Source organism: Humulus lupulus, chromosome 4 (genome assembly GCF_963169125.1).
Source record: "Humulus lupulus chromosome 4, drHumLupu1.1, whole genome shotgun sequence".
NCBI classification, from domain to species: domain Eukaryota; kingdom Viridiplantae; phylum Streptophyta; class Magnoliopsida; order Rosales; family Cannabaceae; genus Humulus; species Humulus lupulus.
The window spans coordinates 178,511,094-178,583,182 of NC_084796.1; the positions used below are offsets into that span (position 1 = coordinate 178,511,094).

A 72,089-nucleotide genomic window follows, 5' to 3' on the forward strand; every position below is an offset into this window, starting at 1 on the left:
CTCTCATCACATCCAATCTTTGCTTGATCATCAATAAAATTTATGGTCGTCTTTGTTCTCATAAATTCAGGTCGTATTTCTTTAAAAGTGAAATCTCTTCCTACTCCATCCTTTATACAACATCCTAGTTTTCAACTTCTTCTACAGAGCCAAACATAATCAATAACTTTGTTCCTTATCATCACTAAATCCTTTATGATTATGATGGGAAATTTGGCGAACCTCACAATGCAATCCTCCCTATTAGAACAAATTCGAGAAGGACAGAAATTGGATGAAGCCTTAGTGAAACAAGAGGCTTTGGTACAAGATGGTGGCAGCGACGATTTCACAATGTCTAATAGTGGATTGCTGAGATACAAGGATAGGATTTGTGTGCCTGAAAATGTTGAAATTAAGGAAAGTATTATGAAAGAAGCACGTACAACACCTTATTCCATGCACCCAGGGTCCACGAAAATGTACCAAGACCTTAAGGCATTATATTGGTGGCATGGAATGAAGAGGGATATTGCTGAGTTTGTTGCTAGATGTTTGACATGCCAGCAAGTCAAAGCGGAACACCAAAGGCCAGCAGGGATACGTCAACCGCTCTACATTCCTAAATGGAAATGGGAGGATATAACAATGGATTTTGTGGTAGGGTTACCCAGAACCACCAAGCAGCACGACTCTATGTGGGTAATAGTAGATAGACTCACTAAATCTGCTTATTTTCTGCCAGTCAAGACCACATACACGGTGGACCAATATGCTGAATTGTACGTAAGTGAGATAGTGAGACTTCATGGGGTGCCAAAGTCAATAGTTTATGATCAAGGGTCAGTTTTCACATCGAACTTTTGGAAAGGGCTACAAAGAGCTATGGGATCAAGACTAAAGTTTAGCACCACATTTCATCCTCAGACCGATGGACAGTCTGAGAGGACTATACAGATTTTAGAAGACATGTGTGAGGTGTTATGCTTTGGACTTTTTAGAGTCTTGGAATCGATATTTACCCCTAATGGAGTTCTCATATAATAACAGTTACCAATCTACTATTGGGATGGCTCCCTATGAGATGCTTTATGGGCGTAAGTGTAGATCTCCTTTGCACTGGGATGAAGTTGGGGAGAAACAGATTTTAGGCCCTGAGGAAATTAGGGAAGCCAGTGAGGCGATTGAGAAGATTCGCCAAAGGATGCTTGTCGTGCAGAGTAGGCAAAAGAGCTACGCTGACCTTAAGAGAAGGGACATCGAGTTTTCTGTGGGCGAGTTTGTTTTCTTGAAAGTCTCACCAATGAAAGGTGTTATGCGTTTTGGAAAGAAAGGGAAGTTAAGCTCTAGATATATAGGTCTATTTGAGATTTTGGACAGAGTAGGGAAAGTTGTGTATCATTTGGCACTGCCCCTAGTATTAGTTGAAACACATAACGTCTTTCACATCTCGATGTTGCGTAAGTATGTGTCAGACCCCTCTCATGTTTTGAGATATGAGCCGTTATAACTGAAGCAAGACCTGAGTTATGATGAACAGCCTGAGTGCATTATTGGAAAGGGAATCAAGGAACTGAGATCCAAAAGGATTCCACTAGTTAAGGTCCTGTGGAAGAATAGTACAAAACGTGAAGCAACATGGGAGTTGGAGGAAGACATGAAAGAAAGATACCCTGAGTTATTTGGTAAGAAAGAATTTGGGGACGAAATTCCTTTTAAGGAGGGTATATTGTAGTGCACCAATTGTTTTTTAGTTATTAAATTTTTTGTGTCTTATTTTATTTAATTGTTAAGTGTTGTGAATTATTTTATTTAAATGTTTGTTTAGTTTAAAATAATTGTTAGAATTTTTTGGTAGAACTTTTGTGAAATTATTTGTTAAAAGATATTTATTTATTTTATTTTAAAATGTGATTATTTGAGTTTTGGTTGAATGCACTAAGGTGCATGGTAGGTAGTGATGCACCCTAGCGATTTAGTGTGTGCAAGTGCATGGTAGCATGGTGAACATGTGTAGAATTTTCTACACACTTTGTAGTTGCCTTTTATTGGAATTATTAGAAAAATAAAATAAAATAAAAGGAAGAGGGAACAAGGCTTGGACGTGTGTGTGTAGTGGGAAAGGAAATGGTTTTATTCCATTTATTTTCTTGATCAAATAAATTAAAATTAGAAGGCAATGGATATTTTTGGAAAGGAAGTGATCATCTTTTATCTTCTACCAATTATGATAAAACAAATAAATGAAAATTAAAAGAAAAATAAATAGAAAATAGGAAACGTACCATTTTGTGCTTTGGTTTATTTTGGGTCACTTTAGAATAAAAAGGGAAGAGTGAAATAGAGAGCATTATGCTCATGTTCGCTGTCGTGTGCTAGAGAAAGGAAGAGAGAGAGAGAGAGAGGTGTGATAGAGAGAGAAGGAGAAGAAGAAAGAAAAGAAGGAGGAGAAGAAGAAGAAGAGAAGGAAGGATTCAATACTAGGGGCTTGAACAAGTGGTGGCTATAATTTTTGGGGTGGTCACTTTTGTGTTCTTGATTTTTACAATCAAGTGAGGTAATGAGATTTCTAACCCTTTTGTTGTTATGATTTTGGGATGTATTGGTTGATTGATATTTTGGCTTTGATACATGAAGGGTTGGCCTAGGCGTGTAGCTCTATGATTTCATGTGGTTTTGGTGTTAGGCATCATATTATTATTGGTCATGGGAAAATTGTGTTATGGTTAAACTATGAAAAAGTTGTTTCTATTTGTATAAGATGAGATTGGGTGAAAGATAAGGGTTAGAAGTTTTACTATTTTATGTGTATTGGTTTTGGTTATGGGTATGTTTAGGTTTATGGTTGTTTGTGATTTTGAATATGGATTTATATTGGCTATGAAACTATGTTGATCTCTTGTTATATGAATTATTTGATCTTAGGATCTTGAGTATGATGATATTGATGTTATGATATCTATGTGAAAGCATGCAAGGGTTTGGTTTTGATCCACTAAATATGATGATCTTGGTATTTTTATGTTTATGAGAATGAGGGTTTCGGCCTTTAGGGCATTGGTGCATGATTTTGATGTTTTTGTTTTTGTGTCACTTGTACATGTTAGAAACATGCTAGGTTTATTTGAATAAAAGAAAGGATTGTCTTGAATTTTTTTTATAAATTGATATGTTAGTTATTTCATGAAGATTATGGATTGGGTTTTGAGAAACATCAATTAAATATGAATTTCATGATGAATTATGCTTGCTGATTTTGTGAATAAATGGTGAATAGGTTTTGTGAAATAATGATATGCATGCATAGGAAATATCTCTAATGATATGTTGTATTTGTGAAAACAAAATGATGTTTTAATTCACACTTAAAATGATATTTTTGCACAATCTATTACCTACAGATTTTTTCTTTATTTTTGAGAAAATGATGTGTTTTAAACATAAAAATTGTGATTTTGAGAATAAAGATAGTTGCTGATATTTTTGTAAAAGAAAAAGTGAAGTTGTATTATTAATAAAATAAATTTGGTGAATACCTTGAAATAAATTAATACCATAAAGTATGGTAATATTAAAAGTGGTATTTTTTTATATAACATGAGTATTTATTTTAATAGTTATGATTTTCTTTATTATTATTATTTTTTTGAATAAGAAGAATGTTGAATTTAGTTCACTTATGAATTTTAAGTAAATTAAATTATGGCTGAAAGTTTAGTTAAATATTTATAAAAATAATCATTTGATTTTTCACATATGAATTTATTCTATTTTAAATTTAATCTTTAAAAAAATAACACAAGAAAAAATATATTTTTCCACATCTAAAATAGATTTTTCTCACATTAAATTTATAAATTTGATAATTGAATTATAAGGTTATTTTTAGTAAAACATTTTAAGTTATAAGTATTTTACATAATTGTTAGTCTTTGTTATTTTATGAAAATTAAAAGTGATTAATGGAATAATAATATTGTTTTAAATGGTTGATTAGATTATTTTTTATGAAATAAAATAATGTGTTTGGAAGATTAATCAAGTTGAAAATTTTAAAGGGATAAATAATGGTAATCAAAGCATGTTACAATTTTAATATTTCCACAATGATAGAAGTAAGACGCGTAGAATTATCGTTTTAAACGCCACGTTTACGCAATGTTCCCACATATGTATGTCGCATGCAAATTCACTTTTACGTTCAAAAATATGTCTATTATGCAACCATATAGTTTTTATAGCGAGACCATGCATGCAATATAGGTAGAATGTGCACTATTCTTTGATGACCTTATGTATAAATATGCATTGTTTGGATGTTGTGAATAACTCTCACCATGTATGCATGGCCCATGCACACATGAGTTATATGAGTGGGCAAAATGGAGTTTATGTGATGCTAAGGAATGTTATTTTGATTATGGTATAGACTCGTTGAGAAGTTGTCGTTTTACTTAGCTTGGACCTGAGGTAAGGAAGTTAGATAGAATTCTATTTGTTTATGCTATGAATGGTAAGATTGGCTTGTTTAAGGATAAATGATATTTATGAAAATGTACCATGTGATATGATGCTGTTACGATCTGATGATGAATGTAAGGATTCATGTATTTTTCCTTGGCTTTTATATGACTTGATTGTATGTATTTTTGTATGTAGTATGATATGTAATGGTTGTTAGTGTGTTGAACGCGACACAACAAAGGGGTTACTAAGGATCTAAGATGTAACCTGAGTTATATGTAATGGTTGTTAGCATGTTGAACACGACACAACAAAGGAGTTACTAAGGATGTAAATACGTAACCCGAGTTACTAAGGATATGAAGACGTAACTCTAAGGGCAGACGCGCAGAGGTTATTCAAGGACCAGAGATCCTGTTTACCTCAAAGGGTGACATGGACAAGTTAGCGAGCCATGTTCACAAGGAAATAATTATGATGATGTTATGATGATTATGCTATGATGATTTTATGATGTTTATGTTATGATGTTTATGTTATGATGATGACGTTAATGTTGACGTTATTATGTTTATGTTTATGATATTGATACCATTATGACAATGATGCTATGATATATATATATATAAAGATGGATGAATGTGTTTGTGATTTGTTGTATCTTACTTGTTTGATGCATGTACTTCCTTACTGGGCTTTTAGCTCATCCCCTTACTTTCCCTTCCAGGTAGCAAATAGGTTTCTCTATGGCACGCGTGGTGATGTGGTGAGTTCTGTCTTCCTGGTGTGTATGGCGTGGGGACATCCTATGGACGAGAAACGATCAATTTAAAACGCCATTTTCTTTTAATAATGTTATGTTTGATGGGACTTTTTAAACTTATCAGTGGGAGTTGAACTTTTGGTTGTTTTAGAACTTTGCATGAAAACTGATATTTTCTTTTTAAACTATTGGGCCCAACTTGCATGTTTTAAGCAAGACCCCACTGAAATCTTTATAACAAGTGGCTTTCTCTTATAAATCAATGAATATGTGAATGTTTTACAAAGCACTAGACAAGAGCGTTTACATTTTGTGCCTGTCGGTCTTTTCTCAATACTTTGTTGTATTTTCCCTAATTTTTTATGTCAGGTGTCGCATTCTCATTCGCCACGTCATCTTCATATTTTTGAGGGATAACACTTAAAGGCCTATAAAATCTATTGCCTTTATTATGGTGTGAGTTACCAAGTTTTAGCTAATTTAATTATCAAACTACATAATTAGTTGGGATTTAAGAGTAGTGGAGCACGCGTGGCTAGGCACTTTCTACTGCGGTTTTATGTAAGAACCGAAGTAGAAAGTCTATTTTCCACTTCAGTTTTTACATAAAACTGCTGTAGAAAGTGCCCAAAAACTAAGAAGGGGCACGTTTGGCTTGTCCCTTTTTTTACATCCTTATTCTCTCCAAAACCGAAGTCATGGGCATGTGCAACCAAACGTGGTCCTCTTTCCATTGAATTTTTAACTTTGTTTTTTAAGAAAGTGAAGTAGTATCCAATTTTTTTTTTTTATCGCAAAATCCATAAGCGAAGTAAAAGAGTTTAATAAGGCTTTTACTTCATTTCTTTCATATGTTGAGTGTAAAAACTGAAGTAAAAGACTATATATCTGTTAGTGCAACTTGGTGTCGAAGCATAGCACAAAGCAGAATTCCATATCTCTTTCTACAGCTAAGGTCGAGTACATTGTTGCTGACAGTTGTTGTACTCAATTGTTATGGATGAAACAAATGATGTCTGACTATGTGTTTGAATTGGATACTTTAACCATTTTTTGTGCCAACACCAGCACAATAAATATTTCTAAAAATCCTGTCCAACACTCACACACAAACCTTCAGCCTCTGACTTTGCTAGAGTCGCGGCCCTTAAGCCCATGCTGCGACTCTAATTCTATTTTTTTTTTGTGCATATTTTAACCTTTTGACATCCTTCCTTCATCAAAAACTTATTATAATTCATCCTTAGCACCAATTTGACTCGAACAACAACCAAAAGCTCCATTTTTCCACTATTTTATCTTCTTTTCACTTTTAGCTCGTGATCCAAAGTACTAGCCTACAACAAAGACAAACACAAGCGTAGTCTTGCACAAAACAAACATAAATACTCAAGATTACTACAAAAACACATCCTAAAATGACACTAAAATGGAGTTATCAAACTCCCCCAAACTTACTCTTTACTTGCCCTCGAGTAAAGAACACAACAATAAACAATCTCGACTAAAAACCTAAACAACAAACACACTTGAATCAAGCCGACAACAATAATTCACGTCTCAAGCTATGCTGACTAATACACTTATATAATCTTCAGGAAAATTAACTTATAATCTAGAATTTCAGTCAAAACATTCTTCCAATTCACTTAAGTCCAAAAATAAAAGCTCTCAAAATCATGATTAATAAATCAAATATAATTGAATCAATTCATGCTTACCAAAAAAAAAAATCATTACAATCAATTAATATCATTCTCCAATAAGCTTACTATACTTACTTGTAACGCCTTGGATAGCCAAGACCGTTACACTGTGTGTTTATAAAGGTGCAAGACTTGCTAATCAAGTCGTTTAGTTATAAATGTGTTACTGAAACTGTAGTTGAACTAGGGTTAAAAGATTTGGCCACAAAAGCTACATTTTATATAATCAAATATTCCTTTACATGGGATCCCAGAAGTAATAATGTTAAAAGACAGTTTACAAAATTTCAAGACAAAAAAAGTACAGCTACAAACCACTCTAAGGGCAAAACAGACATTTAGGTTTTTCCCATCCTGTACCACTCCTCGGCTGTGGCGAGCGATCGCTGACTATGTACATTCAGCCCCAAAGCTCTCCATCTCAAGACTGGTCCACTTTTCCCTTGCCTTTACCTGCACCACGTAGCACCCGTGAGCCAAGGCCCAACAAGAAAACACAATAGCAGAGCATAATCATTAATCAAACAATCAGATAACTCATACAGTACAATCATATACTCAACAATCCAAATATTCACAATAATCAAGTATTCAGCATACCAAGTTCATCATTTCACATTAATAACCAATTCACATATGATAACCAGGGTCAACGCCCTTAGGTCGCACCCTCTATTTATCCCACTGACTCTGGCCTGCTTAAACCGAGCTCAGCAAATATCAAGTTGTCCTCAGCTACCAGTAGTCGAGCCGCGCCCTGTGCGCAAATATTGATTCTGGCACTCTTAGGCCGTTTATCACATGTCCCGTGGCATAAGACCATCTATGACATCATAGCAGATATAGGGAGCTCTTAGTCCCAATACACATAACCGGGTGCAGTTTTCTTACCTTTGAAGTATGGTAGCTTTGATCAGTGAAACCGACCCTCAAGCGTGATCCTTTCCGAGCCCTAGCGTACACCTAGTCACAGCCATAGATCAGAATCATCACCAAACTTCAATTCCAAACCTAGCCTCAGGACCAATCCTGAGCCCTTGGGAAGCCCTAATTCCACCAAACGGGGTGGTGGAATCAAACCCTGAGCCCCTGGGCAAAAACCCTAACAAATATTCCAAAAAACCCCTTCTGGAAACAGGGTAGCGCTATAGCGCCATAAAGAGGGCGCTATAGTGCTACAAACATATCCAAAAGGCTCTCTAACCACAAGGCCTAGCGTTGTAGCGCCCAAAGGTTAGCGCTACAGCACTAGTCACAGCACAGCCAAATCTTGTTTTTTCTTCCTTCATTTTTCCCCAAGCCAAACCTCTACAAAATCCTCCCAAACCTCAACCATACTTCAAAACAAACCCACCAACACCTAGAACTCAACCCAAACAACCCAACAACACAAATCCCAACCACATGCACCATTAATCAAAGAAAAGCAAGGTTGAACTCAAAAACTGAAGAACCCAACCAGAAAACTAGAACAGCCCAGAAACTCAAATGTTCAAGCTCAGAATTTCTTACCTTAAGTGGGAAATTAGACCCTAGGTCATCTTCCACACCTCCTTAGCTTTCACTCCTCAAATACTCAATCTTAACTCCCTAGAATTCCCATCAAAACTCAGCTCAGAAATCCATTTCAACACCAAAACCAGAAACTGAAAAACAACCTTGAAGCTTACCTTAATTGGATGACTAATTCCTGCTGAATCCTCAAGTTTAATCAAGGTCCCAAGTGTAAAGCCTTAGCCTAAAGCCTCCTCTGAATTTTAGCTTCAAATTCCAAAAGAATTGGTGAAGAAAATCCTAAACCGCATAAGAGAAAAGACCCTGTTTTTCCCTTCTTTCTTTTCTCCTTCTTTTCTTTTCCTTTTTATTTCTTTTGTTTTCCTTCAGCTTCTCAGATATTCTACACATTCCACTAAGGCTATAAAGCAGTATAACACTTACCTCTTATTTTAAACACCAAAAGACCAAACTGCCCTCCCAATTAAAACTAAGTGTTTAAACATCCTAAGGGCATTTTAGTCATTACTCCCAATTCCCGCTAATTCCTCGGGTGTTCCTAACAATTACTGCTTAAATCCCAACACTTAGCTAATCACCAATTATATTCCTCAATGTCAAATAGTCTCCAATATTTTCTCTAAATTCCTAGAAACACCCCCAGGCACACCCTGAGCCGGGTATAAATCCCCGCCGTGACTTTTCTACTAAACTGCTCACTAGGATCGCCTCGAATCACAAGCTGCAAATATATCCACATAATAATGTGGTCTCAACAATTTATCACAAATATTTACATTTATGCCCTCAACAAGCCCAAATTACAAATATACCCTTATAACCTAAACAAGGCCTACATGCATACTAATACACATAGTCATGCATCACATTTATCCAATTAGTCATATAAGCATGCATTTAATCATTTAAATCACTCATAATCCAGTTATGCCCTCCCGGCACACTAATCAAGACTCTTAAGCCTTATTAGTAATTTTGGGTCGTTACATTACTAATCTCCACTAATGTAGAAAACACATGCTCAGAAACCAATAGGACTTTCACAGCTTATAATTGAAGGGCTTACGTAAAGGTAGATGAAAAATTCATTTAGGCTCAAATATACCATAAGCACACAAACCAATCTTGTATCAACTTGCAAACCTCCATTACAAGTTTTTGCAAGTAGATACAAGATTTCCCCGGCAACGGCGCCAAAAACTTGATCGCGAAAATATGATATGCAAGTATACGTAATTGATTCAAGTAATATAGATAGTGATTAAGAATCATTCCCACAGAGACTATAATCCAATTACCAATAATTGCTCTTTACTTTCTATTTGGGGAGTAAAATTAAGATGAATAAATCTAATTACAAACACAATTTTAATAACTGTAAATAAAACAACTAATCAAAAGATGAAAATCAATAATAAAAAGACCTAGGGTATTAACTTCATCAACTTTTATTCTATTAATTTTATTAATCAGTTCTAAATTTCTTTCTTCCTATTCTAATAGCAAGTTAACATAGATCGATTCCTATTCTTTTTCAAGATATAAGATCTCAACCTATATGCAAGTTTTCAAAATCTTTGTGATAAACTTAAACATATAGCAGGCATTAAGCATAGAAATCTAATTGCTACACAAGCCATACAAGTACTTTCGTCCAATATGTAACCTATGTCTATATAATGATAGCATATTCAATTTGCAACTTTTGAATTTTGAATCAAAATCATAAATCAAGCAAATACTAATCAGATATTTACTAGCATTAAGCAAACATTATATAGATTAGAATAAAGAAGAGTAATCAATAGAACATCATAATAACATTAAATAGAAATCCAAGCGACTACATTTACCAGTTCATATCAGACATGACTAAAACAACAAAATAATTATTCAGAAACATAAAATTTAAAAGCTTGAAGAAAAAATAAAAATATGAAAGTGCAGAAAAAATTGTCTCAGAATCAAATTTACTCTCTAAATTCGTAATTAAAATCTGACCTATTGGGAAAACTTATACAAGATCTTAATTATTTTCATATAAATCATATATTAAACACATTAATATAAGACAACCTAGAACATGTTTCTACAATTGAACTTAAACAGAGATAATGATAAGAACACTTACATTATACACAGCAGAATGAATGAGTCATTCCTTCAGTTTCTCTAACCCTTTAATCCTTTCTATCGTAGGGTATCACCAAGAAATTGAACCAATCTTCACATTTCTTCACAGTCTTCCAAAGTATCCTTAGAATCACCTAGACTAGAGTGGGCAATTCTCAACACATGAGATAGATACAAAGAGAAGAAGAATAGAAGAGAATATTGAGGCTTAGAAAAGGACTTATGCTGTAGAGAGAGTCTAAAACCCTAAAGCATCAAAGCTAGATCTTCAGATCATCTGTCAGATCGTCTAATCATCTGATTCAAAAATCTTATTTCAACTCTCACTTAGCATTCCTTTAATAGGCTCAATTAGGTCATTTATTTTAATTAAAAAATTAATAAAATAATAGATAATATCAGCCATTAGGTCGAAATTCTCATGGGTTTTAGGCCCGTAAAATTTCCCATTTAATTATATGGCCATTGGACTTAAAATCAAGGCATGTATTATTTTCTATTGATTTAATTAATTAAATAATTATTTAAATCTCTTATCAAATTAATTATTTATAATTTGAAACTTGATTTAAACTTATTTATTAATTTAGACACCAATTTGTCTTAATCAATAAATCTGCCATAAAATCTCTTTTCTTCTCTAAATTGTAAAACTCTGTGAATCTATTCAAAATTGACATGGTCAACTTTGATAATTCCAGTTGATAATTAAATCAATTAATTGGGACTATCTAGATGATTTTATCCAAGGTACAGTGGGGACCATGGGCCTATGAAATCAAGCTCTAATAAGTTATCATAAATTTAACAAATAAATTTACTAACTTATTAATTCCTCGTGACTCCACTAAAGACTCAGAATTGCACTCTTTAATTCATAGAATGCTCTATAAACAATATAGATACGTTATTAATTATCCATTGTTACAACCATAATTGTCACTCAATCCTCTATAGACGACCTACAATGAGATGGGACTAAAATACCGTTTTACCCCTCATTGTATTTTATCCTTAAAACACTTAGTTCCTTGTAAATGATATTTCAGTACACTAATATTAATTAATGAAATGAGATCTCTATCATTTAGCGCCTTGAACCAAACCAAAAGGAAACCATCGCTTTACTTCTTCATTAAAAGCTATAGATGTTCATATCTATGATTAACACTCCCACTCAATTATACTACCGTGTTCCCAATATGTAACTATGGACTAGTCCGTAGGGTAAGCTGGTAACAAACAAGTCACAGAACTCAAGTAATACAATCAATTAGAATACTAACCACTCAGAATTGGGATTTAATTGACCTATGGTCTACTATATGATTTGACTAGAATAGATAATAATAGTGTGTTTACTTATCCTATCTACTGTCAATATCGGTCCAGCTCGATGTAACAGATACATCCGATCTTATCTACTGTGCTAATGTTCTGGAAAGAACATAACACTACAATGTGTAAGTATATCATATCGTAGATTGGCAAATCAGTGTAAATCATGTGCATTGACTAATCTTAAAACTAACTTATTTTGAACATATAATCATATTTATATTCTACTGTGATTACATCACTATAAATATGATATGATATATGCTCAGGATTTAATAGAATTTTATATTAAACAAATAATCATGAAAATAAAACATGTGAAAAAAGTGATTGACCAAGTCAAAATTTGATTTCTATTCTTTTATTGATAATAAATGAGATTACAAAGAAATTGAGTTTTAATTAGGACATAAAACCCCAACATGACCTAACCCTAATTAAACCCTAAAGTGTAAATTTATACTAAAAAAAACATGAATTCCTCTTTTTTTTCATAGACGAGCCATGACTTAGCCTTTCCTAGGTCGTGACCCGTGTCTTTTTAAAGCACTTCAAAATCTAGTCAGCCCTCCAGGCGTCACGGCCCTGTAAACCCAAGTCACGGCCCGCCTCTCCATGGACATCCTGGGTTTTGCCTCTGTTTCTTCTAGCACCGCGACTTTATTGACCAAGTCGCGGCTCCAATTCCTTTCAGTAAACCTTCAGCCTCTGACTTTGCTAGAGTCATGGTCCTTAAGCCCATGCCACGAATCTATTTTGGACATCTTATTTTTTTCCAGATTTTAACCTTTTGACATCCTTCCTTCATCAAAAACTTATTATAATTCATCCTTAGAACCAATTTGAGTCGTACAACCACCAAAAGCTCCATTTTCCACCATTTTATCTTCTTTTCACTTTTAGGTCGTGATCCAAAGTACCGACCTACAACAAAGACAAACACAAGTGTAATCTTGCACAAAACAAACATAAAGACTCAAGATTACCACAAAAACACATCCTAAAATGACACTAAAATGGAGTTATCAAACTCCCCAAACTTACTCTTTACTTGCCCTCAAGTAAAGAACACAACAATAAACAAACTCGACTAAAAACCTAAGCAAAAAACACACTTGAATCAAGCCAACAACAATAATTCACACCTCAAGCTATGCTGACTAACACACTAATATCATCTATAGGAAAATTAACTTATAATCTAGAATTTCAGTCAAAACATTCTTCCAATTCACTTAAGTCCAAACAAAAATAAAAGCTCTCAAAATCATGATTAATAAATAAAATATGGGGCATGTGGCAGTCAAGGAATAACGCCATAGATTGTAATGGAGGATACAAAGGCAACGACTGAGATTGGCGTAACGTTAGCAGGTATGATTAGCTGGTGAGTGTCACTGAGCTATGGAATCCGAAGTGTCGGCTTTGGTTGAAACAGGAAAGAACCCTGTTAGGGTGGTACAAGTTAGGGTACCAGGAATGGATAAAGGATCCAATTAGATTTGGTTTATGAATGAGAATTCTGAATGGATATCATTCCACCTCCTTGGGTACGTTGTACCGGGAGGGTCGAGCGGGTGACAGAATCTAGTGTTTTCCTTTGGACCCTGAGGGGTTAGGTGATGTGGTAGTGTAGCATGGGGATAGACCACAATAGACCTTAAGTAAGTGTTTGGACATGAAAAGTTTTAACTCAGTTGAGGGAGTTAATGTTGTTGGGTCAAGTGAACTGGTTTCAGGGTAGAACATCGATGATACTAAATTGAGACCCTATAGTATTTTAAATTTTGGAAAGGATCTAGAGAACGAAAAGAACAGAGTGGGAACCTGGAATTATCAGCTGATTGCAAGTGGAATGGCAGTCTGAAGGTTTATCAAATATCTTAATGAATTGAGCGCTGAGTATGCGAAAACTTGAGATATTAAGGGAAGTGTGATCCCTGATGAATTAGTCGGGTGGCAGTTGCTGGTGTCTTGTTAATGTAACGCGACATAGGGCATGGTAAGAGGCGAAGGATAGTGAATACTACGGTTTGGCTTTAGTTCAGAGAGAAAGCCAAAGAGATTGTTGGAACTCTTAAGGCAGGAGTGTCTCCCTATTTGAAAGAATAAAAGAACTTGTAAATTGTTAAATGTTGAGGAAATAAAGTTCCGGAAGTAAAGATTTGTAACTCTACGTAATAACAGACGAGGATCTGTAAGGTGTTTAGAGAGAGAAGGGAGAGTTCTGGCTCTTAATTCAACATAAGATTCTGAAGTTGTACTAAGGGTTAGGCCAGCGGGGCCTACAAGCTGATCCCACCTAGTAGAGGTGATGATTTTGAGTATCTCTGGAATCAGGAATAAGACAATGAATTGGTCATCGTAATCTAGGCAGACCCTGAGGCTTCAGCAGGGTTGCGGTGTAAACAAGAAGCTATCGAGAGTTTGGCTATTAGACAAAATCTTGAGGGGCAAGATTGTTACTCTTGCGAGAGTGTTGTTGAAAAGTAAAGTAAAGGCGGTGGGCCTTGGAAATTATGGTCAGAGTTGCGGGTTTACTGACTGATGTGTTGGGATAAATTTCGAGGACGAAATTTTTATGAGGAGGGGATAGTTGTAACGACCCAAATTCGCTAATAAGGCTTAAGGGCCTTGATTAGCGTGCCAGGAGGGCATGATGGGATTTATGTGTGATTATTTTATGAATTAAATGCATGGTTATGATTTAAAGCATGTTATATGACTATTTGTTTATCTGAGATGCATGACTATGTATATTAGTATGCATGTAGGCCCGGATCGTGTTAGAGGGGCATAATTGTAATTTTGTCCATGTTGGGCATAACTGCATTGATGTGTGATGATTGTTGAGACCACGGTGGTATGTGGGTGTTTCAGTGATTTGTGACTCGAGGCGATCCCAGTGAGCAGGCTAGCGGAAAGTCATGACGGGAATTTATACCCGGCTCGGGGCGAGCCTGGGGGTATGAACAGGAATTCAGATAATAGATTGAGATTTATTTTGATGATGGGGAATATTTATTTGGTGGTTTATCAGGTGTTGGAAAGCAACGGGAAAATATTAGAGACACTTGAGGATTAGCGGGAATTGGGTAAATGACTAAAATGGCCCTACTTGGATAAAAGGGTTTAGAATTAATAGGGAGGGCATTTTGGTCAATTGGCTTTTAAAGATAGATTAAATGAGGCTTTATACACTTAGTGGATTTTGTAGAATAGAGGGAAGGCTGAAAAAGAAAGGAAAAAGGAAAGAAAGAAAAGAGAGAAAACTGATGGGTTTTCCAAGGGATCGGTTTGGGGTTCTAGCACCTCTTCTCTTCAAATTTCTTGGGGCAAAGCTTAGTGGAGAGCAAGGATAGGCTGAGCATCAAGGATCTTGGGTTAGACTTGAAGATTTGGCAAGAACACATCAACTTTTGGAGGTAAGTTTTTAGAGTTTTCAGTTTTAGGGCTTTACTGGTTTTGAGCTGTGCTTTTGAGCTAAATGGATGGGAATTTTGGGGAAAACAGGCCAAGGTTGTGAAGGAACAAGCTAAGGAGGTCTAGGGTTGAATCAAGGTTGAAATTTGCATCATTGGTAAGAATTCTAAGCCTTTAACTTTGTTGTTGATCGAATTTCTGGGTTTAGGGTTGTTCATGGTGAATTTTGAGATTTGGGTTGAATGTGATTGGGTTTTGAGTTCTTGGGATGCTTGGGATGAGTGTGAGGTGTGTTTAAGCTTGATTTTGAGTTTGGTAAAGATTTGGGGAAGTTTGTGTTGAGTTTGGTTGAAAGAAATCGCAGAAAACGATTTCTGGTGTTGCCTGCCTGCAACTAGCGCTACAGCGCTAGTCTTTGGGCGCTGTAGCGCTAGGCCTTCTTTCTGGGGTGGTGCTGTTTCTGCTTGTAGCGCTATAGCACTCTCTTTTGAGCGCTGTAGCGCTACCCTGCGCCCAGAATGGGGTTTTTGGGCTATTTGTGAGGGATTTTGACCTAGGGTTCGGGGTTCGACTCCGCCACCTTGTTTTGTGGATCTAGGACTTCCCGGGGGGCTCGGGATTGGTCCCGAGGCTAGGTTCTCGGACTTGGGGTTCGGTGTTGACTTTGACCTATGTTTGTGCCTAGGTGTGCGCTAAGGCTCGAGTGGGATCGTGCTCAAGGAGTCAGGTGATCTAAGCAATTGAAGGGAAAGGTAAGAAAACTATAACACCCGTAGGATAGGGCATGGGCCCATAGTGTGATTGCGGGGCACGGCCCTATATTGCATGTTGCATGATGAGATGATTGCCGGGCATGGCCCTATATTGCATTACATGTTAGGGTGCAGATTTAAATAAATTGGCATTTGTTTGAATGTTGCTTGATTTATGCTATATATGATTATAATGAAATGAACGGCAAGGGCCGAGTGCGGCGTAGGCCGGGTACGGCAGCGGAGCCGGAAGTAACACTTAGCACATGGGATGCTTATAGTCAGGGCAGGGCCCGGTGGATACATGTGATATCCTTACGGTGAGGACCGAGACCCCAGGCTTCGATAAGGCTTATGGGGCGGCATGGCCGTGTTTGCTTAGTCTAATGGTTGGCTTGTTTATCTGTGGATTATCTGATGTGATAAACTGTATAAATTGCATATGTTAAGTTCTGCATGAGTTTTCTTGCTGGGCTTCGGCTCACGGGTGCTCTGTGTTGCAGGTAAGGGCAATGACTGAGTCAACCAACCATGAGTACGGAGAGCGTGAAGCAACGCGTACATGTTTGGCCTGCCCGACTGCTTTGGTTGGGGGTTTATTCGAAAATGGCTGTAATAATCTATGATTTTGTAACTGATCAATTGTAAACTTATTTTAAGAAGTAATTAGTTTTCAAACCTTATTTTGGGATCCCAAATGTTTAATACTAGAAGTTTTATTGAAACAACGCGTTTTTCTAAGATTACAGCCTTGACTTTTAATTAGTCACACTTTTGTTTCAAAACCTCGGTTAGCGAGTTCATTGCACACTGTTTTGTCTTAAAAACTCACTTAGTAACGGCTCTAAGGAAGTAGGGCGTTACATGGGACTTGGTCGATTTACCTTCAAGGAAGCAGACTATAGGATGCAAATGAATGTTAATCGATTGAAGGCTCGTCTTGTTGCTAGGGGCTATGTTCAAACCTATGAAGTGGATTATTCTGACACTTTTTCTCTTGTTGTAAATTGATGTTTGTTCGGTTGTTTAATCCGATGGCATCTACTTATCATTGGCCTTTGCATCAACTTGATATAAAGAATGATTTTCTTCATGGTGATCTTCAATAGGAGGTGTATACTAAGAAACCTCCTAGTTTTGTTGCTCAGAGGGAGTCATGGCAAGTTTTTCATCTTCGAAAATCTTGAAATAGAGTTCTCGTGCTTTGTTTGGAAGATTTAGTCATGTTGTTGAAAAATTTCGTATAATGAAGAACAAGTCTGACCATTCTGTGTTCTACAAACAATCAGATGGTCATATCACTCTACTAGTTGTGTATGTGGATGACATTGTTATTAACGAAAGTGATACTACGGGAATCTCATCTCTTAAGTCTTTCCTTCACACTCGGTTTCATACAAAAAACTTGGGGGGCGCTAAAGTATTTCTTGGGTGTTGAAGTTACAAGGAGTAAAAAAAATATATTTCTATCTCAGAAAAAATGTCATTAACAAGACAGGAAAATTGGGGGCAAAGCTTTGTAATGCTCCAATGACTCTGAACGTGTATCTTACAGGAAATGGGGAATTCTTTGAAGATCCTGAGAGATATTGAAGAATGGTTGGGAAGTTGAATTACCTTACTGTGACTCGCCCAGGTATTGTATATTCAGTCAATGTTGTTAGTCAGATTATGTCAACCCCAACAGTTCATCATTGGGCAGCATTAGAGAAAACTTTGTGTTACTTGAAAGAAGCACTCGAACGTGGTATTGTCTATGCAAATCACGGGCGCACTCATATTGAATGCCTTTTAGATGCAGATTGGGCAGGTTCTAAAATAGATAGAAGATCTACTTGAGGTTATTGTATCTTTGTTGGAGAGAATTTAGTGTTATGGAAAAGTAAGAAGCAAAATGTTGTGTCACGATCCAATGCAGAGTCAGAATATAGGGCTATGGCACAATGTATGTGTGAGATAATGTGGATTTATCAACTCTTGGCTGAAATAAGACATAAAACTTCAGTCCTAGCAAAATTGTGGTGTGATAACTAAGTTGCTCTTCATATTGCATCCAACCCCATGTTTCATGAGCAAACTAAGCATATTGAAATTGATTATCATTTTGTTCAATCAAAAATTCAACAAGACTTGATTTCTACAGAATATGTGAAGATCGAAAAACAACTTGTGGACATATTCGCGAAAGCTTTAAATCAGATTTTAGTTGATTATCTATATAATAAATTGTACATGAATAATATATATGCTTCAACTTGAAGGAGAATGTTAGCTATATAATTAACATTAATTCCAATTTCCCAATCATATTTACAACCAGATACCATCAAATGCCACAAAATGTTGATAGAATATGTTTTTACGAAGAAAAAAAAACTTAAATATTTAAGTGCTTGAATTACAACAACTTACGTATTTTAGCCACCACTATCCCACTATTTTATTCAAGGATTGTTTTACCATTTTCGAAGTTGAGTAAGAAGATTAATAGAGTACGCGACCAAAGGCCAAACTCATTTTTCTTCTTTTCTTATTTGCATTGTTGACATATTCAGATTTGTCTTTGCATTGACATTTACACTCTCACAGATATGTGGTAAAAACTCTCTAAATAAACATTTATATATACAAATATCAAAAACTACAAAGATCATTTCCTCTTTCTATCTTCCTTTTCTCTTTCAAGAAGAACAGGGGCAGCCGGAATGCTGAACCACCATTCCCGCAGTCTTCTCATCCATCTCTCTGTGCTTGCTTTCCTTGGCGGTGAATACCTTGTAAATGCCTCCAAAAACAGGAATAAAACAACGTACTTGCTTGGCAGCAAGGCAAAAACCAAAGCCACTAACAGAAGCGCTATCGCAAATTTCTCACTGGCCTGATCATTACAAAGAACAACTCCAATAAATCAGGAGGCAGAAATGAAACCAATATCAAAATGTAAAACATCTTCATGATAATATCAATGGCATTTGGGGTGATTTGTCTTTCTGCCTTATTTCAATATGTTTCATTCCTGGGTCCAAAAGTGCTTAATGGTAGACCAAATGAGAAGTACAATGACAAAGAAAGGGAAGGAAGGAAAACCTGAGGAAAAATCACCAGCAATAATGCCCGTAGCTTCAGAAGGACAATGTTTCCACCCTGGATGAACTCTTCAGCTTGTGAAATTGCATTTTGGACAGCTAAAAGCTGCTCCATTGTGTTCATCGGTGGGGGAGCTAACACTTTTACCTCATCAACAGGGTTCCATTGGCTACAAAATCTCGTCAGTACCATAAAGATCGCGGTAAAGATGAGCATCAGTGCAAAGGTGTAACCTAACCACTGCCTGAAATGAACAATCTAAATATATCTGGCGTGTAATAACAAAAGATATAAACAACAGATATCCACAAAAAGTAATTCAATTTCAGAGGCCAGTCTAGTTACCACTCAGGCTAAGCATACGACCCCTCTAAAAATATATTTTTCATGTCCATGTACTCGTCAATCTATGTTCTGACATAGTAGTAATAGTACAAAGCTGGAAATACAAATAGGTGGATTGCCTTATTACCACAGGTAATCCAAAATTTTCCACTCTTCCCTTGCCACAGATTTTATTTCATTTTTGTCCTGGAACCAAGCGAGTAAAACTACTACGCCCCTCTACTGCCTTGCTATTACCCCAGATACCTCTGTCATCAATTTGGCATTTCGTCTATTTCTTAATAATTAAAATCACCATAGTCTATTTTAGCTCTCCAAACTAGCTTTAAGAAAAATAACAAATATTTTGTTCTAGTACGCATTAGTCATCACAATTCACGCCTAACATTGTCATGATTCAATTCAGCCTCATTTCTTTAGTTATATCACAACAAATGAATGAGAGTTTCAAGTACGGATTGTACCTGAAAATAATATAAGTAAAAAGAGAACAAAAACCCAAGGACATGAGGGGATCCTCCCAATACACCAAGGAATGAAGGCACTTTCCCAATTCCATCATTGGAAAGAGTAATTCCTGTAAGCATTTAGAAATTTTAGAAGTAGAGACAGAAACAAGACTCCTAATAGTTTAGAAGACAGAAATGAGTTACACTCTTGTAATGAAAATATATAAGAAACAGTATCAAACTATTTGATAGTTTATGCATTTATTCATGCAAGTTACTATCAAAATAAAAAAGAATAAAATGAAACGTTATTAATTATTTTTATTTTCGAAGAGAGATTAATAGTGGTCAGACTGCCCACCTACATGGGACCAACCAAGTTCCTGTTGTAGGTGCATTGTTTGAATAACCCAAAGCCTTACAAGGTGAAGGAAGTGGTAGGAAAGAAACATAGAAAGGGAAACTAGTTGGAAGCTAAGGTGACGGAAAAGAAATGAGAAACACAGCACGTAAAGCCTTTACTGATCTAAATTTACCTTCATCACTGCCAAATTCGTATCAATTCCCTCAACTTTAACTCCATCAATTGTTTGTTGTGCTACCACCACCTTTTCGTAATCGTTTTTAGATTCCTTAACTGCTCTTTCCAATGATGTCATCTCTCCCACAGTTATCTCGCCCACAACAAGACCATCTTCATTGGGATTGTTAGAGCTTGTGTTGAACACAAAGCCCAAGTTAGAAACCATGTCTAACGCTGAGATTGAATACATACCACTTCCAGACTTAGACTTATTCATACGATCTATTTCTTTTAAACTTGACATATTTGCCAGGGTCTCTAGTATCAAGTCTCCCCCTGGAAGTTGGTCGCAAAGATTAAACATAAGAAGAGACTCATAAAGTAGAGGGATTGCAGAACTAATATCTTGAATGGCTTGTAATCGCAGAATACCAAGCACAGCTTTCGAAACTGCTTCATCCCGTTTAACTCCCTTGATCTGGAACTTATTTATAAATCTGTGGACATATAAAATCTCTCTGATAATTGCTAACCAATAATCCCTACGCGTATGGCCTTTTAGCTCAGGAAACTCTATTACAACAGGTTCTGATCTACATAAGAAATAGTAACAGAAGTTAATCTCCCAAGAAATGAGAGGACTAATGACAGATGAAAAGAGAAGGAAAACTTCAGAATGCTACTAAACAAGATATTACATCAAGTGAAAAGGCAAGCAGATAACTTACAATGAAATAGATTTATAGAATACAGCCTTGTCGAAAAGTCGAGTACCCCATGGGCCAGTCAACTCAGGTTTAACAATCTGTTTTAAATCATCTGATAAATCATATCGCTTTGCTTTGTCATATGATACAACCCGGAGAGCTTCAAAGTAGAGTGCATGATCTGTCAAAGTTAACCGTCCTGATTGCAAGCAAGAATACATAAGCGAAAGAATTGTCAACTACTGAAATATAACCATATTATGACACTATTAACACCTAAACTTCAATAAACAAGTGATGCTGGACGAAAATGACGAAGGATCTGGATGTTTAGAATTTTCTTGGTTGAAGCTTTTACCACTGAAATTATTTGTTTTTCCTAATCAGAAACGATATAAATTCTTCATGAAAGCACAAGCACATACAGATGTATGAAAAATAAGGGTCCTTTAAAAAAGCCAGTAAATCAACAGAACACCCAAACAAATAAAAAGAGAGAGAGAGAGAGAGAGAGCCTTCCAGCTAAGATTAATGAGGAAAAAAATAATAGATATTAGACATACGTCACAATTGATTAATATATCCCATTTCAGTTTCTTGTATAGATCACAATGTATTCAAGATCTTTTTTTCGTACTTTTTTGAAGTTCTCCTTTAAGTTTACACTGCTTTACAAATATAAATAAGCTTCCAAAATAGGTGGAACGAAAATCTCCCAACACATCTTGACTTAATAGTAAGTTAATGGATCAAGAAGAACATTACCAAGGCAAAAATTGAAGAAATGGGGTGTAATAACTTAAATATATATCTTAATGTAATATTCACACTCAATTCAAATAAGGTTGACTTGAATAAATTAGAAAACCACATACACAAAGTTTAGGAATTAAAATTTTTCAAAAATTTACAGCAATCAATAACCCCCATTTACCTACCAGGCCATGTTGAAATTCCTACATGCTCTAGAACAGGTTGAGTAGTAACTGTTCCATCCATTTCCAGAATTTTCTCTCCATTTGACAATCGAATTGCAGAAAGAAGGGATGATTCTGACTGTGTCCTCATTTTTCTTATTGCTCTGTAAGATAAATAGTTCAAATTGACTAGATCCAAGTCCATATTTCCAAGCACAATACATACATCTTCTACCACCTCAAAATAATGTGAGCTATGCCATTTTACATTATAGAGAACTAAAACTCTACAACCACAAAAGTTGCCACATTCTTAATCTCAAAATTCGTTTCCAAAGGGCAACAAGTTGTCATGCCTACTTAAGCAGATAAAAAGGAGAGAAATATGAAAATTATTTCTCCTATCATTTATTCAAACCTACGTAGGATTTGTTTGTTATTAATAAAAAAAAATTATAAACAAAATCCGTCCATAGGAAATGAAAACAATAAGGGAAAAAGAAAAACCACCATGAAAACCTAACATCCTTATTCAATCCAACAGTATCTAACCAAACTCATGGAGGTTCATAAATGTTGTGTCCTCCTTTCTTATGCATGTGTGTTTGTTTCTTCTTATTCTACTAATTTCTTATTTTATATATTTTTGCTGTGTGTGTTCAAGAAAGACAAAGAGGACCTCCTGAAACAGAGCTCTAGGTATAAATGAGTAATATATGTACATGAGACTATTTTTCCATGTGATTCTTTGATCCTCTATTACATTATTAAAAAATATTGACTCATTTCTCTACTACTTTCTCCCACCAAGTAAGACGAATTATGTACATAAATTTTAGTACCTTCTAGACTTATATTCCAAAGCTGTCGTAATCATGAATTTCTTCTTCTTTTTTTATCATCAATGAATTTGTAATGGAAAAAATACAAGCTGGCCATTCCAAATCAGCTGATAATTCAATTACTTTTGTTCAGATTGACTTATTTTAGCTTTTTTACAGCAAACCACATAATGAAAAGAGTGACAGAACAGGCATGATATGATGCAGTAACAATCTTGGACATTTCAGAATGTCAAGTGCATATCATAACTGTATTACCTTTCTAATCCACTTAGGTATTTGTCATAGATGGAAAACTGAAGTCGCCCACCAGTTGATGTTGTAAGCACCTCGAAAAGATTTTCACTGATGATTACATTTGCAATAATAGGAACTGCCGGAGCTATTCGAGAGAAAGCTTCTATCCCAATTGAAATGTCCTCATCTAACTTCTGCAACAAAGACGGCCACATGACTAACTACAAATTACATGGCAAACCATAAATCCTAAACCCTAGACTATTTGACAATGTGGAATATAGGGCCTCCTTAGGTGATTCTACAGTCTAGAATAGGTTGTGAAAAGAAGACTATTTTTATAGTTAGATTTTAGATTATGGCGATGTTAATGACAATAAAAGATTTTCTAACCTATTGATTATTACAGCAACAATATGCATATCAGTCATATGACAATTGAGAGATGCGTGTTTTGCATTTAGGATGAAAATTAATTTATAGTCTTTGGTATTTATAATTACTCTTGAGAATGTTTTGTAAAATTATTGAACTCTATGTCTATACAGCTTGGATTAGGAAGTAACCTTCAATGGTTAACACTAAGATTCCTCTTCGAATGTATCTATAAATTCAAGACTACAAAGCCCAGGCCAAAAACTTACATTAACTGAAGGTTGGCTGTCAGCATCTGGAGCCTCCCAAGCTACCATCATGTCATATGTTAAACGTCGGAACTTCTTATCAGCCAAATGACCAGTAACTTGTGTTGACAGAGCAAGTGCCCTGAAACAACTATATTCCAAAAAGTTCCTAGCGTATCGTGATGGATGCTTTACAGAATGAGATGCCTCTGCATTGAAGCTCTCTTGAAGCTCGGTTGTAGGAACAGAAAGGATTCTGCATCAGAATTATTTCTAAAAACAGTTATCATAATTTGAAGAAAGACAGACTGCCATAATAGTAGCAAGTGGCGAAAATGGAATATGTATTTCTAACAAACTTTGAAACCCGCTCATCTAGATGCTGACAAGGAAAATGCACCAAATAAAATTTAGAAGGCATAAACTAGTAAGCCTACTTTGAGCATCTTCGAACAACTATGTTTGCTAGTGGAGAGAGCTCCGATATCCAATTCTTTCGGGCAGAAGGAGACCTTCCCATCTCCTCGAACTCCTCATCAAAAGAACTTCTGCTGCCAAGTAACCATTTAAATGATCCTTCTCTTACCAGATTCTCTAGCATATTTCTGGTTTTGCTTGACAAGGCCATCTCACGTGCAGTCCAACTACAGAAAAAATTATAACCAAATAAACTTGTTACAACCCTACAATTCAACTAAAACTTAAACTTCATAGAAACCACCATCAACATCAACCCACGGGAACAAAACCCACAGATTAATCACTAATTTTCTTTTAGATCATTCACAAAAATCAAGCTTGATCATTAAGTTCCCCCACCATAATATTTCAACGCCAGTATCCCCCTCCTATAGTTAAACTACCAAACTTTCTCACCCCTTTAATACTAAAATTAATTACGGATTACCTAATAGAACACCATTCAACTACCATCAACCAAATCTGACAGATCATTCAACAAAATTGCTTTGAATTAAAAACTCAAAATACCAAAACTTTTCCAGAAACAAAAATTGCGATCGTCTCAGCGCAAAGCCCCGGAAGAAAATTATGTAACTGCTCAATACTGACAGCTAAATCAACCTACAATACAGTAAACTTACCCGAAAATTGTCAACTCAGACCAACTCCATCCCCATTAATCTCAAGCTCTTAAACCTCAAAATTCTCCGAATAACTGCAACATTTAACAAAACCTACCTCGGATTATATGCTTCGGAGAAATATCTACGAACCCATTTGCCGGATTATCGAAATTCGTATGATTCGTATAGTTCCAATCGAAACTAGAAGTCGGTTGGCGCAGACGTTTATTATGGGGTTTTTTTATTATAAGATATAATAGAATAGAGAGACAGGCAAGCATAGCCAGTATTGGATAGGCTGATCAGAATCAAAGTAAAAAAAATCTTTTGGGGAGAAAAGAAACCGTATGTTGTTTCGGATAATCCATTTTTTTTATAACCAAAATAAAAATAAACTGTTTTTAGTAAAATAATAATAATAATAATAATTTGTGCAAGACATTTTGTTGACCGATTACAGAAAACATCAAAATCCTAACTTTACGAAATAGATTTTCTTTAGCTAAATCAGATTATGATTAGATAAGATTTACTGATATGCTCTCAACTATCCTGAATTAGAAGTAGACTTTTTAAATATTGGTTTGACAAAAGGATTTTGTTTAAAAATAATTCAAAAGAAATGAAATTATGTTTCCTAAAAAGTCTATGTGTAGATAAATAATTTTTTGTTTTAACTAATTATTTTTGTTAACTTTAACTAAATAATCTAAATATTTAATGGAATATACATTTAAAATAAATTAAAAAATAGATATTTATTAATTATATTAATATAAATTCAAATATTATAAAATAGCATTATTATAATAATATATAATACTGTTGATGCGATTTTTCGCCATCAGCGAATTATGAAAATAGCTGGAATGAATTAGTGCTTAATAATAAACCGCAATAAGAAAAATAATATTCAAGAGCATCAAAAAAGAACTCTCAAGAACATTCGTCTTTTTTACGTGGTTCAGTGGTTAAAATCCACCTAGTCCATGAGTCAATATTATTAATGTTTCTCTCTCTAAATTTTGACAGAGTTTTTGTATTACACAAACTACTACCCTCTCTTCCATATCCAAGATCTTAGTATTTATAGAGAAAATCACTGGATAGGCCTAGGGGTCATCACGTGACTTAACCCTCAGTGTTATCTGTATCACACTAATTATAAATATTACAATTATCTTTAGGTGTGGTCTGAACATTAGGTAAAACTGATCATGGATCCTTAGAGATAATCGGACATGTCATGCCTGACTATGCACGATCATCTTACGTGTTCAGGTTTTTAGGGATCCGCGGACATGCCGTGTCTGACCATGCACATCTATATAACGTATTCGGGTTTCTAAAGATCCAAGGATACGTCAAGTCTCTAGCATACCCCGAGCTGAATATATCGTGAGCTCGTGTCACGGGTGCTATGCCTTATAAACATTACAAGCTCGTGCTTATCGCTTTGCATTCCCCAACTCGTGTTATTGTCCTGGGGAGTCGTGCTATCTTCGCGGAGAAAATACGGACTTATGGATCATCTGTTACAGTTCTATATTCGCCAGCTATACACGAGCTAAATAAAATACTCATGTTGAATTTTAGGACGTACATTTGCCCCCCAAGTCCCTGCTCGTGTTCTATGACGTCACCTTCTGACTTACACGATGGGAACTTTTAAACTTCCGTCGCGATTATCCAGGCTTGCCCGCTACTCAAGTACTGGACATGTGGAACACGACGATTGGCATCTGTTCGGGTTTCGAGGACTGCATTATAATGGTCTGGCCAACTTTTTGCCACCGTTTCGCCCTTCGAAACATAGCCCTTGGATCTGGTTCTAACCAAATCGGGCGGCTCACGCTGATCTATGCCATTTACGTATAAAAGGGATAAGCAATTCTTACAAATCACCATCTTTCATTTGAAAATTTTATCCATCTTCTACCTTCTGCGTTTTCAAACCTCCTCTCCTCTCAGAGAAAAGAAAGAACCCCAAAACCATTTGTTCCAAAGTCTTTCGAAGACCCAGTTGTTCAGTTGCTCAGGAGTGAGTCCTTCAGACCTTACGAGAGACACCTCTTCTATCAACAACCATATTGTAAGTCCTATCCTTTCACATGGGCTCTATTATTATTTATTTATATATATTTTTTATTTCTTTATGCATTTTATTTACCATGCTTCGTCGTAGTTGATATTAGGGTGTCTTCTTAATTTTTTGGCACATAGGTTTCAACTTTAGGTTTATACAGAAGGTTTGGAACCTTTCCCGAAATTATGACACTTACAATATAGGATGTTTTCTGGGTAGATTTGGGTAACCTTAAAAAATACCCATTTGGTGCATAGAAGATGAAAGGTTAGGGTTCAAACATTAGATTGTTTAGGGAACACACTTTCTTGGGTGGTCTCTTTCCAAACCGTCCCCCAAGGATAGTAGTGGCTGGATTTTCTAACACACGAGTCCCTGAATGCCAAGGGGTCTGTTGGGAGACCTAGGCGTGAAGCATAGGTAGCACGTGGCACCACGCAACGGGCTGAGATTAGCTCAGCTCAGGCTTCAAAAGCATTACTTCCTTTCGTGCTTCCTTGCCTTTGCCTTTATAAAAATGTTAGGTTGCCTACTAGGTGACTCGTCGTTCTTGTTCGCTAGGCGATCTAGTGGCGCCCAAGAAGAGTGTACCCAAGAAGAGTGTAGTCGGCTCCTCGTCTCGACAAATCAATAAGGGAAAGGAGATTGCCTCCGAATCTCCTATTCCTCTATTCGGCCCTATGGTGGAGAAGGAGGTCGTGGTTGGTCCTAATGCCTTCTTCAAGGCAGAGACAATCGTCTCCAAGATCACGACCCAAGGAAGGGTCAACAAGATAATGATGTCCCATAGCATTGAGATCGGGACCGATGCCCTCATAGCCCGACCTCCATATGAAGGGGAAAGGATCTGCGCGCCTCTCCAGGATGACTTCGCCGCCTGGAGCGACGAGCATTTGAAGGTGGGGGCCTTCCTTCCTCTGGACTAGTACTTCGCCAACTTCCTCAACTACGTGAAGTTGGTGTCGTTTCAGCTTCCCCCGAACTCATACCGACTATTGGCGGGGTTGAAGTATCTCTTCCTGAAGCATGAATGGGAGGTCCCCACTCCAGCGGACATCCTTTACTTTTTCTGCCTCAAGGCCAGCTCGGAACAACGAGGGCGAGGTGACGGGTTCTATTACTTGACCCGATTCCCGAACTCGCCCTCAGTCATCAAGCTTCCCAGCCACCCAACAACTATAAAGATCAATTCTTTATGTTGAATGGGTTTCGCAACTGCGAACACCGATACTTCAATCGTCCTCGTAAGTCTTCTTTCCTTTCCTTTCTTAGCTCGTGAAATCATTCTCTTTGTACCCGAATCAACTTCTCGTGTATGTACTAATTGAGTAGTATTTTTGTGCAACCATATTCACGAGGACGGACAAGTCTGTGACCCTTGGGGGTCAATATGATATGCTGTCTAGGCTTCCGCCTATCGAGAAGGACTACCGCCAGCTCGTGTCAGACGACACGATGCTGGCGTGTAAGTTAATTGCTGAAGGCTAGACTCTGGCTTTGAGAAGAACACGGGCTAACCTCCCGGTGGTCCGCGAACTCCAGCCTACCCATGAAGGGGATGCCGAGGTCTCTGAAGGCGAGGAGCGAGAAGAAGATGAAGTGCCCCTCGTGCGGAAGAGGCGGGCTCCCGAGGCTTCTCGGAACCCTAAGTTAGAGCGAGCTTCTTTGAGGGCAGCAACCAGCCCCTTCGACCAAGGTAACCCATACCCCTATAGGGATTTAGATAGGGTTGTTGTTGACCTTAGGTTAGTTAGGTTTAATCCAAACCAGCTCGTCCATCGCCACCCTAGTGACCCAGACCGTAATATAACCCTGCTCCAATGCGTGGACCACTTAGTGTTACACCATGACATGGGCTACCCTAAGGGCACCATTGTCGTAGGCAATACCCTATCCTTTAGGTCAACATTTTTTAAAGAGTATGGGACCAATCTCAGGTTGTGGCCCTCTCTGCTCCAGGGTATCCTTGCCCCTGGACTCAGGCAGTACGTAGAGGAGTCCAGCCCCAAGATAGAACCTAAGCCTGAACCTCCCCTAATCCAAGAAATTGTAGACTTAGACTCCCCCTCTCCTCCAGCAGTTCCAAGGCCAGAGATCGTGACAATGGACTCCTCCCCTAGCCCGGAGGGTAAGATCCTTTATTATACTGTATATGTATACACAATTTATGTAAACTGATGACTTCACATGTATACTAACTTCCTTTTCCTTCTCTCCAAGTGAAGAAATGGCACAACCAGGAGCTCCCGACATCCGCACGATTTTTCGGGAGGGAAAAACCAGCTTGGGGCCTGCCATAAAGAAGCTCTGATTCACAGCAAAGAGGACGCCTCCTGCGACAGGCACTACCTCCAAATCCCCGGCTAAGGGGAAAGGCACGAGCTCGACCACTGTGACTGCTACCGTGATGGAGAAAAGGGGTGCTCCTCCGCCTCCTCCTCGATTTCCATCAGCCCCTGCTCGGGACCAGACAATACAAGGCAACCCCCCAGCTCCGATTGTTCCTACCACCACCGTGTGTATCCCCGTCAACCCTCAGGACTAGGAGAAGAACCCCGATACTTTTCGGGGGACTCTCTATGAGACGGCGAACCATGTGGTGGAGCACATATACAAGGTCAACTCGAAGGACCTGAGGGTAATTGAAGAGAGGAGTCTGGAGAACATCCTGAAGTCCGCCTTGGGGATGACCCTCACAGTAAGATAGTTGTCCTTAGTTAAACATGCATATATTATTTTTTCCTTTTATTTTACCCTAGTATGCACCTAACTTGTTTCCTCATTTTTATTTTTGCAATCGGTCCTAGCTCAGCACCGCAGCATAGCCCAGGCCAGGGCTAGGAATGAAGGGCTTCAAGCTGAGCTCCAGGTTGCCCAGTGCGCCCTAACTACTGCTCAGGAAAATGAGTGGGCTGCCAAAGCTGCCCTTGCAGCTGCTGAAAAAGGCGAGCTCGATGCCAAGGCTGCCCTTGCATCGTCCCAAGAAAGCGAGCAGGCTACAAAGATTTCCTTGGCCGCTCTTCAAGTTGAGGTCGCGGAGGCCAAAGCCAAATAGCTGAAGGTCGAGTTTGTTGTTAAAGAGGAGAAAGCAGTCTCGCTGACCTCCATTGAGAGCATGTTGTACCATTGCTGGGCCTTCAACCAGGATGGTAACTTCTCCTTCCTGGCTTCTGAAGTGTGGGATCCCTACCTCGAGAAGTTCAAAGCTCAGATCCTACAAGAGCAGTTTGAGACCGGGGATCCTTCCACTACGGGCGAGCAAGAGACCGAAGAGGTTAAATCCTCAGAGCGCTCTAGAGGGGCTTGATGGAGTTTTCCCTTTGTTTTTGTTTTTTTTTTGTAAACATTTGCCATTTGGCTTATTTGAGGTTATTTTCCTTGAGAAAATTTGTTTTTAATTCACATATCTAACTTTTTATCTATATGTCTTTTCCTTGATTGTTTCTCATGTTTATGCTTTTCTAGACTTGCACACTTAAAATCTTAGGAATCAACTTTTAGATCGGGATAGACATTTTGAACTTGGTTATATCCAAAGTTAATGTGTTGATTTGTTTCATACCTATCAAGCTTCAGGCCTTGGACCCGGTTATATCCGGGATTTTAAATATTTCAAACTCAGTCCATGTCAGGTTTACTGTTATCTCGAGCTTCTAGGGAAGCCATCGAATTTACAATTTTGCTAACTTCTAAGTTTTGGACCTGGTTGACTCCAGGATAGTTTTGTATGATTTAAAACTTAGTTTGTGCTAGGTTTATTGACACCTCGTGTTTTTCTAAAAAAAACATCGGTTAATCAATTTTACTAACTTCTAAGTTTAGGACCTGGTTGTATCCAGGATAGTTTTGTACCTGGTTATGTCCATGATTTTAAGTGTTTCAAATGTTCTTATCCATCTCAGGTTATATGCCCCCCAAGTAACCAGAAAGTGAACTTTCTCGGTTGCTTGGACAAATGTTTTCACACGAACTAATACATAAATAAACTATATGAAAGACAAGAAATACACAGCGATCCCTTCATTTCTTAATCAAATGGCTTTTATAACTAAGCCTTACATAGATGGATGGTATCATCATTGATAATACTTCTTCAGGTGTGTGGCATTCCAGGTCCGTGGGACTGTTTCTCCACTCAGTCGAGCTAATTTGAAAGTTCCTTCATGCACGACCTCCACTATTTGATAGGGCCCTTCCTATTTCGGACCTAAAGCATCATCTTTGGGGTCCTTGTTTGCCAAAAAGACCCTTCAGAGGACTAGGTCGCCCAAACCAAAATTACGCCTTTTAACCTTGGAATAAAAATAACGAGTGATTTTTTGTTGGTAATGTGCAAGCTGTAGTTGTGAATCCTCTCATTTCTCATCAATTAGGTCGAGAGAGCCTTGAGCAACTCATCATTTCGCTCCTGGCTGAATGTCTAGAGCCTGTGCGTGGTTACTTTTGTGTCGACAGGAAGGACGACCTCGCTTCCAAAAGTCAGGGAGAAAGGGGTATGTCCTGTGGAAGTTCAGTGGGAGGTCCGGTACGCCCAAAGTACCTGCGGCTCAGGCCAGACTCCCTTGGCTTTGTCTAATCTCTTCTTAAGATTCGCCTTGAGGGTCTTATTCACGGCCTCGACCTGCCCATGGGCCTGCGGGTATGCAACCGAGGAGAAACTTTTAACTATGTCGTGCTTTTCACAGAACTCAGTGAAGAGATCATTGTCGAACTGAGTTCCATTATCTGACACGATCTTCTTCGGAAGCCTAAACCGGCACACAATGATCTTAACCACAAAGCCGAGGACTCTTTTTGAGGTGATGGTTGCCAACGGCTCGGCCTCTAACCACTTCGTGAAGTAATCAATGGCCACCACCGCATAACGAACTCCTCCCTTTCCCGTCGATAAAGCTCTTATTAAATAAATTCCCCATACTGCAAATGGCCACGGGGATGAGATCATTGTTAGCTCGACCGGCGAAGCTCGTGCAACTGTGGCAAACCATTGGCATTTATCGCATTTTCAAACATGGGAGATGGAATCTTTTGTCAAAGTGGGCCAAAAATAATCCTGCCTTAATATTTTTAAGGCCAGGTTTTGCCCCCCAGCATGATCCCCACAAAAGCCTTCATGCACTTCCTAAAGGATAGTTTTAGCCTCCTCTGGCAGAACATACCGTAGTAGAGGCAAGGAATGACCTCGTTGGTATAATGTCTCATCCACTACCACATATCTTGGAGCTTGATAGAGTATCGTTCTCACATTTTTTCTTTCTTCGGGCAGTTTTCTTGTTGTAAGATATTCTATCATGGGGGTCATCCAGGTCGGCCTAGCGTCAATCATCTCAACCTCGCGCTTCCTGCCACGCTTGGACTTTTCAAGAATTCCACCGGTACTACATTCAAAGTCTCAGCTTCCTTGGAGGTGGCGATCTTTTCCAAAGCGTCTACATTAGCGTTCTGCTCGCGAGGAATCTACTCAACGACGCCATACTGAAATTTTGATAGCTCTTTCTTCACCTTGGCTAGGTAAGCTGCCATCTTGGTACCCCGCGCTTGGTATTCCCCTAACACTTGATTGACCACGAGCTGGGAAACGTTATAACACTGGACAACCCTGGCCTTCAATTCCTTTGCCACTCTAAGCCCAGCTGACAAAGCCTCGTACTCGGCTTCATTGTTCGATGCCTCGAACCCGAATCGTAGCGCGGTATGAAATCAATGCCCTTCTGGAGAAATCAATATGATCCCAGCTCCGGGCCCGTTCTCATTAGAGGAGTCATCCATGAATATTCTCCACAACATCTGTACTGGTTCTTTCAAAAGCTATTCTTGAAATTCAATGCATTCAGCCATGAAGTCAGCAAGGGCCTGGCTTTTGATCGTAGTCCGTGGTACGTACAGTATTTCGAACTGACTGAGTTTGATTGCCCATTTTAAGAGACGTCCCAACGTTTCAGGTTTTTGTAATACCTGCCTTAGAGGTTGGTCAGTCATGACATGGATTGAATGGGACTGGAAGTATGGTGTAGCGACCCAAATTTGCTAATAAGGCTTGGAGCCTTGATTAGTGTGCCTGGAGGGAAATAATTGTTATATTGTATTAATTTATGTGAATTTAATGAATATGTGGTTAGAATGCATGTGTTAGGTGATTAAATATGCATGTGGGCCCCATTTGGTTGTTAGGGGCATAAATGTAATATATGTGATATTTTCGATATAATGGTGACATATCTGTGATGCATGTTCCGAGACGGTCCTAGAGAGTTATTCCTCTTAAAGTCACAACGGGATTAAATACTCGGCTCGGGAGGAGCCTAGGGGTATTTCGGGAATATTATAAATTTAGTTGGGGACTTTTAATTAATGGTTAATGGCATTTTAGTAGCTTGGGTAACCATAGGTAACCATTGAGGATAGTTACTCTAGGTGAGAAAATGGTAAATTTGTAAGAAGATAGGAAAGGTCTAAGCTGCCCTTGAGGATTAGTTAGAATATGGGTTAGATGGAAGGGTAAATGGGTCTTTTGGCTAGGATTTAAATAACTATGGCTGAGTGGGAAAGCTATTCACGTTTTCTACACTTGGACAAATTCAGCTCTTGCTGAAAGTGAAGGAAAAGCTAAGAAGCAAGAAGGAAAGGAAGGAAGGGCAAATCTCTTGGGATCAAGAAAGGGGTTTAGGGCTGAGATTAGAGCAATTGAATTCAAGCTTTAGCTCAAGGGTGTGTTAATCACAGAGGTAAGAAATTCATCCATGGGTTTTCTTTAAAGTTTAAGCTTGTTCTGAGGGTTTGAGAATAAGGGTTGAAGCTGAATTTGCAGCTTGTTGTTTGTGAGAATTCAGCTGGGAATCAAAGGGATTTAGCTAGGAGTTGGAGTAGGAAGAAGCCCAAGGTCGAATTCCATCTTGAGGTATGAATTCCATGCATATTCGAAAGTTATTTCTGGTTTAGTTTAAGAATTCTGAAGGCTGGTTTAAGCTTTGCAAGGGCTGGTTTAAGTTTTGAGAATTTTGAACCACTAAGTGATTCTTGAGTTTGATTCTGTATCTAGGCCTGTTGTTGATGTTTATAAGTTGTTATATGGATTATTTGGGGTTTTGAATTGAATTTGGGACTTAGGTAAGTCTTGGTAATGATTTGGGAGTGTTTTGGCTCGGGGAAAACCCAGAATTCTGGGTTCGCGTAGGGGTGCCGCGGCCCTGTTCTTCTGTGTCGCGGCACTAGGCTGCATCAGTGGACGGGGGCCCTTCTGGGCGCTACGGCCCTCATAGGGTGGCGCTGCGGCACTAGGCCATTTCTGGGCAGGGGGAAATTTTAGTTTTTAGGCTTTTGCCCAGGGGGTTCAGGGGACGCTTCCGCCACCTTGGGTGGGGATCCGGGAGGTACCGAGAGCTCAGGATTGGTTCCGGAGGATGTTTTCGAATTGATTAGTAATGGGAGTGTTGTCTATGTCTTGTGACTAGGTTCTCGATGAGGCTCGGATTAGAGGATCGTGCTCGAGGGTTCAGTGCTCAAGAAGCTCAGGACACATGTGAGAAAGCTGTTGCACCCATAGAGTAGCGACCCAAATTTGCTAATAAGGCTTGGAGCCTTGATTAGTGTGCCTGGAGGGCAATAATTGTTATACTATGTTAATTTAATGAATATGTGATTAGAGTGCATGTAGAGTGATTAAATATGCATGTGGGCCCCGTTTGATTGTTAGGGGCAAATTGGTAATTTTAGCCCGTTGAGGGCATAAATGTAATATATGTAATATTGTTGATATAATTGTGAAGTATTTGTGATGCACGTTCCGAGACGGTCCTAGGGAGCTGTTTAGCTAGAAAGTCACAACGGGGTCAAATACCCGGCTCGAGAGGAGCCTAGGGGTATTTTGGAAATATTATTAGGTGATCGAGAATTATTGAATAGTGATTAGCAATAGCAATAGTTTAGACATGTCGGGATTAAATGAGGATTTTATGGTACACTTGAGGATTTAGCGGGGTGTGTCAAAAGACAAAATTGCCCTTGGAAAGGTTTGAGAACTTAAGTTAGCTTAAAGGGTATTGAGGTCATTTTAGGCAGATGGATATGCTCAATTTGGGGGCTGGGACTCTAGAATCAGCTAGCAAAAGAAGACAGAAGAAAAAAAAAGGGGAACCTAATCTCTCTGTCTCTCTCTATCGATGCTCTCTTTCTCCCTCTCTAAGGTGACTGGTTTTGAAGGATTCTAGGCTAGAGTTCAAGGGATTCAAGGCTAGGAATTAGGAGATTGACCCAGGCTCAAAGGTAAGTTTTATTCAGTATTTTGATTGAATTCCGCAGAGAAATATTAAGGTTAAGAGCTGATATGTGTGGCTGTTTGGTGGGTTCTTGGGGATGAAGCTTGCCTTGGTTCAGTTTGGGAATAAGAGGGATTTGCTTGAAGTGGGATATAGAGAAGGCTCAGGGGAGAATTTCTACTTGAGGTAAGGGTTTAATGCATCTCTGATATGTATTAGCTGTTGTGGTTTAAGTTTCTGGTTTATTGGTTTAAGTTTATAAAGTTTTAAACCAATTTGTGAATTGGGGATTCGATTGTGTGTTTAGGCTTGTTGTTGATGTTTCTGAGTTGTTAGATAGTTTATATGGGGTTTTGGATTGAATTTGAGACTTGGGTATGCCTTGGTATTGATTTGGGAGTGTTTTGGCTCGGGAAAATGTTGGGGAAAAACCCAGAAATCTGGGTTTGCGAAGGGGCGCCGCTGTGCTAGGCTGCAGCTGGGGACGAGGGCCATTCTGGGCGCCGCGGCGCTAGGCCATTTATGGCCAGGGGAAAATTTTGGTTTTTAGGCTTTTGGCCAGGGGGCTCGGGGGATGCTTCCGCTACTTTGTGTGGGTTTCCGGGAGGTCCCGAGGGCTCGGGTTTGGTTTCGGGAAATGCTTTTGTAATAGTTATTAATGGGGGTGTTATTTATGTGTTGTGACTAGGTTCTCGGAGAGGCTCGGATTAGAGGACCGTGCTCGAGGGTTCAGTGCTCTAGAATCTTGGGACACAGGTAAGAGAACTGTTGTACCCATAGAGCAGGGCGAGGCCCCATAGTTGTGTTGCAGGGCACAACCCTATATGATTATCTGTTGGGTGTAGCCCATTGATTATGTAGTTTATGTTTAAATTATGTTGTGTATGCAAATATGTGAATGATCGGCTAAGGCCGGGAACGACGAAGGGCGGGAACGGTGAAGGCCGGGAACGGTAAAGGCCGAGAATGGCAAGGGGCCGGGAGCAACATTTAGCACATGGAGTGTGAGTTGCCAGGGTAGGACCCTAGGGGATACCTGGGATATCCTTACGGTGTAGACCGCAACTCAGGGCCTGGTAAAGCGCCTGAGATGGCATGGCCGTATGTGTTAGCTTGATGACAAACTGGTTATATGCTAGGTGGTTCATATGTATATGTTATCTATTTATGTGGAGTTTTCTTGCTGGGCTTCGGCTCACAGGTGCTTTGTGGTGCAGGTAAGGGCAAGGAGAAGGTGAACCGATCATGAGTATGGAGAGTGTGACGTGACGCGTACATGTCTGGTCTTCCTGGCTGCCACGACCAAGGGTATTTTTGGAACTTGTTTGTAAAGAATCCTATTTTGTCGTTTAGCCGACCATGAGTATATTTTGAGTTGTAAATATTTGTAAACAGTATTTTGGGATCCCAAATGTTAAATGTTTTACGACTTTCAGTAAATGAGATTATTTTCAAAGTTTATGTCCCTGTTTATGATTTAATTACACGTTTACCTTAAAACCTCGATTAGCGAGTTAGAAGCACATTTTAAACTCACTTAGTAACGGCTCTAAGGAAGTAGGGCGTTACACATAAAGCAGGGCGAGGCCCCATGGTTGTGTTGCAGGGCACGACCCTATATGATTATGTGTTGGGTGTAGCTCATTGATTATGTTAGTATATGCTTAAGTTATGTTTTAATTACGCTATGTATGCATATATGTGAATGAACGGCGAGGGGCCGGGAACGGTGAAGGCCGAGAATGGCAAGGGGCCAGGAGCAATGTTTAGCACGTGGAGTGCGAGTTGCTAGGGTAAAACCCTAAAGGATACCTGGGATATCCTTACAGTGTAGACCGCAACTTAGGGCCTGGTAAAGCGCTTGAGACGGTATGGCCGTATGTGTTTAGCTTATTGACAAATTGGTTATATGCTAAATGGTTCATATGCATATGTTATCTATTTATGTGGAGTTTTCTTGCTGAGCTCCAACTCACGGGTGCTGTGTGGTGTAGGTAAGGGCAAGGAGAAAGTCAACCAACCATGAGTATGGAGAGCGTGACGCGACGCGTACATGTCTGGTCTGCCTGGCTGCCACAGCCAGGGGTATTTTTGGAGGTTGTTTGTAAAGGACCCTATTTTGTCGTTTAGTCGACTTAAAGTATATATTTTGATTTGTAAATAATTATAAACAATATTTTGGGATCCCAAATGTTAAATATTTTATGATTTTCAGTAAATGGAATTCTTTTCAAAGTTTATGTCTCTGTTTATGATTTAATTACACGTTTACCTTAAAACCTCGATTAGCGAGTTAAAAGCACGTTTTAAACTCACCTAGTAACGGCTCTAAGGAAGTAGGGCGTTACAACTTGGTATCAGAGCGAGCCAAGGTTTATTGGTTCTGGAGATTGACCGAACATGTACGCTCGCAGTCAGTGACAAGCTCGACTCAGGGTTTGTTGGTATGGTTGAATAATATGCTTGAATATGTGTTTGAATGCCTTGTTTGCCTGCTTATTTCATATAGGGCATGATGAATGAGTTAACATATGCTTGATGTCAGGGCATGGCCCGACGTGTGTTATGTGCTGTCTGTATGTTATATGGATTGCTGTTCATGGTTGGCTGTTGTGATTGGGAGGTGGTATTGGACTTTGTTATCATGCCTGATGAGCGGCGTCATTGATTGCAAGCATATAGTTGTGATGCCTCGGCAATCATCTAGACTCTGCGATAGTTGGGCCGAGGATGACAATCAGGGTCAGGATCCTCCACCTGCCCCACAGAATTGGTAAGAAATGTTTGCTGAAATGGAAGCGAGATTGCAGAGAATAGAGGAAGAACTATGCTAGTTGAGGCAGCAGGGCCCTCCGCAGGTCACTGGGCTGCCAATTCAGCAAGGTGCAGCGCCAGTGCCGGTTCAGCTTGTGGTTGAGAACAGGTGGGAACCTCTGTATGAAAGATTCAGAAAGCAGCATCCTCCCACCTTTGAGGGTGGGCCAGACCCACTGCGGGCAGAACAGTGGATGAATATGGTTTCCTCTATCTTGGATTTCATGAGGGTTGAGGGAAACGAGAGGGTTGCCTGTGCCAGTTATATGTTCAGAGAGGATGCCCGCATCTAGTGGGACGTTGTGGTTCAGAGAAGGAATGTGGCAGTTATGACTTGGGAAGAATTCAAGAATATCTTTAACGAGAAATATTACAGTGTGGCAGTCCGAGCTACAAAGGTTGACGAGTTCATCAACCTGACTTAGAACCGGTTGAATGTGACAGAATATGCTCTGAAATTTGATCGATTGGCGAAGTTTGCGCCAGATTTAGTGCCGACTGATGCGGCACGAAGAGACAGATTTGTTCGGGGGTTGAATGTTATGATTGCCCGTGATGTGAAGATCACCTTGGATCCGGGGTCTACTACTTATGCCCAGGTTGTGGACAAGGCCCTTACAACTGAAGGGGCCGAGGACCAGATATGGAGAGAAAGCGCTGTTAGGCACGATGTCAGGAGGACAATGCCTCCTTTTGTTGGGTCCAGTCAGGGTAGTGGCCCTAGTGAGCAGAAAAGGAAGGCCCCAGATTCCTTCGTTCCTCCCAGTTTCGATAGGAGGGTACGAGGTGCTTTTAGTGGCCGTCAGGGCAGTGGTGACAACTGGAGGAGTTTCCCAATGTGTCCTCAGTGCAGACGGCGACATCAGGGTGAGTGCAGGATCAGGGCCTGCTTTGTCTGTGGGAGTGCCAATCATTTGAAAAAGGACTGTCCACAAGTCAGGAAGGAGGAGCCGAAGCAGGGAGACAGTCTTGCTTCTGCCAGAGTGTTTACCTTGACTCAGACTAAGGCGGAGGCTAGCCCCTCAATTGTGACAGGTCAAATTTCTTGTGCTGGGTCTTTGTATACTGCATTGTTTGATTCGGGAGCTACCCACTCGTTTGTGTCTGCTAGGATGATAGATCAGCTGTGTAGACCTAGTGTTGTGTATGCTAGGGGTTTTCACACCTTGTTGCCAACTGGGGAACTGGTAGTCTCTAGGAGATGGATTAGGGCTTTACCAGTAGAGGTAGACGGTAGGGAATTTTCTGTTGATTTGATTGAGCTTTCGATGGATGACTTTGATATGATCTTAGGAATGGATTGGTTAGCAAAATATGGGGCAAGGATTGACTGCAAGCGCAAGATGATGACTTTTGAACTTGAAGGGGAGGTGCCCTTTGTATTTGTGGGGATGTCTAGTGGACAGTGAATACCTATTATTTCAGCATTGAGAGCTAGAGACCTGATGCAGGAAGGTTGCATAGGATTCCTAGCAAATGTTGTGGACATCTCTAAGGTTGAGTCGGTTGGACCAGGTGAAACTAGATTGATGTGTGAATTTCCAGACTTATTTCCAGCAGATCTGCCGGGCTTGCCCCCGCAGCGGGAGATTGACTTTGTTATTGAGTTAGCGCCAGGGGTGGAGCCAGTATCTAGGACGCCTTACAGAATGGCTCCAGCAGAGTTAAAGGAGCTGAAGATTCAGTTGCAAGAAATACTTGATTTGGGGTTCATCAGACCGAGTTTCTCGCCATGGGGTGCTCCAGTGTTGTTTGTTAAGAAGAAGGATGGATCTCTTAAGATGTGCATTGACTACAGGGAGCTGAACAAGCTGACTATTAGTAATAAGTATCCATTGCCTAGGATCGATGATTTATTTGATCAGTTACAGGGGAGTACAGTGTTTTCTAAGATTGATCTCCGGTCACGTTACCATCAGTTAAGGATTAAAGAGGAGGACATACCAAAGACCACTTTCCGAACAAGGTATGGACATTATGAATTCCTAGTTATGTCATTTGGATTAACCAATGCCCCGGCAGCTTTTATGGATATGATGAATAGGATTTTTAAGGATTATTTGGATAAGTTCGTGATTGTATTCATCGATGATATCTGTGTGTACTCTCATTCTGAGACAGAGCACGAGCAGCATCTACGGTTGGTTTTACAGCGGTTAAGGGAGCATAAGTTATATGCTCAGTTTAGCAAGTGTGAGTTTTGGCTACCGCAAGTCACGTTTCTGGATCACATTGTCAGTAAGGAGGGGATTCTGGTTGACCCAAGTAAGATAGAGGCAGTTAGAGACAGGCCTAGACCGAGTAATGTTCCTAAAGTGAGGAGTTTTCGGGGTTTAGCAGGATACTATCGGCGATTTGTTGAGGGATTCTCCAGAATAGCTATGCCTTTGACATAACTGACAAAGAAGAAGACAAGGTATGGCTGGACAGACAGATGTGAGAACAGTCTTTAAGAGTTGAAGCGACGACTGATCACCATGCCAGTGTTGAGTCTGCCAACAGATAATGAGAAGTTTGTGGTTTACTGTGATGCTTCCAGACAGGGTTTGGGGTATGTGCTGATGCAAGCTGGTAAAGTGATAGCCTATGCATCGAGACAGTTAAAGGAGTATTAGCAGAGATATCCCACGCATGATCTGGAATTGGCAGCGGTGGTATTCGCACTTAATATTCGGAGACATTATTTATATGGTGAGAATTGTGAGATATACACTGACCATAAAAGTTTGAAGTATTTCTTTACTCAGAAGGATCTAAATATGCGCCAAAGACGGTGGCTAGAGTTGGTTAAGGATTATGATTGTGATATCCTATACCATCCTGGGAAGGCTAATGTAGTAGCTGATGCATTAAGCCGGAGAGGCCCAGGACAGTTGTTCAGTTCAAGACAGATATCTGATAAGCTAGCTGAGGAGATGACTAGAGCAGGAATAGAGTTGGTAGTTGGCCGGTTAGCCAACATCACTCTTCAGTCTACACTCCTTGAGAGGATCAAGGAGGTGCAGGGGAAAGATTCCCAGTTGAGAGGTCACAGAGAGAACGTCTTAGTTGGAGTGGCTAAGGACTTTTCTCTTTCGGATATGGGATTATTAAAGTATAAGGGTCGGATTTGTGTTCCGATGGATTCTGTTATTCGACGGGAGATTCTAGATGAGTCGCAGACCACTCCCTACTCTTTACATCTAGGTACGACGAAGATGTACCAAGACTTGAGAGCTTTATATTGGTGGTCGGGCATGAAAAGGGATGTGGTGGATTATGTGGCCAAGTGTTTAACGTGTCAGCAGGTCAAGGCTGAACATCAGAGGCCAGCAGGGTTGCTGCAGCCTCTAGGGATTCCGGAGTGGAAGTGGGAGGACATTACCATGGACTTTGTGGTTGGTTTGCCGAGAGCTGTGGGATAGCACGACTCGGTGTGAGTGATTGTGGATAGGTATACCAAGTCAGCCCACTTTTTGCCTGTCAGGACGACTTATATTGTGGAGTAGTATGCTGAACTATATGTGTAGGAAATTGTTCGACTTCATGGAGCTCCGAGGTCGATAGTCTCTGACAGAGACCCCACCTTCACCTCCAAGTTTTGGGAGAGCCTGCAGAAAGCTATGGGCATGCAGTTACAGTTTAGTACCGCTTATCATCCTCAGGCCGATGGACAGTCTGAGAGAACGATTCAGATATTGGAAGACATGTTGTGAGCCTGTGTATTAGACTTTGGGGGATCTTGGAGTAAGTATCTTCCTTTGATTGAGTTCTCGTATAATAACAGCTATCAAGCGACTATCGGAGTGGCTCCGTATGAGATGCTATATAGGAGGAAGTGTAGATCACCTATCCATTGGGACGAGATGGGTGAGAGAAGTTATTTGGGTCTTGAGATGGTTCAGAGGACCAATGAGGCAATTGAGAAGATTAGAGCGTGAATGCTCGCCTCCCAGAGTAGCCAGAAGAGTTATTCAGAACTGAAACGCAGGAGTGTGGAATTTCAGGTTGGAGACCATGTGTTCCTTAGGGTTTCACCTCTGAGAGGAGTGAAACGATTTTGCGTTTGGGGCAAGTTGAGCCCTAGGTTTGTAGGCCCTATCGAGGTTCTGGAGCGGGTTGGGGAGGTAGCCTATAGGTTGGCGATGCCTCCAGCCTTATCAGGGGTTCATAATGTTTTTCATGTATCCATGCTCTGAAAGTATGTATCAGATTCAACACACGTACTGAGTTATGAAAGTTTGGAGCTGGACCAGGATTTTTCCTATGAGGAGAAACCGGTTCGGATTCTTGACCGGAAAGATAAAGTTTTGCGGAGCAAGACCATTCCTTGGTGAAAGTGCTGTGGAGAAACAGCAAGGTTGAGGAGGCGACATGGGAACTTGAATTAGACATGCGGGAGCAGTATCCCGAGTTGTTCAGGTAATTTCGAGGACGGAATCTCTGTAAGGAGGGGATACTTGTAGCGACCCAAATTTGCTAATAAGGCTTGGAGCCTTGATTAGTGTGCCTGGAGGGAAATAATTGTTATACTGTATTAATTTATGTGAATTTAATGAATATGTGGTTAGAATGCATGTTTAGGTGATTAAATATGCATGTGGGCCCCATTTGGTTGTTAGGGGCATAAATGTAATATATGTGATATTTTCGATATAATGGTGACATATCTGTGATGCACGTTCCGAGACGGTCCTAGAGAGTTATTCCGCTTAAAGTCACAACAGGATTAAATACTCGTCTCGGGAGGAGCCTAGGGGTATTTCAGGAATATTATAAATTTAGTTGGGGACTTCTAATTAATGGTTAATGGCATTTTAGTAGCTTGGGTAACGATAGGTAACCATTGAGGATAGTTACTCTAGGTGAGAAAATGGTAAATTTGTAAGAAGATAGGAAAGGTCTAAGCTGCCCTTGAGGATTAGTTAGAATATGGGTTAGATGGAAGGGTAAATGGGTCTTTTGGCTAGGATTTAGATAACTATGGCTGAGTGGGAAAGCTATTCACGTTTTCTACACTTGGACAAATTCAGCTCTTGTTGAAAGTGAAGGAAAAGCTAAGAAGCAAGAAGGAAATGAAGGAAGGGCAAATCTCTTGGGATCAAGAAAGGGGTTTAGGGCTGAGATTAGAGCAATTGAATTCAAGCTTTAGCTCAAGGGTGTGTTAATCACAGAGGTAAGAAATTCATCCATGGGTTTTCTTTAAAGTTTAAGCTTGTTTTGAGGGTTTGAGAATAAGGGTTGAAGCTGAATTTGCAGCTTGTTGTTTGTGAGAATTCAGCTGGGAATCAAAGGGATTTAGCTAGGAGTTGGAGTAGGAAGAAGCCCAAGGTCGAATTCCATCTTGAGGTATGAATTCCATGCATATTCGAAAGTTATTTCTGGTTTAGTTTAAGAATTCTGAAGGCTGGTTTAAGCTTTGCAATGGCTGGTTTAAGTTTTGAGAATTTTGAACCACTAAGTGATTCTTGAGTTTGATTGTGTATCTAGGCCTATTGTTGATGTTTATAAGTTGTTAGATGGATTATTTGGGGTTTTGAATTGAATTTGGGACTTAGGTAAGTCTTGGTAATGATTTGGGAGTGTTTTGGCTCGGGGAAAACCCAGAATTCTGGGTTCGCGTAGGGGTGCCGCGGCCCTGTTCTTCTGTGCCGCGATGCTAGGCTGCATCAGTGGACAGGGGCCCTTCTGGGCACCGCGGCCCTCATAGGGTGGCGCCGCGACGCTAGGCCATTTCTTGGCAGAGGAAATTTCATATTTTAGGCTTTTGCCCAGAGGGTTCGAGGGACGCTTCCACCACCTTAGGTGGGGATCCGGGAGGTCCCGAGAGCTCGGGATTGGATCCAGAGGTTGTTTTCGAATTGATTAGTAATGGGAGTGTTGTCTATGTGTTGTGACTAGGTTCTCGGTGAGGCTTGGATTAGAGGATCGTGCTCGAGGGTTCAGTGCTCAAGAAGCTCGAGACACAGGTGAGAAAGCTGTTGCACCCATAGAGCAGGGTGAGGCCCCATGGTTGTGTTGTAGGGCACGACCCTATATGATTATGTGTTGGGTGTAGCTCATTGATTATGTTATTATATGCTTAAGTTATGCTTTAATTACACTATGTATGCATATATGTGAATGAACGGCGAGGGCCAGGAACGGCGAAGGCCGAGAATGGCAAGGGGTCGGGAGCAACGTTTAGCACGTGGAGTGCGAGTTGCCAGGGTAAGACCCTAAAGGATACCTGGGATATCCTTACGGTGTAGACCACAACTCAGGGCCTGGTAAAGCGCCTGAGACGGCATGGCAGTATGTGTTTAGCTTGTTGACAAATTGGTTATATGCTAAATGGTTCATATGCATATGTTATCTGTTTATGTGGATTTTTCTTGCTGGGCTTCGACTCACGGGTGCTCTGTGGTGCAGGTCAGGGCAAGGAGAAAGTGAACCGACCATGAGTATAGAGAGCGTGACACGACGCGTACATGTCTTGTCTGCCTGGCTGCCACGGCCAGGGGTATTTTTGGAGGTTGTTTGTAAAGAACCTTATTTTGTCGTTTAGTCGACTTAAAGTATATATTTTGAGTTGTAAATAATTAAAAATAGTATTTTGGGATCCCAAATGTTAAATGTTTTATGATTTTCAGTAAATGGAATTCTTTTCAAAGCTTATGTCTCTGTTTATGATTTAATTACACGTTTACCTTAAAACCTCGATTAGCGAGTTAAAAGCACGTTTTAAAATCACTTAGTAACGGCTCTAAGGAAGTAGGGCGTTACATATGGCCTAAGCTTCCTGGAGGCGAATATCAGGCAAAATGCCATATTTGCCATTACGGGATACTGCGACTCAGCTCCGAGAAGTCTTTTGCTGATATAATATACTGGTTTTTGAACACGATCTTCTTCTCAGACTAATACGGCACTGGCTGCATTTTCTGTCACAGCCAAATAAAGGAATATGGGCTCCCCTACCACTGGTTTAGACAATACTGGGGGTTCAGCCAAATGTGTCTTTAGATCGAGAAGTGCCTGTCGCATTCCTCAGTCCATTCGAATTTCTTATTCCCCCGGAGCAAGTTATAGAATTGCAAGCATTTATCTGTGGATTTTGAAATGAACCGATTAAGGGCGGCCACTCTTCCAGTTAGAATCTGGACTTCTTTATGCGAGCTGGGCGAAGGCATCTCCAATAATGACCTGATTTTATCTGGATTTGCCTCTGTCCCCCTTGTTTTGACTATAAATCCCAGAAACTTTCCCGACGCCATTCCAAAAGTACATTTCTAGGGATTCAACCTCATATTATATGTCCTCAGGATCTCAAAACATTCACTTAGGTCGGATACATGGTTGTTGGCAGTTTTGGATTTAACTAGCATATCGTCAACATACACTTTCATGTTTTTTCCAATCTGACCAATGAACATTTTGTTAACTAACCGTTGGTAGGTAGCCCCGACATTCTTTAATCCAAAGGGCATGGCTTTATAACAGTATACGTTTGTTGGTGTCATAAAGCTAGTATGCTCATGGTCTGCAGGATTCATCGCGATCTGGTTATATCCAGAATATGCATCCATGAAGGACATGAGCTTGTGCCCTGCAGCGGCATCTACCAACTGATCAATTCTTGGCAATGGAAAGCAATCCTTCAGACAAGCTTTGTTCAAGTCAGAGAAATCGATGCAGGTCCGCCACTTTCCATTAGGCTGCGAGACCAGGACAGGATTCGCAACCCAGATTGGATATTTTGCTTCACGAATGAACCTACACTTTAATAATCGAGCTACTTCTTCCTCCAACGCCTCAGCTCGGGTTCTTCCTAAACGTCTCTATTTTTGGGATTTCGCGGGTACGCTCTTATCCAAGTTTAGGGTGTGCATGATCACACCCGAGCTTATTCCCACCATGTCTTCATGAGACCAGGCGAAGACATCTAGATCCCCTTGCAAAAACTGTATCAGCTCCGTTTTTCTCTCATCGTCAAGATTTTTCCTGATCTTAACGATTCTCGAAGCGTCCTTGGGATCTATATTTACTTGCTCGAGATCTTCGATAGCTTGGAGTTCTGATTTATCCTCGCCCATTCATGGATCGATATCATCGCTTGGGGCGATGCCTCTATCCCTAGCTTTCTGAGGTTCTTCCATCCCGGGAGCATCTTCTACTTCCTGGGGCTCCTTGCCTCCGTCATGTACGACCATTGTTTGCTGCCCGGGTTGGGATTTTCCCTTCATGGAAATGCTATAGCATTCTCTGGCAACAAGCTGATCGCCTTTGATAGTGCATATTCCCATAGAGGAGGGGAATTTGATTGCCAGGTGGCGGATAGAGGTTATGGCTTCAAACATCATCAACGCAAGTCGGCCCAAGATCGCATTATAGGCTGCTGGACAATCGACCACCACAAACTCAAGGAGTTTGGAGACAGTTTGTGGACCTTCTCCCAATGTCACCACTAGCTCGATCGTTCCGATGGTTGTTGATCCCTCACCGGAAAATCCATATAGGATCATGGAAGTTTCCTTTAGGTCGGTTACAGACAACCCCATTTTTTCTAAGGTGGACCTCAACAGTAAATTCACAGAACTTCCATTATCTACTAGTATCCTCCTAACTCTTCGGTTGGCGAGCTGAACCGTTACGACTAAAAGGTCGTTATGTGGGAATTTGACATGGCTGGCGTCTTTTTCTGTAAAAATGATTGGTCGCTTTTCTAACAACTGGTGCTTTGATAGTCGTGGTTCCGGGACGAACTCCACTTCGTTGTGGGATTTCAGCTCATTGATATATCTCTTTTGGGCACCTCTGCTCGTGCCTGCCAGGTGAGGACCTCCAGAAATGGTTGCTATATCTCCTCCTGTGATCGGAGGAGGGTTGTCTTGATTCACCTGATCTCCATTTTGATTAGTTGGAGCCTCCGGAGTTGATGGAATGTTTTGTCCAGCGGGCTGTTTGGGAGTTCCTCGATTCCGGGAGTACTGAGCCAAAGGTCCTGCCCTGATGAGAGTCTCGATTTTGTCCTTTAATTGTCTGCAGTCATCAGTATTATGACCAATATCATTGTGGAATCGACAAAATTTTGAGGGATCTCTCTTCACCTTTTGATTCTTTAACGGTTTCAGCTTTTTCCAGGGAAGGCGAGCAGAATTCGCCAAGAAGATGCGCTCTCTAGTATTTGTGAGGTCAGAATAAGTTGCATAGATCGGCTTAAAATTCTCCACGGACTTGTTTTTCTTTAACCCGCTCTAGTTGCCTTCACCATTTCCCTTTCTTTTACTACCCCCTTGGTTATTCTGGGCAATGGTTTGAGCTGTAGAACCGGCCACAGTGGTTGCCACTCCAACGGGCTGGACAGGGGCTTGGCTGGTTCCTACAATAGAATCTCGCGCCTCTTCTAGATTAATCCACCTCTGGGCTCGATTTAGGAACTCGTCCACAATGTTAACTCCCTTTCTCTGTAGCTCCTACCATTGGTCGCCTCCCACGAGGATCCCCGTCCTCATTGCCATGAGTTTAGAACTCTTGTTGGCATCTCTAGCTCGGACGGCAACGTTGGCAAACCTACTTAGGTATGCTTTCAAAGGTTCCCCGGGCTGTTGCTTTACATTTTCCAGGGAGTCGACCTTAATTTGAGCTGCCTGAGAAGCCCTGAAAGCTCTTTTGAAATTTGCAGAGAAATTCTTCCACGAGCTGATAGGGTGTTTTTTGTACTGTTTGAACCATTGCCTAGCCGGCCCAATCAGTGCCGAGGGGAATATTAGGCACCTTAGCTCGAGTCCAATGTTGTGGGCCATCATCAGGGTGTTGAACATTCCCAAATGTTCGGATGGATCTCCATCTCCATCGAATTTTGATAAATGGGGCATCCTGAAACCCGGCGGGTATGCGGTTGCTGCAATGTTCAGGGTGAAAAGCTCGAGCTCATCCCCTGAATCATATTCATCTTTTTCTTTTTCTGATAGGAGTCTTTTCATCAGCTCCTCCATCTGGGCTAACCATTCAAGGGTTTGGTCTTTGATTCCTTGGTTATTCTGGGGCTGTTCAACAGCTCCTGTCCTACCGTACACGTTTGGCGGGTTGTTGTCCCTCCAAGTTTGAGCTTGGTTTGGTGGGACATTCTCGTTATCACGTACTTTGGAAGGACCTCCCTCTGGAAGAGTGTCATTGACTCCATTTTGGGCTGAATTTCTCCATAGTGAGTTTAGGCGATCTCGAAGATCAGTTTGGGGATCGACTTGAGGGCTCTGAGCCGAACTCAGGTGATTTATCAAAATTTTATCGGACCTGCCACTTCGACGGCTCTCAGTCCAATAACTCCCATTAGCGAAGCTTAGTGCTCGCGGGTGAGGATGAGGATCAGGGATACTGCCGCGTGTCCGCGAGGCACGAGTAGGGGCAGCGGAAGGAGGATTTCTCCTACTGTCCCCATAAGCAGGAACATTTCACGCAGAATGAGGTGGTGTTGGATGTCTTATGGGCGATGGGGGATGCCTAACTAGCGAGGCGATTCTCGTCCCGTCAAGACGGACAAAATTAGCCCGCGGTCGTTCTACTCCACCATTTCTAACTCTCTACGCCTGGCGATTTGATCGTGATGCAGGGGGTTGGCTGGAACATGCGGTCTTTGTTAGTTTGCCCTAGATCTTCCCCATGGGTTGCCATGGGCGTTTCCAGGCGCATATATCAGTGGTACTGAACTTGGGGTCGAGGTCCTAACCGACTGGCTGACTTGCCGATGACCCCTGGGAGGGTCATAAGGTTGAATATCTTGGTGATCTTGTGCCATGGGCGCAGAACTTGGGGTCGAGGTCCTAATCGATTGACTTGGTCTGGATCGGCCATCCCGGCGGGACTTATGAGTCCCACCTTGCCTCTTTTCGACATTAACGTCGGTTGCAAGAGGGGGTAGCCGAGCCAAAACCTCTTCGATTTGCTTGTTTGCTTTGGCCAAATGGCTTCTTAACTGCATGTTTTCCAACTCTACCGTAGACAAGTAATCCGGGTTTGGATTTGGTGGCAATGATGCCGAACTCCCAGTGTCGCCGTGGCCCATCGGTTGTTTTCCCAACCGTTGTTGAACTTTAGGGCTATGCTCATTGGAAACAGCAGTATGGTGAACCTCATGCCCATTAGGCTGTTCCATTTCATTGTCGTGCCTCGATCGAGTGACCACCATGATGAACTTTGATTGGGATCTTGATGAAAGCACTAATCTGTAGCTCTCAATGAAAGCACCAAACTGTTGACGCGGTTTTTCACCAACAACGAATTATGAAAATAGCTGTAATGAATTAGTGCTTAATGATAAACCACAATAAGAAAAATAATACTCAAGAGCATCAGAAAATAACTCTCAAGAACATTCGTCTTTTTTATGTTGTTCAGTGGTTAAAATCCACCTAGTCCACGAGTCTATATTATTACTGTTTCTCTCTCTAAATTTTGATAGAGTTTTTGTATTACAGAAACTACTACCCTCTCTTCCCTATCCAAGATCTTAGTATTTATAGAGAAAATCCCTGGATAGGCCTAGGGGTCATCATGTGACTTAAACCTCATTGTTATCTGTATCACACTAATTATAAATATTACAATTTATCCTTAGGTATGGTCTGAACATTAGGTAAAACTGATCATGGATCCTCAGAGATAATCGGACATGTCATGCTTGACTATGCACGATCATCTTATGTGTCTGGGTTTTTAGGGATCCGCAGACATGCCATGTCTAACCATGCACGTCTATATAACGTATCCGGGTTTCTAAAGATCAAAGGATACGTCAAGTCTCTAGCGTACCCCGAGCTGAATATATCGTGAGCTCGTGTCACGGGTGCTATGCCTTATAAACATTACAAGCTCGTGCTTATCGCTTTGCATTCCCCAGCTCGTGTTATTGTCTCGGGGAGCCATGCTATCTTCGCGAAGAATATACGAACTTATGGATCATCTGTTACAGTTCTATATTCGCCAGCTGTACACGAGCTAAATAAAATACTGGACGTACAAATACAAAACTAGATATTTAATAATGATATTAATATAAATTTAAATATTATAAATAATCTTATTAAATTTGTATAATTGTCCTATAAATTTCAAATAAATAAATAATATTATGTATCAAAGAATAACATAAACATATTAATAGAAAAATTAAATCATAACATTGTTTATGATTTTTTAAAAAATATATGTTGACTGCCTTTTTTACTGCCAACTTAATCTGAGAGATTAAAGGACAAACAAGGAAATGACACAAAGGTTTTACGTGATTCAGGCTATAAAAGAGCCATAGTCCACAAGTCTCTATTATTTAGTGACTTTGAGGCTTGTAGCAACAAACTTTAATGGTGATTCTAAAACACCGTATATATTGCACTGAGTACATAGTTTCTCCCTCTAAAACTTAAACCATTTACAAGGAGACACCCCAGCCCTATTTATAGAGGTTAGGGTCATTAATGTTAATTATCTCTCATTAATATCATATTTCCCCCTCTAGGGGTATTAATGTTAAGTTAATACAAAAAGGGTTGTGCGAAAATAAAGACTATGGCCCATCTAGATTCTACGGGGCTCATTGCAGAAAGTCACGTGCCAACTTTATGGGGAGCATATCTGTGATTGCCAGGATGTGGCGCACATTTTCCCATGTAAAGCGGCGTTATGGGTAATGTTGATTGTCGAGTGTACGAATTCGACACCACTAATTGAGGTTCATCAAAAGTTGTCACATGATCGTCTGGTGGCCCACAATTGCAGTGACTGACATCTGGTGGCTATCCCATGTCTGAGGACCGGAATCATAGACCTGGGGGACGAGTGAGTGGAGAGAGCTCCTCCGAACGTGGCATTACCTAGAGAGATCTCTGCCCTGAGGACGGACCTCGGAGCGTGACCTCACTTGGAGACATCCACGACTTATCTGCTGGCCCAAGAGGTGGCATCACCTAGAGGTACCATTGCCCCGAAGACAGACCTCAGGGCGTGCCTACCTCGGAGACGTCCACGACTCGTCTGAACTAGGTTTCCTGGAGAGGTTGCATTCCAAGCACCTCATGACTAATCACTCGTAATTGCCACATGTCAAGAGGTGAAAATATGGACAACAATATATATGTATAATATGATAACTTTTTTTAGTATAAATAATAATTTTTTTAATAAAAATTAAGATTATATATTATATATTATTGTTATAATGATATTTTATAATATTTGAATTTATATTAATATAAGTATTAAATATCTAGTCTTGTATTAAATACTATTGTAATAATAATATTTTATAATATTTAAATTCATTAAAAAATTAGAATTATATATTATTATTATCATAATAATATTTTATGTATTATTATAATAATAAGATTATATATTTTATATATTATTATACAATATTATTATCATAATAATATTTATAACATTTGAATTTATCTTAATATAATTATTAAATACGTAGTCTTATATTAAATATTATTATAATAATGATATTTTATAATATTTGAATTTATATTAATATAATTAATAAATATCTATTTTTAATTAGTTTTAAATGTATATTCTACTAAATATATATAATATTTTGTTAAAGTTAACAAAAATAATTGTCACTCAATCCTCTATAGACGGTCTACAATGAGATGAGACTAAAATACTGTTTTACCCCTCATTGTATTTTATCCTTAAAACACTTAGTTCCTTGTAAATGATATTTCAGTAAACTAATATTAATTACTGAAATCAGATCTCTATCATTTAGCATCTTGAACCCAACTAAAAGGAAACCATCATTTTACATCTTCATCAGAAGCTATAGATGTTCATATCTATGATTAACACTTCCACTCAATTATACTACCGAGTTCCCAAGATATAAGTATGGGTTAGTCCGTAGGGTAAGCTAGTAACGAACAAGTCAAATAACTCAAATAATACAATCAGTTATAATACTAACCACTCAGAATTGAGATTGAATTGACCTATGGTCAATTATATGATATGACTATAATAGATAATAATAGTATGTTTATTTATCCAATCTACTGTCAATATCAGTTCAGTCCGATGTAACAAATACATCTGATCTTATCTACTTTATTAATGTTCTAGAAAGAACATAACACTACAATGTGTAAGTAGATTATATCGTAGATTGGCAAGTCAGTGTAAATCTTGTGCACTTACTAATCTAAGGACTAACTTATGTTTGAACATATAGTCACATTTATATTCCATTGTGATTACATCACTATAAATATGATTAGCTATATGCTTGGGATTTAATAGAAGTTTATATTAAACAAATTATCATAAAAATAAAATATGTGAGCAAAGTGATTGATTAAGTCAAAAAAATGATTTCTATTTTTTTATTGATAATAACATGAGATTACAAAAAAATGGGGTTTTAATTAGGGTATAAAACTCCAATAGAGGTAATCCTGGCAGTTCCTCTGGAAACACATCCATAAACTCACAGACGCATCTCCTGGAAACCACTAACTCCCCCGTAGGGCAGCATGGTACCAAACTCCATAGGATAAAAGTCACAAGGTCTACACAGTCCATCAATAATCCTACTAGCAATAAAAGAGTGTGTAGCACTCGAAGCAATCAAAATAGTATAAAGGGTCCCAGCACTAGAAAGCTGACCTGTAACCACCGAGGGACTAGCCTCGACCTCTGCCTGAGTCAAGGTGAACACTTGAGCTAGCGCCAGGCTGTCTACCTTCATGGGTCTTCCTTCCTGACTTTCAGGCAATCCTTCTTCAGGTGTCCCACAGTTCTGTAGACGAAGCAGGCCTTCGCCCGACATTCCCCAATATGGTGCCTTCTGCATCGAGTACACTCTGGGAATGCTTTCCATGTCTCACTGCCAGCCTAGCGGCCTATTTGTACGCCTTGTGGCCTTCTATCTGGACATGGAGCCTAGCTTCGATTCCTCCTAGATCGCAAGAATTCCCTATCAATTGAGAGAGAGAGAGAGAGAGAGAGAGAGTATTTTCTCCTCTATTTTTCTGTGTTTTTCGGTTATGAGAGGTTACTTAGAGTTCAAATAACTCTAAGTAAATCATGAGGCTCGAGGTACCAAAAAAGTCCCCGAGGGTAAAATGGTCAAAATCTTCCAAATTCCCTCCTAATCTCACTAACTCTGAATATATCCTCGAATATTTATCCCCATTACCCAATATCTCAGTAATACACTAAATACCCAAAATACCCATTGACTCACCCCGAGTTGGGTATTCGGTCTCGTTTTGACTTTCCCGCTAACTTGCTCCCTAGGATCTCCTTGTACCGAGTAGCCTAAATATATCCACATAATAATGTGGTCCACACATATATCACATATATGCACATATATTCCAAATATACCCGTAATGGGCCAAATTACGAAAATTTCCCTTTTAATAAGAAACAGGCCCACATGCATGTTTAATAGATCTAAACATGCATATCTTGTCATATTAGAATATAACTCACATAATCATATAATGACACACACATATATATCAAATAAACACATAATTTTCCCTAATCTTCCATCCTGGCCCTCCTAATAAAGACACTAAGTCTTATTAGGTAATTTGAGACGTTACAGCACGCCAGCTGGCAGATCTTTAACCACATCAACCTGGTGCCCTGAAGGCACATCGGCTGGGTCGACAAGAGGCACTCTAGTTGGGTGCACAAGTGGCACACCAGTCAGGTGTCTAGATGGTACTTCACCTGGGGGGTCCACTAGTAGCCATTGGGCCGCCAGAGTATCTCTCATGGTGTTAACCATCTTCTGTAAGGTGACGATATTACCCTCCTTGTAACGACCCGAATTTGCTAATCGGGCTTAGGGCCTTGATTAGTGTGCCTGGAGGGCAATAAGTGATTTATTATGCTTTAATGTGAATATATGATAGTGATGCATGTTTAGTGAGTTAAATGTGCTTGTGGGCCCCGTCTGGATATTAGGGGCATGAATGTGATATATTTATATATATGTGAAATGTCTGTGCAGCACGATCCGAGATAGTCCTGGGGAGCGGTTAGCCAGAGAGTCACAACGGGGTTGAGATTCCGACTCGGGGCGAGTCGAGGGGTAATTTGGGTACTAGGAGTGTTATAGGATTATTGGGGCATGAAAATAAATATTTGGAGATATATTTGAGGATAGAATGTCTGGGCGGGAATATTGGGGAATTTTACCATTTTGCCCTCGAGGACGTTTTGGTACCCCGAGCCTTGAGGTAACCACATAAACTTAAGCTGAATAAAACAAAATAGAGGAATAGTTTAGAAGCTATAGAAACTGACTTATACACTCTCCCTTGGCTGAGATAGCTTTCTTTTTCTTCACTCTCTCACTCACTAAGGCAAACCCAAGGGGAAACTTAAGGAAAACTAATCTAAAGCTAAGGGACTCAACTTGAAGGTCTAGGGGAATTCAGCTGTGATATTATAGGAGTTTGAAGCTTAAGGCTAGAGGATCAACTACAGGGATTGAAGTCAGCAAGGTAAGCTTTAATTATTGGGATTATATTGAGAATTGCTACTGGTTTGCTTGAGTATGCATGCTAGTTAAGCTTGACTTGTTCTTAGGGTTCTAATTGGATTTTTGTAGTAGACTTTGATGGATTTTGGTGTTGTTATTGAGTTATTACCGAGCTGGGGTTTATGTGTTAAATAGCTGGGTTTGATAGGTGAGTTTTGGTGAGGATTGGCTTGAAGAAAAAGTAGAAAATTGATGAAGAATTCTGGGTTCGATGAGGAGGGTCGCGGCCCTAGGATGGGCGCGCCGCGGCCCGTGTGCGCTTGTGGCCGAGGATGGCCGAGAGTTCATGCGCGCCGCGGCGCTTGGTGCGCGCGCCACGGCCCGTGTGTGTTGCAGGGGTGTGCTAGCCTCTGTTTTGAGGCTAGCCGCGACTCTTGAGGGTGGGGCCGCGGCCCTTAGTGCCAGTATGCATTTCTAAGGGTGTTTTGGCCTGGGAATTCAATGGTTAAGGCTCGGGATGGATTTTATCACCCGGATTGATAGAATTCAAGGTTCCGAAGGTAAGGGTTGTGGCTCAAAGTTATTCATTGGATTAGAACTTGATGAATGAATATTGGTGATGTGTTGTGACTAGGGATTTCGACGAGGCTCCAGTTTGGGGACTGTGCTCGAGACATCAGTGCTCAGAAAGCTCGGAACTCAGGTAAGAGAACCTTGTTCCCATAGAGCCTGTGTGCAGGGCTGAGCCCAATGTGTTTGAATGAACTGATATGCAGGGCTGGGCCCAGTGTGTTTGAATGGATTAATATGCAGGGTCGAGCCCAATATATTAGAACTGCTGAGCGTAGCTCTTTATCCGATTATGCTAGAATGCTATGCTTGCTTGTTATGCTTTGTGAATTATGATGTGAATGGTCGGCTTGAGCCGGGAACGGTGTAGACAGAGATCGGCGAAGGGCCGGGAACGACGTTGGGCACGTTGAGTGCAAGGCCGAGAACGGCAAGGGGCCGGGAGCAGCGCTGAGCACATGGAGTGCGAGTTGCCAGGGTGAGACCCCAGAAGGATACCTGGGATATCCTCACGGCATGGTCCACAAACCCAGGGCTTGGTATATGCTTGGGACGGCTAGGCCGTACGTGTTTAGCCATTTGTGGCATGTTTATATGTTCGATATATGTGTAGCATATGTTATCTGCTTGTGGGTTCTCTTGCTGGGCTTCGACTCACAGATGCTCTATGGTGCAGGTAAAGGGTACAGAGATGATCAACCAACCATGAGTACAGCAGGTGTGAGGCGACGTGTACATGTTCGGCCAGCCTGGCCGCCACGGCCAGAGGATTTTGGGAGATGCTTGTAAATAAACTCTGATTTTGTCGTCTAGTCGACTTGGTTTAATTAATATGTTGTAAACATTTCTAAACTGTATTTTGGGATCCCAAGTGTAAACCTTTTATGATTTTCTATGGAAATTAATATTTTTTTAAGGTTTTGTCTCTGTTTATAGCTTAATTACACTGTTTGATCTAAAACCTCGATTAGCGAGATGAAAGCACGCTTTTAAACTCAATTAGTAACGGCTCTAAGGATGTAGGGTGTTACACTCCTTGGTGTCGAGTTTCTGCTTCTAAGTGGCCACCTGGTCGTGGAGTGCCACCACCTTTGGCGTCTCCTCCGCATCCATGGGCTAAGGATATTCCTCCTCATAATACTTGTCGTCCATGTCATCGTATTTGACATTTTCGTCATAGTCTTCCACCATCTTAGGGAGGTCCTGGGGTAGTGGAAGGCTGGTTTCTCCTCCCTCAACTCTGGGGGGAGGAACTGCATCATCTAGTGTGTTTCTCCGAGTGGTCACAATGGCTATGTTCTTCAAGCTTTCTTCAGACTCTCAATGAAAACACCAAAATGTTGAATGCATTTTTCGCTATCAACCTAATCTGAGATTATAAAAAATATATATAAAAGAACACAAGGTTTTACATGGTTCAGGCTATAAAAGAGCCCTTGTCCACGAGAGTCTGTTATTTAGTGAGCTTGAAGTTCATTTGAGCCCTATCTCACTCTCTCTCAACAATTTCTCCCCCCAAACTCAACATCCTAAAATAATGTTGCAATTCTCATCTCAAAAATATTTCTAAGTGTGGGATCATAAAACTTGCAACCCCTAGATTTATAGAATAACTAATGAAGTAGGTACTCACAGTTTTGGAGTCCAATGTCTTTTCATGTGGCGTATAAGGCCTTTCCCCAAAAATGAAAGTGCTTCAAACTAGGCTTTGACCTGTTCAAAGCTCATAAGGTGCTTTTGAAGCAACTTTAGTTGGTACTTGTTATCCCTCTAAAATATAGGGATGATGTGGCGAATGAGAAAATGGCACATGGCATCACAAATCATGGGAAAATGACGAAGTATTGAAAAAAGACCGATGAGACAAAAAGATAAGTCCAGGACCTATAGGGAAGTCGACCAGGCCAAGATCCCGTAGGGGTGGTCGGCCTAGCCCTAGCCCCTAGGGGTGGTCGGTCTAACCACTACCCCTAGGGGTGGTCGACCTGACATGCTCAAGAACCACCTAGGTGGTCGGCCAACCCTATTCTTCATAGGGTAGTCGGCCTAAACTCCCAACTACACTTCACTGAGAAATACTCACGCTCGTTCAAAATGACATCAACAAGTCTAGCACCCAGAAGATCATAGGCCTAGCACCCAGAGGATCAACAAGTCTAGCACCTAGAGGGTCATCAGGCCTAGCACCCAAGCTTTGAAGGGTCATCGGGCCTAGCACCTAAGTCTCATAGACCAGACTTAGCATTTTCCTAGAGGTTTCAATCGTGCATTGTCCACCACGATCCAGAAAAACAATGAGAAGACCCACGATCTCATAATCATGGGGAGGTTTTAATCATGCATTGTCCACCACGATTCAATTTTAATTTGCTATAATTACTAGGAATATCAATTATTATTTAATAAAATAATTTTATTAAATAATAGAAATTAAAAAACTTTTAAAATCTATTTCCGCTCTCGATCTAATTAAAACTAGATTTATTATTATATGGTCCATCACATAAAGCATATAATCACAAAGGACAATCCTAAGGCATGTTTCTACTCATAAGAGATGCATGCTAATTTTAAATATTGTGTGGGAAATATGTATGGCATGTCAAAAATGCATGATAAAGTAGTAAACAATGTAATCACATTCAAAAATTTAAATAAATAAATAAATAAGTGTGGGTCGGGTGTCTTGGGTATTTCTAGAAAAATTACGACACTTGCAAAATTATACACAACAATGTAAGAAATTAAATAAAACCTAAAGAGATCTCTATCTTCAGCTTTGGGCATTCACAAGTAGTCTGGATCCATTAAGCCATTTATCCATTAAATTTTGAATTAAAATAAATTTTAATTATCTTAAACAAATTTTAAGAATAATTAACTTGGACTTTAATGCCTAACAAGTTATTAGGCTCACTTTTGAATTTTGGCCTAAACAATTAATTCAAAACAAAACAAATTTAATTATGGGCAAAAATTAATTGGGCCCATAATTTAAATAGATAATAAAGATGCAAGCCCTGTGGTTTAGAAACCCTAGGGTCAGCGGCACAAGATGGCTAGGCATGGGGAGGTGCGGCTGGAAGGCGCGCTGATGTAGGCGCGCCAGTAGCAGGCGTAGGGGCGCGCAGCTACAGGCGTAGGGGCTCGGGTTTGGGGGCACAGAACCCGGGGCTCGGGCCTTACATAATTTTTTCAAATAATTTAATGCAGAAAATTAAATTACAAAAAATGGCTTACATTTTTCATCTAGAAATTTAAGAACATACCCAAAACACCATATAATTAACAATCCTTAAGAATAAACTTTAAACATACATACATCCATCCATTCACACATATTAAGATAACATAAGAATGCATATGATGCCCACACAGTAATTAATGTATGCAGAGATTAATGACCGCTCATGTACCAATTGTTAGGAACAAGTTTCCTAATACGCAGAGAAATAGTGATGGGTTGGCCCAGTGTACAACAAAATTTTTGTAACATATTTAAACTACTTTTAAATATGCGGATCCATTAGTATACATACATTAATCATAAGCAAGAAAAGAATAAAGAACATACCTCTTGATGCCTATCAACTGTCCTTGCTATCTTTTTGTAAAATAAATGTTCTTCCTATCCAAGCTGCTCCCAAGTACTCACACCAAGATCTACCACAACGTTCTCTACACTTCAAGAAGTGTGTGGGCATTAAGAGAATAAAGGATGAGATATTTCTGATTCAACTTGATGTACTCAACACATGAGATCAAGAGAATAGACCTGAGATTGGTTCTGTATCTTTTTAAGGAGAGATGGAAAGTATCGTTCTTTTCTTAGAGCAAATAAACTCAGCATCTCGTTATTTTCTGATAAGTCTAACATAAATAGAAAATATTTAAATTTTAAAAAATAAATATGTAACCAATTACAATTTATCTTTTAATTAATTAATTATCTTATTAATGAAAATATCAAAACTAACTTTTTGAATTTTTCATTAATTAAATAAATAAAAGTGAAAAATTCATCATTGATTTCTATAGCTGCATGCCACACATAGTCCATGGACTGTGTGTGTCGTGCAGTACCCTATAAAATAGGGATATTTATTTTCTAAATTATTATTTAATTATTTTAATAATGTAAACATTAAAACTAACTTTTGACTTATCCATTAACTAATTACTTAAATAAATAGAAGTGAAAAAATCCAATCTTGATTTTTTTATGTACTACACGCCCATGTGAGCCCCTGGGATTGCTTGGTGCGTGTAGCTTCCTACAAAATAGGGTTCAAGATTTTTTTTCACAATTATTTATTCAAACTACCTTATCAGATAAAATCCAACAACCTCATAATTAATTCAAATTTGAATCTATTATCTTTTTAACTAATTATCACATATAATTAATTATTTGAATAAATATTAATCTTTTACCTTCAAATCCAATTTGAACTTATCAAATTATTTTCTCCCACTGAAATAAAGATATTTAGTTAATTCTACTAATTAATTAAAATCAATTTCAAATTTTTTTGATATTTATTTTATAATTTTGAAAATTATAATAAATTAATTATTTATATAATTTTGAAAATTATACAATATTTAATTATTAATTAATTTTGATAATTGCAACTATTTTGTAATTAATTAATTAATCACTATTATCACTGTTGACGCGGTTCTTCGACAACAGATAATTATATGAATAAATGAGATGGATTAGTGCTAAATGATGAACTGTAATATATGAATAATCTCAAAGGAAGGTTATAACTCGTTTACTCTTTTTAGGTGGTTCGAAGGTTAAAATCCCTCTAGTCCACTAGTCAATATTATTGATATATCTCTGGTATTCCTTACAGTGGTGTTTCTTTACAAATTAGAAGCCAACCCTTTGCAACACCCAGGGTCTCCATATTTATAGGGAGAAGACACCTGGGTGTTGGCAAAGGGGGTCATCCCATGACCTTCTTACCCATCATGTCACTTCTGTGACATTCATGATTAATTCCTAAAACCTGACAATGAAGTGTGGTCTAATCAATAGGTAAGGGGGATAATGGGCCGCATGGCCCAAACCAGTCATGGGGTTCCTGAACACGCACGTTTATGCTGCGTGTCCGAGATTTCAGGAATGGAGTAGACACGTGATGTCTGATATGCGCACGTTTACATTACATGGTTGACTTTATAAAGGGTCGGACGTGTCAACTCCAGGTCTTACCTCGAGCTTGATGTAGTCTCAGCTCGTGGTGTCCACACTGCTGACCCGATGCCTTTGAGTGTTCTTACTAAACCTTTGGCTACCTCGAGCTAAAGAGGTAGAGACTCGTAACAGCAGCTCCAGGTAGGTGGCTTCCACGTGGCTGATAGGATTATGCCCTTTTCCAGCTCGCTAATAACCTGTGGATATTTAGGGCATACATGTGCCTTCCAAGCCCCTGCTCGTGGGATATGACGTCACCTGTGGCCATAGTGGGGGCTTTTAGGCTTCCTTGTCGACTCTTCATGTCCCGCCCATTGCGCTGGTATCAGATACGTGGAGCATCGTGGTTGGAGACGGTCCGTTTTCCGAGAACCGCATTAAATGGCCTAGCCTATCTTCGGCCGTCGTTTCGTCTTTCGAGTTGTGATCCTCGTATTCCACATCAAGATGATCGAACGACCCTCATTCTTTTTCCTTTTACATATATATAAGGTTGGCCACCTTTCGCATGAGCCACCTTTTTATTTGAAATTTTTTCTCATCTTCTTTTTTCTCTTTTCTCAGTTTCAAAACCCTTTTTTCTTTCTTCTAGTCATTGTTCCAGACGTTCCTGAGTTCCAGACATGAGGGTTCTTTCGTGACTCTGGTTCCAAAGATTCCACCAGGATTCCAACTCCTACGCTCTTCTCAGTCTTTACGCAGCAAAAAAACTTATGTAAGTCCTCTGTCTGCTGTATGCTTTAAATGTTTCCATTTTTCTTTCCTTAGGTAAACTTCCTTCTTAGCCGCATACTGTAGGTTGTTTTTATTTGCTGGTATTTTGTGCGTAGGTTTTATCCTAGGGGTATCGAATATAGGAAAGAAAATGCTTAGGAACATGACTCATAGGAAAAAATTCTAGGGTGATTTTTCTGGGTTATCTTTTTAAATGCCTGTTTGGAGAGGCGAAGGCAACAAGTTTCTGGGGTGCAAAAACCGGGTAGCTTAGGGGACACGCTTCACAGGCGGTTTTGCCTTTCGAAAATTTCCCTCCAAGGAAAACTTTATCCTGACCCTCCTGACACACGGATCCTGAGCAATCGGGGACCCGTTGGGAGCATAGGCGCATGTTCATAGAACCGTGTGGTCTCACTCGCCGCGGGCTGAGATTACCTCAGCCCGTGTAAAGGAAACCATTCTTCGTGCTAGATTCTTTCTTATGCTTAGGTTGCCTTTTCTAAACTTTCTTTTTCTTTGTTCATTAGGCGACTAGATGGGACCCAAGAAAAATATGCCCAAGAACAGTGCCGGCAGTTCGTCATCCTAGCAGGCTAGCAAGGGGAAAGAGGTGGCAACTTACTCTCCTATTCCCCACTTCGGTCCCACCATGGAGAAGGAGGTCGAGGTGGGACCTGACGCCTTCTTCGAGGTCGAGAAGATTGCCTCGAAGGTAACAACCCAGAGGAAAGTCAAAAAAATCATGCTTTCCCACAACATTGAGATAGGGAAGGGCGCCTTGGTCGTCCGTCCTCCACTTGAGGGCGAGCGGAGCTGCGCACCGCTCGATGAGGAGTTCGCGGCCTGGAGCGACGAACACCTCAAGGCTGGGGCCTTCCTCCCCCTGGACCAGTACTTCGCGGATTTCCTGAATTTCGTGAAGCTGGCCCCCTTTCAGCTCCCCCCTAACTCTTACCGTCTGTTAGCGGGGTTGAAGTACTTGTTTCTGAAGCAGGAATGGGAGGTCCCCACACCGGCGAACATCCTCTACTTTTTCTGCCTCAAAGCCAGCCCGGATCAACGGGGGTGAGGTGACGGGTTCTACTACCTGACCCATTTTCCCAACTCGGCCGCGGTCATCGAGCTGCCCAGCCACCCCAATGACTTCAAGGATAAATTCTTCATGTCAACGGGGTTTCGCAACTGCGAATACCATTACTTCAACCGTCCTCATAAGTTCCTTCTAACTTTAGCTCACCAGATCGTCGCTAGTTAGTTTCTTTCCATTCATTATTGACTTGAAAACTATCGTGCAGCTACTTTTACGAGGACGGCTAAGTCGGTGACCCTTGGGGGTTAGTACGAAACCTTGGCGGGGCTCCCCCCAAGTGAAAAAGACTACCGCCAGCTCGTGTCTGATGAGACAATGCTGGCGTGTAAGTTAATTTCTCCGGGCTAGACTCTGGCCTTGAGGAGGCCGCGGACCATCCCCGCTGCTCGCGAGATGGTGCCCATCCCCGAGGAGGAGGCCGCGGATGAGGAGGATGAGGTGCCACTCGTGCGCCGGAAGCGGGCTCTTGAGGTCGCCCAGGAGGTCAACGCAAAGCAGACCCAATCCGGGGCAGCAGCCGGCCCCTCCGGCCAAGGTAACCCTTACTTGTTTAGGGATTTAGACAGGGTCGCCGCAGACCTACGACTTGCTAGGTTTAACCCCAGCCAACTCATTCACCGCCACCTAAACGAACCAGATCGCAACATCACTCTACTCCAGTGTGTTGACCAGCTAGTGTTGCGTCATGACATAGGCCGCCCTAGGGGTACTGTAGTAGTAGATAATACCCTGGCCTTTAGGTCAGCCTTCTTTGAGGAGTACGGGACCAACCTTAGGTTGTGGCCCTCCCTTCTGGAGGGTGTAGTAGCTCCGGGTCTTAGGCAGTATGTAGAGTAGTCCAGTCTTGAGGCGGATCCGGACCCAGAGCCTCCTCTCATTCGTGAAGTCATTATCTTAGACTCCCCCATAGAAGCTCCGGAGCTGGAGGTCTTAACAATAGATTCATCCTCTAGCTTGGAGGGTAGGACCTTTTTCAATACATACTTTAGATTTTTTGCAATCAAAATGTTTTTACATGCATACTAATGATTCGTTGTCTTTGTTTCAGACGAGGAGATGTCGCAGCCCAGGGACAATGTTCTGCGATCTATGTTCCAGGGGGGAAATCCTTCCTCCGGGTCGTCCGGACCCTTGGTGAAGAAGCTCTGGTTGGCCAAGAAAACCCCTGGGACTTCTTCCAAGTCTCTTGCCAAGGGGAAAAACCAGGGTCCTGCTGCCATAGAGAAGGTGCCTCCACCCCCTCCTACAGTGGAGAAGATGGCTCCACCTCCCCCGCGACCTCCTGTCCCTAATCGGGAACAGGAGGTACCAATCGAGACCTTGTCAGCCCCGACTCCCGGCGTGCGCGTCCCGGTTAACCCTCAGGCCTTGGAGAAAATCCCCAAGGTGTTTAGGGGGACGGTTTACGAAACCGCGACCTACATGGTGGACCACTGCTACAACGCCACCTCGAGGGACTTGCGGGAGAAAAAAACGAGGAGCCCCGAGCATGTGATGGAGTCTTCACTGGGGATGACCCTCACGGTAAGTTTGCTTTACCACTGGTTCTTTATGTTTTTTTTTTTCTAAGGCACTTGCCTTATTGTCTTTTTGTCTTGCAAGTGGCTTTGGCTCTCCACTGGAGCATATCTCGGTCCAGGGCCAGGATTGACGAGATCTGGGGCGAGCACCAGGCTGCCCAAGCCGCCCTCGCGTCCGCTCGACAACAGGTGCAGGATGCCAAAGCTGCCCTGGCGACTGCCCGGGAAAGCGAGAAGGTCGCGCAGGCCGCCTCGGTTGCTGCGAAAGCAGACCTGGAGGCATCTCCGGCCAAGCTGTTGGAGGCCGAGGCTACTAAGGTCACCCTGGACGCCGCAAAGGTTGAGCTTGAAGAGGCCAAGGCCGCCCTTGTGGCGGAGAGGGCATCTTCCAGCTCCTCCATGGAGGCCATGTTGTACCATTGCTGGGCCTTCAACCAGGATGGTGACTTTTCCTTCCTAGGGCCGGACGTGTGGGAGTCCTTCTTGGAGAAGTTCAAAGCTCGCCTTCAACAAGAGGAGCCCTCTGAGATCGGGGAGACTTCCACTGCAACCGAGCGGGATGCCGAGGGGGTGACTTCATCGTAGCGGTCTGGCGGGGCTTAGGATTTTTTCTCCTTTCTCTTTTATTTTTATTTGTAACTTTATATTACGAGGTTTTTTATCCTTGAGACAATTGATTTCCTTATACTTATTTAATCTATTTATATATATTTGTGGTTTAACTTAGTTTATGTTGGTGTTATGATTGACATCTTATGATTTTTAGGAAAAAACATCTGTTAATCAATTTGAAGCAACTTCTAAGTCTTAGGACTTGGTTGTAGCCAGGACATTAATTTTAAAAACTTAGTTCACGTTAATCTTTTATTGATATCTCGTGCTTCTTAAGAAAAACATCGATCAATCAATTTAAATCTACTTCTAAGTTTTAGGACCTGGTTGTATCCAGGACATTAATTTTTAAAAACTTAGTTCGTGTTAATCCTTTATCGATATCTCGTGCTTTTTAAGAAAAACACCAATCAATCAATTTGAATCAACTTCTAAGTTTTAGGACCTAGTTGTATCCAGGACATTAATTTTCAAAAACTTAGTTCGTGTTAATCCTTTATCGATATCTCGTGCTTTTTAAGAAAAATACCAATCAATCAATTTGAATCAACTTCTAAGTTTTAGGACCTGGTTGTCACCAGGACATTAATTTTAAAAACTTAGTTCGTGTTAATCCTTTATCGATATCTCATGCTTTTTAAGAAAAACATCGATCAATCAATTTGAATCAACTTCTAAGTTTTCGGACCTGGTTATATCCAGGATATATGCCCCCCAAGTAATCAGGAAAGGGTCTTTCGTGGTTACTTGATGTTACATCCATAAACATATACGATAATGCAAAAAGATTAACTCTTATTACTTAATAAACAAAAGATGGCTTTTCTAACTAAGCCTTACAAAAATATTACTAAAAATATTTCTTTAGGTGTATAGCGTTCCAAGTACGTGAGACTGCTTCTCCATTAAGCCGAGCTAGTTTGAAGGTCCCTTCTTTCACGTCCTCTGTTATTTGATAAGGCCCTTCCCAGTTCGGTCCCAACACTTCGTCCTTGGGATCCTTACTGGCTAGGAAGACTCTTCTGAGTACCAAGTCGTCAACGCTAAAGACACGTCTCTTGACCTTTGAGTTGAAATAACGAGTGATCTTTTGTTGATAATGCGCGAGCTGCAGCTGTTAATCTTCTCGTTTTTCATCAATTGGGTTAATGGACGTGCAGAGCAATTCGTCATTCCGGTCTTGGTCAAATTCCTGGACTCTATGCGAGGATACCTTTACTTCGACAGGAAGGACTGCCTCACTCTCGAAAGCTAGGGAGAAAGGAGTATGACCCGTCGACGTTCGATGTGAGGTCCGGTATGCCCACAGTACCTGGGGGAGCTGTTCGGGCTAGACTCCCTTGGCTTCATCCAGTCTTTTCTTAAGGCTCGCCTTTAGCGTCTTGTTGACAGCCTCGACCTGCCCATTGGCATGGGGATAGGCCACGGAGGAGAAGCTTTTAACAATGTCGTGCCTCTCACAGAATTCGGTGAAGAGGTCGCTATCGAACTGCGTTCCATTATCCGACACGATCTTCTTTGGCAGCCTTAATCGACAAATAATACTCTTGACCACGAAGTCGAGGACTCTCTTTGAAGTGATCGTCACTAGGGGCTCTGCTTCTGCCCACTTGGTGAAGTAGTCGATAGCCACCACCGCGTAGCAAACTCCTCCCTTCTATTACTGGGTCCCATCTATTACTGTATACCTTGAAGCCTGGTAAAGTACCCGCCTTGCGTCATTTCGTCCCTCGGGTAACTTTCTTGTTATGAGATACTCGAGGATGGGAGTCATCCAAGTCAGTCTGGCGTCAATCATCTCGACCTCCGCCCCGACTTCCTCTATGCTTGGTCTTTCCAAGAACTTTACCGGCACCAGCCCCAGAGTCTCCGCCTCGCAAGAGGTAGCGAGCTTTGCCAGGGCGTCTGTGTTGGCATTCTGCTCCTGAGGTATCTGTTCGATTGAGCCGCGCTCAAATGCGAATAGCTCTTTCTTTACCTTGGCCAGGTAAGCATCCATCTTGGTTCCCCGTGCTTGGTATTCCCCTAACACTTGGTTTACCACGAGCTGGGAATCGCTGTAACACTAGATGGAGCTGGCCCTCAGCTCCTAGGGGACCCTTAGCCCAACCAGTAAAGCTTCGTATTTGGCCTCGTTGTTGCAAGCTTTGAATCTGAATCGTAATGATGAGTGGAATCGATATCCCTCTAGGGATATCAATATGATTCCAGCCCTGGAGTCATTCTCGTTAGACGAGCCATCTACGAAGACCTTCTATGAGGCCCGAGCTGACTCTTCTACAGGATCTTCTCGGAACCCTGTGCACTCTGCCAAAAAATCAGCCAGGGCCTGGCTTTTTATTGCAGTTCGCGGTATGTACAGTATCTTAAATTGGATGAGCTCGATAGCCCACTTCAACAGACGCCCCGATGCTTCTGGTTTCTGAAAAACCTATCTTAAAGGCTGATTGGTTATGACGTGTATTGAGTGGGACAGGAAATACGACCTGAGCTTTCGGGAGGCCGTAATAAGGCAGAAAGCCATCTTTTCCATCAACGGATACTGGGATTCAGCTCTGAGAAGCCTCTTGCTGATGTAATAGACTGTCTTTTGGGATCGGTCTTCTTCTCGGACTAATACGGCACTAGCTGCATCTTCCGTGACAGCTAGGTAAAGGAAAAGAGGCTCCCCTACCATTGGTTTGGATAATACAGGCGGCTCGGTTAAATGTGCTTTCAGGTCGAGGAAGGCACGTTCGCATTCCTCGGTCCACTCGAATTTTTTATTTCCCTGGAGCAGGTTGTAGAATGGCAGACACTTGTCGTTAGATTTAGAAATAAACCGATTAAGGGCCGCCACCCTTCCTGTCAGACTTTGAACGTCTTTTTGCGACCAGGGTGAGGGCATCTCGAGTAGTGACCTGATCTTATTAGGGTTTGCTTCTATTCCTCTGGTGTTGACAATGAAACCTAGGAATTTTCCTGACGCGACCCCGAAAGTACACTTTTGGGGGTTTAGCCTCATGTCGTATTCTCTCAATATCTTAAAGCATTCCTCCAGATCGGAGACATGGTTATCAACAGTTTTTGACTTGACCAGCATGTCGTCAACATACACTTCCATATTTTTCCCGATCTGATTGGTAAACATCCTATTTACCAACCTCTGGTACGTAGCTCCTGCGTTTTTCAACCCGAAGGGCATGACCTTATAACAATAAACATTGGTTGGGGTTATGAAGCTAGTGTGTTCCTGATCTGCTGGATTCATGGCGATCTAGTTATAGCCCGAGTATGCATCCATAAAGGACATAAGCTCGTGCCCCGCCGTGGCATCTACCAATTGGTCGATCCTTGGCAAGGGGAAGCAATCTTTGGGGCAGGCTTTGTTCAGATCGGAAAAGTCGATGTATGTCCGCCATTTCCCGATGGGCTTCGGGACCAACACGGGATTGGCGACCCAGATCGGGAACTTTGCTTCGCGGATAAAGCCGCACTTTAAGAGCCGGGCTACTTCCTCCTATAGGGCCTCAGCTCGGGTTGTTCCTAGGCGCCTTTGTTTATGGGATTTTGCAGGCACGCTTTTATCTAAGTGGAGGGTGTGCATGATGATGCTCGGACTGATCCCTATCATGTCTCCATGAGACCAGGCGAACACATCTAGATTTTCTCGCAGAAACTTAATTAGCTCCGCCTTCCTTTCGATACATAGGTTTTTCCCGAGCTTTACCACCTTCGAGGGGTCTTGCGGGTCGATGTTTACCTCCTCGAGCTCTTCGATGGCCTGGAGCTCAGATCTATCCTCGCCTACTCTGGGGTCGATATCATTATTTAAGATGATATTCTCCCCTTAGGCATTCTGAAGTTTTTCAATCTCAGGACTAGGCACAAGTTCCTGAGATTCCTCATTCCCGCCTTGGATGGTCATCTTCTGCTGCCCGGGTTTTGATTTTCCCTTCATAGAAATGCTATAGATTCCCTGACAGCGAGCTGATCACCTCGGACTGTGCATATCCCTGAGGAAGAGGGGAATTTTAGCGCGAGGTGGCAGATGGAGGTTATTGCTTCGAACGCTATCAAAGTAGGTCGGCCCAAAATAGCATTGTACGCGGTGGGACAATCGATGACCACAAACTTGAGGAGTTTTGAGATAGTCCGGGGTCCTTCTCCCAAGGTAATCACCAGCTCGATCGTTCCTATTGCTGCCGACCCTTCTCTAGAAAATCCATATAGCATCATGGAGGTGGCTTTCAACTCGGTGACAGATAAACCCATCTTTTCCAGCGTAGACCGGAACAGCAGGTTCACCGAGCTCCCATTATCGACCAGTATCCCCCTAACTCTCCGATTAGCGAGCTGAGCGGTTATGACCAGGGGTCATTATGAGGGAACTGGACGTGACTGGCATCTTCCTTGGTGAATATGATTGGTTGCCTCTCCAATCATTGCTGTTTGGGTAGATGCTGCTCTGGGACGAACTCCACTCCATTATGAGCTTTCAGTTCGTTGACATATCTCTTCTGGGCACCTCTGCTTGTGCCGGCCAAATGGGGGCCTCTGGAGATCGTGGAGATCTCTCCTCCTATCATAGGAGGAGGGGTGTCCTGATTTATCCGAGACCCGGGCTGACCTATCGGAGCTTCTGGAGCTGGTTGACCGGCGGGAACTCTATTCCACGCATACTGAGCCAAGGGTCCGGCTCTGATGAGAGTCTCGATCTCATCCTTCAGATGCCTATAATCGTCAGTGTTGTGGCCGATGTCGTTGTGGAATGGACAAAACTTGGAGGGATCTCGCTTAGCCTTCTGATGCTTCAAAGGCTCCCGCTTCTTCCAGGGGAGGCGAGCAGAGTTCGCTAGGAAAATGTTCTCCCTAGTGCTGGTGAGCTCGGTGTAAGTCGCGTAGATTGGCTTAAACTTTTCTACAGACTTGCTCTTCTTCGGGCTGTGCTGGCCGCCTTCGCTGCTCCCTTTTCTCTTGCCTCCACCCAACTGGTTATTCTGTGTAATGGTTTGGGTCGTTGTTACGACATCCGTTCCCACTCCAGCGAGCTGATCAGGGGCTTGGCTGGTTCCTGCGGCTGATGCTCGTGCTTCCTCCAGGTTTATCCATCCCTGGGCCCTATTTAGGAATTCGTTCACGGTGCTGACACCTTTTCTCTGTATCTCTTCCCAGAGTCCACCTCCAACAAGGATCCCAGTCCTCAAGGCCATAAGTTTGGAACTATCATCTGCGTCCTTGGCTCGAGCCGCGACGTTTGCGAATCTGCTCAGGTAAGCTTTCAAAGGTTCATCGGGCTGTTGTCTTATGTTTGCCAGGGTGTCGGCTTTGACGCTGGCGGCCTGAGAATCTCGAAATGCCCTCTTGAAGTCGGCAGAAAAGGTTTTCCACGAGCTGATGGACTGCTTTTAATTCTGTTTGAACCATTGCCTGGTTGGCCCAGTCAAGGTGGAAGGAAATATTAAACACCTCAGCTCGGGACCGATGTTGTGGGCCATCATCAGGGTGTTGAACATACCCAAATGATCTGACGGGTCCCCGTCTCCATTGAACTTGGACAAGTGAGGCATACGGAAACCAGGTGGATATGCCGTGGCTGCTATGCTGGGAGCGAAGAGCTCGAGTTCGTCCCCTGAGTCATACTCATCTTTTTCTTTTTCCGATAGGAGCTTCCTCATCAGCTCCTCCATCTGAGCCAGCCGCTCTAGGGTTTGGTCCTTGCTTCCTTGGTTGTTCTGGGGCTATTCAACAGCTCCAGTTCCATTGTACGCGTTAGGTGGGTTATAGTCCCTCCTATCTTGAGATAGGTTATGTGGGACATTGTAACGACCCGAATTTGCTAATCGGGCTTAGGGCCCTGATTAGTGTGCCTGGAGGGAAATAAATGATTTAATATGCTTTAATATGTAAATGGGTGAATTAATGTGAATATATGATAGTGATGCATGTTTAGTGAGTTATATGTGCATGTGGGCCCCGTCTGGATATTAGGGGCATGAATGTGTTATGTTGTATAAATGTGATAATTGTATTATGTGATTTATACCACGTGAGTGTGGTGATATTTATGTGATGCACGCGTCGAGACGGTCCTAGGGAGCTATTAGTCTAAAAGTCACAACAGGATTTTATACCCGGCTCGGGAGGAGCCTAGGGGTACTTTGGGAATCTTGTAAGTTGAGTTGAGAATTAGTGGTTATGGTTATTGGTGATTGAGTAACCTGAGTAACTATTAGTTACTGCTGAGAGTAACAAGTTTAGATGGAAATTGGTAGAATTGTAATATAGGTGAAAGGACAAGAGTGCCCTTGAAGGTTTAGTTAGGAAAGGATTACTAGGAAGGGTAAAATGGTCATTTGGCAGGGGTTTAGATAGCTTTCAGCTGGGAAAAAGGGGTACACGGTTTTAGCACTTAGTCATATTATGGTTTTTTTTGCTAAAAATTGAGAGAAGAAAGGCTAGAAGGAAATCTAGGGCAAGAAGAAGAAGAAGAGTAGAAGGAGCTGAAGTGGGAATTTAGGAGGAGTATCAAAGAAGCTTAAGGTTGGATTCTCCACTTGAGGTAAGGATTCTATGCAACTTTAAGGTTTGTTTCTGTTTTGGTTTAAGAAATTTGAAGCATGGTTTAAGTTTTAATCTATGGGTTTAGATTTCTGAAGTTTGAAATCAAAGGTGTGGATTTTGGGTATGATTGTGTGTATGATCTTGATACTAGTGTTTATAGGTTGTTAGATGGTTCATTTGAGGTTTCAAATTGGTGTTGGGGTCTAGGTGTGTGTTTGGGTTGGTTTAGAGGTGTTTTGGATCAGGAAATTGCAGGAGAAAAACCCAGAATTCTGGTTTCGCATAGGGGCGCCGCGTCCCTGTTCTTCGGCACCGCGGTGCGAGGCTGAGTCAGGGGGGGAACTTTTTGACTTCTCTGGGCGCCGCGGCGCTAGGCTATTTTCAGGATGGGAAATTTTGCATTTTTGGGCATTTGTTCCGGGGGCTCGGGGAATGTTTCCGATGCATTGTTTTAGGAATTTGGAGGTCTCGAGAGTACGGGATTGGTCCCGGAAAGTGGTTTTGGGTTGGTTAGTATTAAAGAATGTTTTATATGTGTTGTGACTAGGGTTTCGATGAAGCTCAAGTTAGAGGACCGTGCTCGTGACTTTGGTGCACTGTGAGGCTCGGGATACAGGTAAGAAAGCCCTTGTTCCCATAGAGCTTATGTGCAGGGCTGAGCCCAATGTGTTCGAGTGGATTGCTATGCAGGGCTGAGCCCAAAGTGTTTGAATGGATTGATGTGCAGGGCCGAGCCCAATATGTTAGAACTGCTGAGCGTAGCTCTTTATCTGTTTATGCTAGAATTCTGTACTTGTTGTTATATCATGTATGATTTTATGTGAGTGATCGGCAAGAGCCGAGAACGGTGTAGACCGAGGACGGCGAGAGGCCGGGAATGGCATTAGGCACGTTGAGTGCAAGGCCGAGAACGGCAAGGGGCCGGGAGCAGCGCTGAGCACGTGGGGTGCGAGTTGCCAGGGCGAGTCCCTAGAAGGATACCTGGGATATCCTCACGGCGTGGTCCGCGAATCCAGGGCTTGATAAACGCCTGGGACGGCTAAGCCGTATGTGTTTAGTCAATTGGTGGCCTATTTATATGCCTGATATATGTGTTGCATATGTTATCTGTTTGTGGGTTTTCTTGTTGGGCTTCGGCTCATAGATGCTCTGTGGTGCAGGTAAGGGTAAAGAGAAGATCAACCAACCATGGGTATAGCAGGCGTGGGGCGGCGTGTACATGTTTGGCCAGCCTGGCTGCCACGGCCAGAGGATTTTGGGAGATGCTTGTAGATAAACTCTGATTTTGTCGTCTAGTCGACTTAGTTTAATTAATATGTTGTA

General features: G+C 41.0%; 1 protein-coding gene across 5 annotated transcripts; it reads right to left on the minus strand.

Moving 5' to 3' along the window:
- Positions 1-18,544: 18,544 nt before the first annotated feature.
- LOC133830994 (uncharacterized) lies at positions 18,545-25,398 on the minus strand. 5 transcript variants are annotated; one of them, XM_062261150.1, is made up of 10 exons: positions 24,907-25,398; positions 24,241-24,447; positions 23,825-24,059; positions 23,202-23,374; positions 22,123-22,265; positions 21,206-21,383; positions 20,491-21,070; positions 19,970-20,082; positions 19,161-19,329; positions 18,545-18,951 (listed from the first exon to the last, which is right to left on the minus strand). In XM_062261150.1, exons 2-10 carry the CDS (start codon positions 24,429-24,431, stop codon positions 18,724-18,726), a joined length of 2,010 nt encoding a protein of 669 aa, XP_062117134.1. In that variant the 5' UTR covers positions 24,432-24,447; positions 24,907-25,398; the 3' UTR covers positions 18,545-18,723. The 5 variants fall into 5 exon arrangements, with proteins under 5 accessions (XP_062117134.1, XP_062117133.1, XP_062117132.1 ...); XM_062261149.1 differs by having other exon boundaries at positions 19,161-19,404; positions 23,202-23,371; positions 24,907-25,397; XM_062261148.1 differs by having other exon boundaries at positions 19,161-19,404; positions 25,004-25,396.
- Between the last annotated feature and the right edge of the window lie 46,691 nt (positions 25,399-72,089).

Coding starts and splice junctions, on each gene's coding strand:
- LOC133830994 (XM_062261148.1), bottom strand. CDS start 24,431: ATGGCCTTGTCAAGCAAAACCAGAAATATGCTAGAGAATCTGGTAAGA. Junction 23,375..23,824: donor ACAGCCAACCTTCAGTTAAT/GTAAGTTTTTGG, acceptor TCTTTGTTGCAG/AAGTTAGATGAGGACATTTC. Junction 18,952..19,160: donor TGCTGGTGATTTTTCCTCAG/GTTTTCCTTCCT, acceptor TGTAATGATCAG/GCCAGTGAGAAATTTGCGAT.